The sequence below is a fragment of the Rhyacophila brunnea genome, unplaced genomic scaffold, assembly GCF_057557595.1.
Source record: "Rhyacophila brunnea isolate RB1 unplaced genomic scaffold, BYU_Rbru_1.0 scaffold_2, whole genome shotgun sequence".
Taxonomy (NCBI): Eukaryota; Metazoa; Arthropoda; class Insecta; order Trichoptera; family Rhyacophilidae; genus Rhyacophila; species Rhyacophila brunnea.
Genome location: NW_028232859.1, coordinates 48,021,485 through 48,093,573, shown reverse-complemented (window position 1 = coordinate 48,093,573; position 72,089 = coordinate 48,021,485). Strand labels below are relative to the sequence as shown.

The 72,089-nt window shown below is 34.0% G+C and overlaps 5 protein-coding genes across 8 annotated transcripts in view; 3 read left to right on the top strand and 2 right to left on the bottom strand.

The window, feature by feature from the left end:
• LOC147072440 (uncharacterized) overlaps nt 1-14 on the top strand; it is an 870-nt gene extending 856 nt beyond the window's left edge. The window contains exon 1 of the mRNA XM_085947320.1: nt 1-14. This exon is cut by the window's left edge and continues 856 nt beyond it. Coding sequence (XP_085803446.1) covers nt 1-14 — 14 coding nt within the window.
• Nucleotides 15-22,961: 22,947 nt separating this feature from the next.
• Nucleotides 22,962-28,465, bottom strand: ClpP (Caseinolytic protease proteolytic subunit). 2 transcript variants are annotated; one of them, XR_015070582.1, is made up of 6 exons: nt 28,314-28,465; nt 27,999-28,212; nt 26,876-26,987; nt 25,062-25,179; nt 24,568-24,984; nt 22,962-24,174 (listed from the first exon to the last, which is right to left on the bottom strand). XR_015070582.1 is itself a non-coding variant. In XM_085946517.1 (5 exons), exons 1-5 carry the CDS (start codon nt 28,353-28,355, stop codon nt 24,754-24,756), a joined length of 717 nt encoding a protein of 238 aa, XP_085802643.1. In that variant the 5' UTR covers nt 28,356-28,465; the 3' UTR covers nt 24,429-24,753. The 2 variants fall into 2 exon arrangements, 1 of the variants encoding a protein (XP_085802643.1); XM_085946517.1 differs by lacking the exon at nt 22,962-24,174 and having other exon boundaries at nt 24,429-24,984.
• A 3,793-nt stretch (nt 28,466-32,258) lies between these two features.
• Nucleotides 32,259-33,868, top strand: LOC147072438 (uncharacterized). The gene is made up of 2 exons (XM_085947319.1): nt 32,259-33,357; nt 33,855-33,868. Exons 1-2 carry the CDS (start codon nt 32,322-32,324, stop codon nt 33,866-33,868), a joined length of 1,050 nt encoding a protein of 349 aa, XP_085803445.1. The 5' UTR covers nt 32,259-32,321.
• A 160-nt stretch (nt 33,869-34,028) lies between these two features.
• LOC147072437 (kinetochore-associated protein 1-like) lies at nt 34,029-37,722 on the top strand. Its single transcript, XM_085946860.1, has one exon. It carries the CDS (start codon nt 34,071-34,073, stop codon nt 36,354-36,356), a length of 2,286 nt encoding a protein of 761 aa, XP_085802986.1. The 5' UTR covers nt 34,029-34,070; the 3' UTR covers nt 36,357-37,722.
• An 11,905-nt stretch (nt 37,723-49,627) lies between these two features.
• LOC147072436 (solute carrier family 52, riboflavin transporter, member 3-A-like) lies at nt 49,628-62,913 on the bottom strand. Of its 3 annotated transcripts, none has more exons than XM_085947211.1 (3): nt 62,701-62,913; nt 51,481-52,706; nt 49,628-50,152 (listed from the first exon to the last, which is right to left on the bottom strand). In XM_085947211.1, the coding sequence occupies exons 2-3, from the start codon at nt 52,693-52,695 to the stop codon at nt 49,934-49,936; spliced, it is 1,434 nt and encodes a 477-aa protein (XP_085803337.1). In that variant the 5' UTR covers nt 52,696-52,706; nt 62,701-62,913; the 3' UTR covers nt 49,628-49,933. The 3 variants fall into 3 exon arrangements, with proteins under 3 accessions (XP_085803337.1, XP_085803338.1, XP_085803339.1); XM_085947212.1 differs by lacking the exon at nt 62,701-62,913 and adding an exon at nt 55,546-55,742; XM_085947213.1 differs by lacking the exon at nt 49,628-50,152 and adding an exon at nt 50,865-50,906 and having other exon boundaries at nt 51,448-52,706.
• Nucleotides 62,914-72,089: the final 9,176 nt, after the last annotated feature.

Below are 72,089 nucleotides of genomic sequence, written 5' to 3'. Positions count from 1 at the left end.
AGGGCGCTCGCTAAATGCGGCAAGCGATTTCAGCCCTACTTCAAGCCGTCTTTTCGTTACCGACCTCGCTACGCAAATTCAATTCTTAATCGACACCGGCGCAGATCTTTGCGTTTTCCCACGCACGAAAGTGCAGGGGCGCCGAACAAAAGCACAATACGAACTTTCGGCCGCAAATGGATCGGTAATATCAACATATGGCAGCATCACGATGACCCTGAACTTAGGACTACGGCGAGATTTCACATGGAATTTCGTCGTGGCGGATGTCACCAAACCCATCATTGGCGTCGATTTTCTAATTCATTTTGGATTACTCGTCCATGTCAAAAACCGCAAGTTATTGGATCAAACGACTCATCTTACGACTTCTGGACGCTACAGCACATCGGAGATCACATCGATTAAGACTGTCGCAGGCAAATCCATGGATTACTGCAGCAGTTTCCCGACCTTACTCGCCCGGATGGAGCAGGAAGAGAAGTCATCCACAATACTCAACATCACATCCGTACCACTGCAGGACCATCAGTCGCCATACGACCCAGACGCCTAGCCCCTGACAAACTGCGCATCGCCAAGAAGGAATTTGACACCATGACTAGACTCGGAATAGCACGTCCATCCGAAAGCTCATAGGCCTCACCGCTTCACCTGGTTCCCAAGAACGAGGACCAGTGTAGACCATGCGGAGATTATCGCGGATTAAACGCACGAACCATGCCAGACAGGTATCCTGTGCGGCACATCCAGGACTTCGCGCAATCACTGCGCGACAGGAAGATTTTCTCCACAATTGACCTAGTGAGAGCCTACAATCAGATCCCTGTTGCCAAAGAAGACATCCCCAAGACAGCAATCACAACCCCTTTCGGACTGTTCGAATTTCCATATATGTCGTACGGTTTGAGGGATGCAGCCCAGACATTCCAGCGCTTCATCGACGAGGTGCTGCAAGGCCTGGACTTCTGCTATGCTTACATCGACGACATATTAGTCGCGTCAACTTCTGAGCAAGAACATCTGCAACACCTGGAAGTACTATTCAAACGCCTTCAAGAATACGGCCTGGTAGTGAACTCCTCAAAGTGCCACTTAGGAGTAGAGGAAGTCAAATTCCTCGGCTACCTAGTTTCCAGCACGGGAACCCGGCCACTTCCAGACAGAGTTAGCGCAATACGTGACTACGCCCGACCCGAAACTCAAAAAGGCTTACGGCGGTTCTTAGGAATATTGAATTTCTACAGAAGATTCATTCCTAAGGCCGCAGAGATGCAAGCTCCGCTAAACACACTCCTACAAGGAAAAACGTCGAAGAAAGAGCCTTTAAACTGGACAGCAGAAGCAATCAAGGCCTTCGACGTGAGCAAAGAAAGTTTAGCACAAGCAACACTACTGCATCATCCCAAGAGTGAAGGAACACACTTGGCAATCATCAGCGACGCATCTGACACTTCCGTCGGCGCGGCACTGCAACAAAGAATCGACGACCAATGGGAACCGCTGGCATTTTTCTCAAAGAAGCTAAGCCCAGCGGAGCAAAAGTATGGTGCTTACGACCGTGAATTGCTGGCTATTTACCTAGCCGTGAAACACTTCAGACACATGATTGAAGCTCACACGTTCACGATTTTCACCGACCATAAACCCATTATGTTCGCATTCCAACAGAAATCCGACAAATGTTCGCCGAGACAATTTCGCCATTTAGATTTTATCGGCCAATTCACAACGGATATTCGCCACGTCGCCAGAAAAGACAATGTTGTCGCTGACGCCTTGTCAAGAATCGAAGAAATTGACAACCCACTGGACTATACATCCCTAGCAGCCGATCAAGAAAACGACGAAGAGTTACATACGTACCTACGTGAAGGAACAGCACTGCAGTTAAAACGCGTGCAAATTCCGGACTCAAGCGTAAACGTATATTGTGACTTATCGACACCGCTAGCTAGACCATTCGTCACCAAACAACATCGCCAGGCAGCGTTCAACCACATTCATCGTCTTGCCCACCCAGGGATTAATGCGACGGTCAAACTTGTCACACAAAGATACGTGTGGCCGTCCATTAAAAAAGACTGCAGAACCTGGGCCCGCAATTGTGTACAGTGCCAGAAAAACAAAATCACCCGTCACGTCTCAGCACCGCTCGGAAAATTCGCACCTTCAGGCCGGTTTGAACATGTCCATATTGACATTGTCATTCTCCCCATGTCTGAAGGATGTAGATACTGCCTTACCTGCGTCGACCGATTCACGCGTTGGCCAGAAGCATTCCCGATAATAAATCAAGAGGCAGAAACAATCGCTCGTACGTTTTACAACGGATGGATCACAAGATTTGGCACACCCTTGAGAATCATTACAGACCAAGGGAAACAATTCGAATCGAACCTGTTCAGGCAATTAAATCGTCTGACTGGTACAAAAAGAATTCACACAACAGCGTATCATCCCGCAGCAAACGGGATGGTCGAACGCCTGCATCGACAGCTCAAAGCCGCAATCAAATGCCATGAAAACAATAAATGGACGGAAACACTCCCAACCGTGTTAATGGGTATTCGAGCAGCCTGGAAAGAAGACCTGAAAACAACAGCAGCCGACCTGGTTTACGGTGAACCTTTACGACAACCAGGAGAATTTCTGTGCAAACAGGTCGACTCAGACGAAGATCCTAGTAACTTCGTCACGAGACTAAAAAGGCACTTCCAACAGCTACAACCTGTGAAAAGTCAACAACACGGCGAAAAGCGTGTATTTATTTTCAAGGACCTCAGCAAATCAACACACGTGTTTGTACGTGATGACACAGTTAAGATTCCACTTCAATCCCCGTTCAATGGACCATATGAAGTCATAACACGCAACACACGTACTTATGTCATTTGCAAACATAGAAAAAATATCACGGTTTCAATCGATCGTTTAAAACCGGCATATTTATTTAACGAAAATAATTTGCATACACAAACAACGCCGACAAAGGGAACTGACCTCGGTCAAACACATTTTGTAACTCGAGCCGGGAGACGGGTCCGTTTTCCAGAGAGACTAGGTCAGCAGCATGCGAAAGAACAATAAACCATAAATATCGCACACGGCACGCGCCGCCGGAACGTCCAAGTGTCGAATTGCAAAATGACGACACGAGTTTCATTGTTATTACAAAACCAGTGCAAGCAAAAAAAAAACCATACGAGTGACCGAAATACAGGTCAGTGTGTTTTTCACAACGACAAAACGCTTCGCAAGCAAGAAAATAACAATATATATTGGATCACACAGCTGGACTAACCAGTGTGAAATACGAGAGCAGTAACGAATCAAGTTACTAACGCCAACATCCGATAACATGGGTTCCCAGCAGACAAAAGAGGAAATCGTACTGTCACAAGCCGCCGCGGGTGGCACCATCATAAATGACACATCAGCAGCCAACCAGCTTTCTTGGACAACTTTTGCAATGGTCATCATCATCATCGCAGCAGCAACCAGTTTCCTGTTGTGGATGCTTTGCAAGAAACACCTCACAAAAAGGATCCTCAAGGACATCAGGACAGACGTCCCAGGATCCCGAGCACCACCAAGACAACTATAACGCAAGAGTCACCATGCTACACACCGTCTATCTTCCTGCATCACGACCTGCCACACCAGATCGCTAGGGAGGGGGTCTGTCGGGACTAGCATGGAAACTCATCATTACATATAAATTATCATAATATATTTAAGTATCTAATAATATTTGTTACTATGTAAACTAGTTGATAAGAAAAGCGTGTTGGCATGATTCATAATCTGACTGACGGCACACGCTGTCAGGTCAGTCAACTTGCGTAGCAATTTGCAAGGCATCAAATTTCATCATAAACACATTTGCTTTCTTGATAAAATATAATTATTCATAAGAATTATTGAGCAACATTGTAACGAGTATGCGTTAGCAAGCATTTTCATGGCCGTATAAAGCAATCCGGAAATGTGCCAACTTATCAGATTTGCTCGTACTTAGTAAACTCACAGTAAACAAGTGACATGTGGTCATCGGGTCAACGTCCTGACCTCAGATAACCTTTCTTTGTTATAATTTCTATAAAAGCTCAAAGCGTTCGATCCATTGAAGTCCATCTACCTACCTCATCATCCTCACACCTCCTCGCAATAGATCATATGGGCCGCCAGAGAGTGGAGGAGTATACTTAAAGATAACTGTGTTTACGAGAAATGGATGTTAGCCACTTGCTCAACCTGTTAGGTGCATACTCTGGGTCCAAACACAAGATTCGAACACAGGACCAACGACATTATGTGCTTGACTACTCGGCCATTGTCTAAATAAATAAATAATAATAAATATAAAAGGAAATAAGAAGTATAAATGAAGAATACCGATTGGAGCTATTTTTTTCTCAAATGAATGAGAGACAAAACTCTTGAATCTATGAAAGTGTAAATTTATCCGCATCTCACTACTCCAGCGCTACTTTATAACCACTCTACTTACTCGTGATGACTTGTTTTATCTGCGTTATTTTTGTTTTTGTGATATTTAAATGAAACTTATAATAAAACAAATAAACAGACAAAATTTAAAAAAAAAACTAATATGCATAGGTATCATAGAAATGGTAAAAACGTTGATCACTTCAATTTTAGGATTCTGAAATTTAATGTTTCACGGTGTAAAGATAATAAATGTGAAAATATAAATTGTAAATATCTACATAATATAATATAATATTATTATGTAAGTGAATAACGATATAACGATTCTATCAAGTTATTTGTTTATTCGTAAATCGACCAATTTTTCAATGACATGAAATCAGACAAGTTGCATGGGTACGTCATGTTATCGTATTAATACGTTAATTAATTTTTACACCGTTATTTTAGTGGAAAATTAGAGAAATTATTTGTTAAACGAAACATTTTTAGACATGCTAATAATGTTATCATGCATAATGTCTAAATATTACACAGACTACAAAACGTTTCGTCCGACAGTCTTATTCGTCGGTTTGTCAGTTTAGTCCGACAGTTTTGTTTTACAGTCTTGTCCAACAGTCTTATCTGACACTTTGGTTTAACAATCATATCTGACAGTTTCGTCCGCCAGTTCGGTTTGACAGTTTTGACCATCAGTTTTATCTGACCGTTTTGTCCAACAGTTTGGCTTGACAGTTTTTTCTGGTAGTTTTATCCGATAGTTTTGTCCGTCAGTTTTATCCGTCACTTTGGTTTGAAAGTTTTGTCCGACAGTTTGGTTTGAGAGTTTCGACGAACAGTTTTATCTGAAAGTTTTATCCGACATTTCTGTCCGTCAGTTTGGTTTGACAGTTTTATCCGACATGTTTTTGTGTTATCAGAGTTTTTAGCGAATACTACATAATATAAAGAAATAGTAGCAATAGACAAATATATGATTATCGTTTTCATAGTTTTACAACAAGACGATTTTACATATGCCATTTATTTTGTAAAGTATTTTGTGAACAGGCATTTTTGAAAATTGCTGAAGATTTCCAAATGCTCATTGTTTGTTGAATTCATTGAAGTATTTTGGTTCATGTATGTATATTTGTGATGTGTACTGCGATTATTTACCATTTCACTATTGGATGCTCTTATTTCCTCTATTATGCTCAATATTTACGTCTGTATGATAGTAACGTGCATCCAATATTGAGGGCAGTTGGCACGCTTTGTTACATTTGGTTTTTACGACCTAACCTACATAAAGTACCATGCTTCAAAACCTTGGTTCATGGCGATGGGTTTTACATTATTTATACTTATTAATCTGTTCAGTGATTATACCATATTGTGTCCTAGGCATTTTCATTGCAACATATCTATCTAGAAATATTTTTAAGCAATAAATATAACTGTTCCGGAGTAAAAAAGACAATAAAATTGATAGTCTATCTGCGAACCACTTGTAGCCGGGGTCGTAAAACACGGTAAAGGTGATTGAGGAATCATTGGTGGCCTGCTTAATAAAACGTGTTTTTATAAAATTATTACTTACCTATAACCGTTTCGGATTAATTCAATATTGCACATACAATAATTATTATTAACACTGTGATGATGACGTAGTCAATTATTTTTCTAAATTGACTAAGTGCCTACTTATGAATTTTTCTTAACACGTGGTTGCAGGAACGAATAAAATTATCCATCTGTATCATATCTGACTCTTTTAATTACTTATTAACTGTATATTTACCACCATCATCATCAGCCGGGCTCAATCCCCTAGCTCCCCCCACTCATCTCGGTACTAGTTATTTGCTGCCACGTACATTCACCGAAGATCGTGTATTCAGCGGATTTTTGGGCGATTAATACCTCTTGGTTACCACTGTATGACGGATTTGACCAGCGGTTGTCCACTCGCCGAGCGACATGTCCAGCCCATTGTTATTTATTTATTACGTTGTTATGGTTTAAATGAGGACAAATCAGGACACGATTCAAATTACACACGTTGATATGACAACATTAAGAATGCTGGATGATGGGCTTCTCATGATTTTTTTGCTCTTTTGACTACGTAACCGTTCACTTCGACCCATGTAGTGCCTTGAGTGCCACTATATAACCGAGTATCAATTTTATTATTATTAGTTATACATTTACCGAAAACATTCCAGCCAAATAACATAATATCAGCTGATATTATAACAGTTTGACGACATCGTTTACTCATGTTAATAATAATTATGGTGTAATTAATCGTTGGTTTACTTTGTGTTCCGGTCCAATTAAAAAAAAAATATATAATACCTATATAAAAATAATGGGTTTTTCCAGTGTTCCATTTTTGGTTCAACTCCGAGTGGATGATAGTGAGTGATCCAAGAGTCTAATAGTCCAAGGGCCAAAACGCCACATACGACAACTGAAGTGGGGAGTAAAACCATGTCAACGCGCGTGTTTGAACATACCGAACCGAAAAAACCGTTTTTTTCGGTTCGGTTCCGGTTTTCGTTCCGACAAAAATAATCGGTTTACCAGTTTTGCGAATCCAGCAGATACAGGTTCAAGCCCCGTCAGGTGTCGTATTTTTTCCCCTACAAAACGATTTTTTTCTAGTGTGTAGATGTTTTCAAATTATGTATTTATAATTATAGAATGTTCCATTCTAAAATCTTGTGTCTTATTTGTTGAATAAAAGAAATAGTTTATCAATATTGTATTATTTTATTTCAGTAAATAAAATTAGATATTTTCAAATATTTAAATCGATGAATAAATATTTGTTTCTGACCGGACATTAAGCAAAATCTTCTGTTAATTACTTTGTCCACACCATTTATCATTTTTGTATATTGTAGCTACCTATCAGTAGCGTCAATTAAATATTCGCGGGAACATACTGTCGCAATCTCGCAGGACATAAATTTCGAAAACTGTTGTAAGATATCTGACGCGCCGATGATATATGGCGGCCATCCAAAATAAAGGTCCACGAATATCCGCGACCATGCTAGTTATAAGGCACCCTGCGGTGCAGAATGGCGACCCTTTCAACTAGAAAGTACGTACACAAACGACAGCTTGCGCTCGAAGATAATAATTACCATAAATCCAACGGATGACATTTTCCCAATTTTCATAATATTATATGGCAACATCCATGTGTGAATTATTTGACGCGGGAATCCGTTGGTGGAACTCGTTTGATTCTTTGTTTATTTTTATTTTACATTTGGAATATAGATTTCATCGACTCGGTATAAATGTAAAAATAAGACAAGTGCATTTCTTAAGGGCAGTCAGCGTGTTGCGTAAATAATGTTCTATTTTTGGTAGCTAATTATGTATAGGTACATATATCATTCTTACGCCTTCATCCTAGAAATGTATATCTATATGATTAGGGATTCCAATCCCGAGCTATTTTCGATACCTATAAATCCCGGGATTGATAAACATAATCCCGAAACTTTCGGGATTGACTTTTTAATCAATTTTTTTGGAACATAAAATAAAAACGAAAATATAACAGAAAAAATACTTCTTATAACAAATAACTACATTAGAAATAAACTGAGTTTGAATGAAGTTTGATTTATACCTACGTGTAAGTTGCCGATTCATTTTATTTTTTGACATCAATTTAAAAAAAATGAGAAAGATTGGAAAAAAACAATGCTTCGCACTTTTAACAAAGTAATTCCACCATGATCTCATATGTTTTACGGCAGTTTCATATTTGGCTGACTAATTAGATTTGTGAAGCGGAAACGCCATAAGTAGACCATGATTATTTGCTTTACTATTTTAAATCTCGCTAATCCATTCATTAAGTCTTTACTATCAGAAACAGCAATCTCATATTAAATTAACATTATTATTTATATTACAATATTATTTATTCCATTATATTTATGTATTTCCAAGATTGAACCTAGATATACAATATTAACAATAAATGTCTTAAATAGTATAAATTATACAAGATTTATTTTTGACCGATTTTAGCAATGTAATTTGTAAATATAAAATTTTTATATTAACATTGGAAAAAATGGCAATCCCGGGACCAGTCCCGGGATTGTTGAATTGTAAGCCCGAAATCCCGGGATCAGAATTTTGGCTCGGGATTGGATTCCCTATTCATGATCACATTAATATATATTACTAGCTGACCAGGCAAACGTTGTTCTGCCATATAAATTATTTCTAGTGAATATTTTGGTTGTTAAATAAAAAGTAACGAATGTATCGTAAGTGTGTGGGGATGGGATCTATGAAAGAAAGAGGAATAGAGCACTGTAGACGATGACCGCCGATAAAAACAAAAAAACATCAATCATTCATTTTCTCAATTCAAAATGAGTAATGATGTTCATAATGAATGAATTACCTGTGACAGGATCTCGTTGTTTAATGTTTATGCAATATCCGTCTTGTCCCTTCCAGAAAATTAGCGGATATTGGAGAGCGTCGTATGAACGGTGTGTGTCAGCGATGAACTCCAGATTATTGTTTTTTCTTCGAATCACGATTTCTCGTGTCGACGTGCGGTCGCCAACCATGATTCCAGCAATGTCGTCAACAACAGTCGCATTGAATCGACGTACGTGCTCTCCAGCTGGTGTTTTATCAGGATTGATGACAATAGCGTGATTGTCACTTTGCAATTCGTGCATGTGTGCTTTGAAGAATTTCAATAATGCATTGTGCTCATTCAACAGGGCGTCCAGTTCGCCGACGATGCGCCTGGCATTAGGCGAATTGAGGCTATTGTAGCCGCAACGTGCATCCACATGATTGATGACCGCCGCGCCCATGAAGTAGATTTGTAAAAATGTATGTGGTTCGTTTGGCATTAGCAGCAATGAGCCTACTTTGTGGTATCCTTGACCTTTGATTTTGAACGTAGAATGGAATTGTTGACCATTTGCCGCAGTATTGTGAACTATTTCTGTTGCTCCGGACGAAGTCATTTGGAAGCATGAATTGAATGTGCGAATGGACTTCAGGAACAGGTTTGAATCTGGAACCGTGCCAATGAGCAAGCTGTTCAATGGTTCTGGTGGTATCTCAATTTCTGGTAGTTGCACTTTTCCTGATGCGCAACACATCCCGGCTGACTCATGGTTGAATTTGAGCGCATGACAATGGGGACATTCTTTGTCCATAGCACCAATCAGCACTTTCGGATGAGCGGAATATTCAATATCTGGCTCGTACTCGAATGCGAGACGAAGGAACGAAGCGGATGTAAATGTTCGATGTACTTGTTGGCGTTGTCGGCCATTTGCTCTGCGTGTGTTAACTACGAACCGGCGCGCTTGGCTCCGTTCCAATTGTCGTTGTTGATTTCGTTCAGCTCGTGCCTCTTGTGATTGAGATGCACACAATTGCGACATGCTTACACGCACGTTTTTATTATCTTGTTGGATTTGTTTGTCTGTTCTTTCTACTCTACTATTTTGCATGTTTGTTGCTTTATTCGTTCGACGGCCCAAATGGCCCCCCTTGCGTCTTGCTGGCATTGTGCACTGTAATACACGCACATAAAAATAGATAAATTAAAATAAATCGTACAACATTTTGCACACACTGCCTTGTGATATGCCGAATGAAATGTCAAAATAACGCAACGCTCTTCGTGAATTCTTCTCAGACGTAGCGCCATCTGTCATTCAACAACATAAATAATTTCGTTCTGTTTGAAATACGAACGACGGTTCATTTGTTCATACAAAAATACTAAAATCGCGATTTAAAAATGGGAGGGTGGAAGTAGGAAAGTGAAAATTTTGGGTTATAGGTATTTTTTGATGCCAAATAAAAAAAAAATACAAAAATAAAATTGTCAAAAAAATAAAAGAATTTTTTTTCTGGATAGAGATACCCGAATCATCTAGCGGTATGAAATATACTTGTTGACCTATTCTCAAACCTAACAAATATACATAAAAAAAATCATAAAAATCGGTCGAGTTTTAAAGAATTTTTTTTCTGAATAGAGATACCCGAATCACCTAGCGGTATGAAATATACTTGTTGACCTATTCTCATACCTAACAATTATACATAAAAAAATTCATAAAAATTGGTCTAGCGGCTTCGGAGGAGTTCGACCACAAACATCGTGACACGAGATTTTTATATACGAGTATATAGAGATATTAATATTATAAAAGCTTAATATTGTAAACATCGTTGTTCGGAGAATGGTGACATATTTTGGTACCCACATCGCGTGTCCTAGATGCACTTTTTTTTAAATATTGTTTAATCAACAAGTTCATTTTAATAATTACATTAACAAAATAAAAATATATAAGTAGTGAATTATAATCGGTAAACTTTCTATTAGACTCTGCAATTGACTTGTTTTGGAGAGATTGTAATATTTTGCGTTTTATATGTATCATGAGTTATGTATTTATTTGCATGATGGTATATTATTATTCCTACGCACCCACGGTGGCCGCTCGGCTTAAGCGTCGTAGATCCCAGGTTCTAATCATGGGTCTGGCAAGTACGCATATTGTTTTTCAATTTGTGCATGAGTCTGAGTATGGACCTAATAGGCTGGGCAAGTGGCTGACATCCATTTCTCGTAAAAACAAAAATCTGTTAATAGAAACCTCCACTCTGTGGAAGCCCATAATATGATCTTACTAGGATCGGAAATGGTCGGAATATTATTATATCAGTGTATATATTTCTCCATTCAAAAAATGCCCTCTGTCTTGATTTCAACGATGAACATAATAATTATACCATCGTAATAATGGATATACATATTTCCTACAAAGTCGACAAACTGTTCAGACTTAACTCGCAGTAGATATGTCGAGTTCTTAATTTTCGATATTTACACAGCACGTCAGCCCTTAAGGACTACAGCAACAGAAATATTATTGTTTGTCCATAAAAAAGATAAATAATAGTAGGTAGTATATTTCTTGTTCAACTAAATAATAATAATATGAATGTGCCATTTTCCACGACTGTTATTAGATGCAGGGATGTCCGTTTCAAAATTAATTAAATTATATATACTTAACTAATTAAGTAGACTTTGTGTATTAACTATTATTAATTATTTGGTATGATTTCGAAAGTAAACCTTGTAGAAAAAGGAGTTAAGTATTTGAGTAAGTTACAAATTAGTCTTTTTTGCATTGGTTATTCATTTGTAACAAAATTCATATGTGCCTTCTGGAATTTATTTGTCAAGGCCAAACCGAGATAAAATGTGTATACTTATAAATATACTTATAAATTTAATAATACCATAACATCATTTAATTTGTATAATGTGACTAATAACTGCATCATCTTCAAAAAGTGTTTTAAGACTTTGTGACACTGTTCGATACCACGACCGTCTTCATACTACGAAAGTCAATATGCAAAGCTGTGCAATCTGCGCATCTATTCTATACACAAGACTGCTATCGGAGGCTATCGAGGGTAGTTTATAATGTGTATATATTGAAATAGTATAATTGTTACAATAAATTAGTTGCCATTGTTATACTATGTTTTAACAGCAGCTCTCTTGGCTGTGTTAAATTTTAGAGCGATAGACAGTTTTGACAGCTTAGACGGCTAACTTATTGGAACAATAATTATAATACCTCAATACATAAATATTATGAACTACCCTCGATAGCCACCCAAAGCAGCGCTGCGTATAGAATGTATGCGCTGGAGTAGGAATCGACAAGCTGCATAACAATTCGTTTTAATATACAAAATTTTAAATGCCTGATTTTTCAAGTACAGAATAACGTATTTTAATGATTTTAATTCAGTATATTTGGAAGTTGCATAATTACCATAGGTGAAAATGCATTAAACTACTAATAGGCGGAACTCGGGTCGCTAAAAACAATTTAAATAGAATTTTACAAAAAAATCAATTATAATTGGTATCTACATTGTAAAAAAAAAGATTTTTTCAACATTCTTAGATCGACTAATTTAGTGTCTGTATAAGAGCTTGATGATTATCTTAATTATTTAAACAAAATTATCAACAAACAATAAAATATTCAAGATACATTGCCAATTGTCATGGAAGAATAATTAATATAACTGTTACTGCAACTAGCCATAACTTCCAAGTAACAGCATTATATTACACCTAAATGACTGGAGATCCTTTTAATTACCTACTGCAATAGTTTATTGACATAACAGTAAAACCTGCTAAATGTTTCGACATTATCCAGTGTAAACAGTAATTATTTGTCATAATAAAATACAAACGGAATGTTAATTAAACTTTGCAAAACTATATTATTTACTATGTCATGGGTTAATGAGTGTTTACCAAGGTGTTTACCTACTTTTTGTTGTATTTCAATATACTTGTGACTATTTTTACTACTCTACAGCTACACTATACGAAGAAGGGTCAACGCGAACAGTTATACATACAAGAATATCAGGCACGGCCCAAGGAATTCAGCTGCCTTAGTGCTAAAAAATAAAATACCTGTAGGTACAATCTTAAAAAACATAATATATGCCAGAGGCAGTTTTTTTTAAACAGATTTTGTTTTACTATCATCATCATCAGCATGAATTTATCCAGCCTCTCTACGCTGATTCCACTTCTCTCGATCCTGTGCGTTGCGTTGCCACGTACTTCTGCAGAACTGTATCATTTCATCGATCCGGCGGCCTCTGGGTCTACCTTGCGGTACCTCTTGGATACCACTGGATGACTAAATTTGTCCAACGATTGTCCCTTCTTCGAGTTATCGTCGCTATAGGATTTGTTTCCCGAATATCCATTTTTGTCGAAATCGACATTTTAATGCAGTTCAATTTCTTTTATCGAACTCTACCGTAATCATTTATAAAAACAATATATTTTTATCTAGGAACAGAGATATTTTTTTAAAAAACCCGAATACGCCATGTTAAGTTACAATTACTCCGTGGTGTTCTCCCGAATGTCCAACTATTCGTACCTGAATATCCAAGTTAATTTCGGTCGAAATATATCTCTGGCTGAGTGTTTATTTCCCGAATATGACTTTAGCCAATCAAACCGCGCTCACGACGTGCATCTCGCTCCCACATTCACGCTGTCTAGCTCTAAAACAATCACGCCCACTTTCATATTTTTCCGCCGTCTGGAGACTTCTTTCAAATTTCGTCTTATTGATATTATTTTTAACGTTACTATTGTTTTAATAGTGAATTCATCAAATTTGAAGAGATCATTCATAGCTGATACATCACCAGTTCGCCCTGAACTTACAATAGAGTTGTGGAAGTGAGTATTTTAACCTAAATAACTGCATTTTGTTTTGATAAATGACACAAAATCCCAACGGTTATATGAATTCTACAGTATGACCCGGCAACTACTATGACGTAAAAAATAATTATTATTTCAAATTATTATTAATCAAACATTGTTTGTCTTTATTTTACTTTTAATCTAGGTATTTCTATGAAAATAAAGGCGATGCTATTATTTATTTTTGAATGCGCTGATAATTAATATTTTAATTTAATATGTATGTTAGTAACTATTTATTTGGTGGATATTATATACTTAGGATATTGGTACATACTTAATATTAGCAGCCAATGGTAATTAATTTATACATGCTATTATTTTGTGTTGTTGTTCCTTACAATAGTAAATATATAATATTTATTTGGTGGTTTGTAATAAGTTTAATTGTCAATTATAGAAATATATATATATATAATAATATACAGATATATATAAATAGATTTTTTTTTTGGAAAAAGTATAAATATAAAATTGTTAACAAGTACGAGTAAGTACCATCATAAAATATTGGAGAAATGACCGTGACGTCGGTTAGTAATTGAAGTAGTAGATACCTTATAATATATTTTCTCAGAAGTGATTTAAAAAAAATATGTAAGTATGTTCAATTATTAGAATGGTACATTCTTAAATCTTGTGAAATATGCGTTCAATAAAAAAAAAGGTTAATTACTTAAAAACTTTTTTATTACTTAATCCGAAAAAAACCGAAAAAAGCGATTGCCGCGTGTTATTATTACATACGAACTTGGGTAATTACGATCATTAAGTATTTAAATAGTAGAGGTAATTATTAACAATTATCGTGTAAATAAATATAACATTTGAGGCGCGAACTTTTTGACCACTCAGTAATCTGTGGGCCGTGCAGCAATACGCTACGGTCTTAAATCCCGAACATCCATGTTTTGTCCCGAATATCCATTATTCTGAGAGAGCGCTAAAAATTTCCCGAATATCCACAGTGAGTACTTGTAAATAAAACGCATTTTCTGTGCATTTAATGATTTATACCAGTATATTATTCTTGGAATCTATTCTTAGATAATGTTGCAATCATACAGTATAGAAAGAATGATTGATACATCTACTGATATTAAAATATACGACAGTGAAATTTGTTTTTCGTCTCCTGTAAAATTGACATTTGGTCTATTCGGGAAACAAATCCTATAGCGACGTTATGTGTCCAGCATTCACATCGCAAACCCTTGTCTGTTTCCTTGTATTACTATACATGTTCGCTAAATATATAAGGTTTACGTAAAAATTACTCCGGTTCATAAGACAGTACAATAGATGCACATTTGATTGACACTATTGTTGTCAATATATTGACAATATTGATATATGCAATGTTTTATCGTTTACTAAAGCCTCACGAGTATTGTTTTTTCAGTATTCGATGCATGGCAGAGTTCTCTCGCGAATATCGTCTGTAAGAGATCTTGGAATTACGTTTGACAGTAAACTGACGTTTAGTGGTCATATAGATACCATTTGTAAAAAGGCGCTAAAGATGTTGGGCTTTGTCTTGCGTACTTCCCGGGTCTTTTCGGATGATACGGTACTAAAAATTCTCTATAACTCATTAGTAAGAAGCAGACTTGAGAGTGGGTCTATCGTTTGGGCCCCGCATCAGTTGAAGTACGGCCTTATGGTGGAGAGAGTCCAAAAGAAATTTTTGAGACTCCTTTACTTTCGGCTGTATGGATATTATCCGTGGCTCTATCCGACTGATTTTCTCTTAGGGATGCTTACATACTGTAGCTTAAAATTTAGAAGGGATCTTTATTTAGCTACATATTTTTTCAGACTAATACGCAGCGTAAATGTGAACTCTGCCATTCTTGGTGGTGTTGGCTTGTGTGTCTCTGATAATTACCTTAGGAATCGAGGGCATCCGTTGTTTGCTCTCCCACGGTGCAGAACTAACCTGCCATTAGTAATGCCAATTGGGAGGGCAATAACCATTTTTAATGAAATCGCTTCGGATATTAATATATTCCACTTACGTGAGGTGAATTTAGGTGGACGTTGTTTTATAAGTTTTTAAGATATGGTCTATCAAAGTTCACTCTGTGTGCTTCCATCTACTTTTACTTTGTCATTTTTGTTATTTTATTTTATTTTATTTATTTTCTTATTTTATTACCTATTGTATTATTAACTCACACTTCTCGGTATTTTAATTTTTTAAATTATTAACACTTATTTTATGTCATGTCGTGAACGCTTTGAATTTATAATTTGTTATGTTCATTATATGTAAAATAAATAAATTTGATTTAATTTGATTTGACACGGAAGCGGTAACAAGAAAAATTCATATCTCAAAAATATATATATCCAGATAAAATCAAAATTTTGGAAGTGGATTATGAGGTGAAGATAGAAGGTCGTTGTTCCTTGTTGTTTGGAGGAGAGATTATTAAAATGTGTCGGTACAAGAATACACTGAGTACAATAATAAGGATGATAACGTGATATTATACTAGCGGGTAATGATGGACTGGTGAGATCTATGTGATCAAGAGATTGGTTATATTTATGAATTGAGAGACTTGATTCGAGTGGAATGACGTTGACTATATCAAGTGAAGGGCTTGTGACAATAGTAGTGCGTCTCGTGACATACTCGATGAGTTGAGTGAGGATTCATGCATTGTCCTTCCACTTTATACAACTGCAGTACATATATTATTACAAGAGATATTGTCGCAATTAACAAATCGAAACAGGTCCTACTGATCTAATCATCTAGTTATGATTGAGGAAATCCTGACAAATATAATTATACTATTTAGTAACATACATATTAAAGTATGTCACTCATGTAATGCTGAGTAGTATGACTGATAAAGATTTAATTCGAAAATAAGAGCATTGTTTCGTATTGAGAGCTGCATATTATACACGTATAATGTAATTATTAAATACACACAGAAACATAAGGGTTTCAATATAAAGTTAACTAAAAATCAATCGTCTTTTGACTCTCCCGAAAAGACGTAGCAGTCTCCCCTTTTATTTGGCACACATAAATTTACTATTGGTCTAAACTAAATTGGATATTTTTTTATATTATTTGGTTTATTTCGTTATATTGCTTTTGTCAACTTTTCTAAGAACAACTTTGTGAAGAGCGGTGGTCTATAATAATCTATATCAGTGGCGAAGGGTGGAGATAGGCTGTTAAGATCCGACAAAATAGTGGACACTAAACTTTGTCAGTCAAACGTATTTGTTTTCATTGAACCAAGGCTAAAATGTATATACCTATTATGGTGTTTGTTAGTTTTTAAAAATCAATAAAACTCTGCTTAATCCAAACCATAGTAGATAATAGTAAAAAAATATTCGTTTATCTATAAAACGTCTAAAAATATATCATTAAACCATACATAATTTTAGATGTTTCATAGGTAGAATAATATTTTAATCGACTACGGCTTGTTATATTATGCATGGCGTAATGAATTTTAAAAACTAACCAACGCTACCTGTAAGATGTATTCATAATTGAACGAAAACAAAATAAGTATGACAGAAAAAGTGTGTACTATTTTGGTCGGATCGCCCATAATATTATACCTAAACTATTATGATTTAGTTTTAGGCAGGGTTTAATTGAATATATAAAAATAGCCAACACTATCTACAAATTGTATTCTTAGTTAAAAGAAAATAAATAATTATGACTGACAGAGTTTAGTGTGCAATATTTATGTCGAATTTTAATTGCCTACCTCCACCCATCGCCACTGATATATATATACATAGTTTGCAGTACATACGGGTGTGAACAGTATAAAACTTTAAAAGCAGTCACCTTTTACATAAATAATTTAACATACAATTGACCGTAAGTACGTAGACATAATATTATTATTATAAAGTATTTATTTACTAAACACATCGCACCGCGAGTGTAAAACCAAGACAACTGCAAATACATATTTTGGAGATATTAGGGTTTGAAGTCTTCGTTTTGTTAGTAAAAATAGAGTTTCTATAATAAAACCATAATATTTGCTTTATATCTACATTATATTGCATGTTCTTTCAGTTACTTCACTTTTACATTATCAAGTTCACGACTTTTGCAGTTGTCTCACATTTAATCTCGAAATTTGAAAATTTGCACATTGCTTGGTTTTACACCCACGGTGCGACATGTTAAGTAGGTAGGTACGCAAACTTCGGCACTTTCCGATTAGGTTACCTTTAGTAAACGGCTGCATCATTATTTATTTTGTTTATTAAAACGGTTCGAAGAATGGCGCAATTTTTGCGTTGCGAGTTATATAAATGGCTTACCTTTACAAATATTGGCGATAGAATTCAATAATTGCCAAACAATAACGATACGTTTCTGTAAAGATGCTATCTGAAAAGTTCATCAACCGACAGACGAAGAAACAATTTTCATAAACAACGACCACAGACCTTACCACACTGTGCCAAGTCTTGTTAAGATTTCAAATAAAGTGCAGCATTTATTGTCTGGCTTTTCAGAGAACGAAAAAGTTCACTATGAATCATTATTTTACCTTTAATAACATGTTCGCAACATTAATGGCTGAGCGATTGTTACATGACCGCGTGTCGAACCTCGGTTTACGTTTAGTTCGACACAAACGAACACACTATTTGATTGATTTGCAATTGTTTAGACTTTAGATCTCGTGTCGACCGAACGAAGTACTTAAGTCACCATCTCATGTCAATAATTCACATTTTAAATAAAATAATAATTATTTATTTCCCGGCGGTGGATGAGGGTGCAAAATGAATACTAAATAATTACAAGATAAAAAGAACTTTTTATATACAACGTTTTCAAATGTTCTGTTGAATTATTATGCTCAATATGCTCACACTTGTACTTGATATAAAGTAAATAAAAACAAAAAAAAAAAAAATAGAAATACTGAATATTGAAATGTCATTTTGACATATCATTTCCATAGTAACGCATGTATATATTAATAATTTAGTTGCTTGGACCACCTACTTAGCAACCAATAATAGTGGATTGGATTACGGATTTCTTCCGAAATAACTTTTCATACAAAACAGAATTAACTGGAAATGAATTCAATTCTACTTAAATATGGCTAAAAGTATTAAAAAAATGCACTGGCATCGTGTTCTGATATATTCTAAAAGTTTCATCTAGCTTGTCGGGTTAGTCTAGTTAGTTAAAAATCGATTGCAAGATTTGTACTGGATAAACAACCACCGGACAAACAAGAATACGCGCTAAGAAAAACGTAGTAAAATAAATTAAACAATATTTAGGTAATGGGTAGGTGACGAATTAAAAAAAATGTAATCATAAAATGGCAAAGTAAATCGTATTTTTTGTATACCTCTTACGTTGAATGTAATAAAAAAACTACTTAATTTTCAATTTATCAAAAATTGGCCCACGTAGTCCAGTATATAAGGCGCTGGCCTTTCACTCGGGGGCCCCGAGCTCGATTCTCTCTAAGACCACAATATATTTATGTAATTTTCTCCGAGCCTGGGTGTTTGTGATTGATTATCTTCTGTTACTAAATACACTACTGTCATTGGCCCTCATGGCCTGTTGAAGTGTTAAAATAATAATTCACACAGAACTTAATAATTTTTTTATTACGGTATTAAAATCAGTTATGCAACTGGTAATTGTAATTACCAATACTTTTATTGGAAAAGTACTTATCGTCAATTTTATACGACCGCTCTGGTGAAAAAAAAATATTTTGGGTAGGAAAGCTTAAAGAAAGCTCTCAACTAGGATTATGAAGAAAGAAAAATAAAAAGAAAAGCTATTTAAAGGTGTTGTCGTCTTTTTGGAAATGAGAGCTACGAGTAAGTATATCTATCGCTTTTGAAAAAACTGCACTTGTGATCTGAGTGATTGATCATAGGATATTGTAAGCATAATAATAATACAAATATGCTGAAGAAAAGCTTTCTTCTATACAGATGGAGCGTATACTTAAAGATAAGCTGAAAATAATTAATTGACCTGCAAAACTATATCGATTCAATCGTGCCTGATTTTACAGAATTATATTTGATGCCATCACTATTATAAAACGCTACGTAAAAATGTTACAATTCTAAAAGATTTTGTGTACAATGAGCTATCATTGAGTTAGAGTATGGTTACGTTAAATTGCAAAATATTATAATTAAAGTAACCAACGTAAGACGTCAATCCCTGGCCGTAGCTTTCTTTCACATAGTAAGCATTAATTTGTATTTATATTCTGGTACAAATTTACCACACTAAAAACAAGTGCTGTAGTACTAATAGCGTAAAAATTAGTATGTCAATCTGCTGGGTTATTGATATTAAAACAAGTAAGTAATACTTACTTATGGCCGAAGAAGAAGAAGATAAATAAGAAAAAGAGGCCGAGCGTCGATTTTAATAAACAAGCAATAAAAATAAATCGAGCATTTATTTTACTGTTACACTATTAAATCATCAATTTATCTCTTCCGTTGGCGTACTGTTATGGATAATGATTGAAGATGTTGCGGTGACCAACTCTCGTAAATATTATGCTTTGAGGTTATTATTTCGGTTATCTTTTCTTAAAATAATTGTACACATTTATCAGCGACATACTTCAGGTTCAGCATAAAAAATGCTTTTCTCATATTATGGAAATCTATGAAAATTACAAGGATTACCTTCTAATACCTATTTATATATGAGGGTTGTCCAAGAATTAAAGACCTTTATTATTTTAAAAATCAGGAAAAATTTATTTTTATAAAAAAAGCACACCAAATTTTAGGTACATATCCCCACTATATTTCGACGTAGTCCCCGTTACGATGGATGCACTTGGTGACCCGTGGCACTAGGTCCTTGATTCTCTTGTCGTAGAACTCCGCCGCCGCCGTCATCAAAAATGTTCTCACCTCTTCCTCTCGGTCTCGAAGCGTTTTCCGGCCTAATGTTGCTTCAGGTGAAGAAAAAGATGGAAATAATGGTGGAGGACATCCCATTTTAATGAGCCCAAAAGGTTCAAAAAGACCTAATCGCTTTTCACACAATTTTGTTTGTGAGCTTCCGTCAGCATTTTGGGCACCCAACGAGCACACCTTTTCATACCCCAATGTTCCCCTCAAAATCGTTTGTATGGTAGACTTGCTGACGTCTGCGATCAAAATTGCAAGCTCACGGACTGTCAGGCGGCGATCTTCACAAACTTTATTATTGATTTTCTTCAACAAAACGTCACCAATTGAGGGCCTCCTTCCTCTCACCTCATCATGAACATCTGGTTCTACCACTCGGAAACTCAGTACACCACTTTCTGACATACCACTGGCTCATCACATTACCATAATTGGATATGAGACGACGATGAATTTCAACAGGGTGGTATCCTTCTGTAAAACACCGTAAAAAATCGACTTGCCCAGGATTTTTTGGCTCCGCGGCCTTCTGGTTGAGAAACCAAGTCATTGAACGCACCTCGCAGACGGCGGGATTCGACAGCGGAGCGTCCATCTCAAACGGACGCAAAGGTCATAGTGTCATACTGAAGCAGCTACCGAGCCGGCTCACCACTCGTTTTGGAGAGGGAAGTATACGCTACACGCCAGTGCTGCCATCTTTTGAGAAATATCATCCGCGTCACCAAAAATGAATAAAGGTCTTTAATTCTTGGATAACCCTCGTATTAATACATTTTTTAAATCCCCAGAATTAAATAACACATCACCACGTTTATAGTAAGTAAAGTTATGCATTTAGAAAATAATATTATGTAGGTATGTATGTAAGGTGATGGTGGGTGTATCGGCACTATTTTTAGTTGTCATGTTTATTGAAATCAATTTTTAGTTGCTTTGGGTTTGTAGAAAATTTAATGTGAACGATTGGATTTCTTTACATTAAGACACTTGGTTACCTACACTGTCTATATAGGTACTAATTTACATAATATAACAATGTCAAAATTACACTATTTGTAAGCATTGAAACTACCCAAGCATTAGAATTTTCAGAATATTACTATATTATATGCTAATAAATAAAAGTGACTAGGTATAATAATATAGTGATTAGAGCTTTAGATTATGGATTTTTTAACTCTTTCGATTCTCAAGAATCGAGAATATTTTTTCTTGAGAATTTATTATTTTTTTAACCCATCCAATTCGAGACCCTTTTTTAGCTTTTCTTACGATTTTTTTTTCGCCGGCGAATTTAGAAAATTCCGTTCGAGTTCATAAAGAAATCCATTCCGATTCAAAGTGAAGAGCTTTTTTTAGCTTTTCTTGCGGAAACATTTTGATCGGTTAAATTAGCATTACTTAAAATTTAAAATTTTTACCGGTGATCAACATCATCAACATCAGCCTGAATCTATCCACTGCTGGATGAATGCCTCTTCAAGCTGCTTCCACTTCTCTCGGTCCTGTGCATTGCGTTGCCACATACTTCCGCAGAACTTTATCATTTCATCGATCCAGCGGCCTCTAGGTCTACCTTGCGGACGTTTTGTATTTCTTGGATACCACTGGATGACTAGATTTGTCCAACGATTGTGTCTTCTTCGAGCTATGTGTCCAGCCCATCTCCATTTAAGGCTTTTAATAAACTCTATTACATCGCAAACCCTTGTCTGCTTCCTTATCCACTCATTCCTCTTTTTGTTCTTTCGCGTTATGCCCAGCATGCAACCTCACCCCACGTAACATATCTACCTATTATTATTCCGTTGCGGTCCAAAGTAAAGTGCTTTTTTTCATCCTGCATTTTCTTGGTACTCTTCCAAAAGTATTGATTCTTTTTGACCAATATCGATATTTTTGTTTCAATCCGATACTAATACCTCTCAATACTTTTTCTGATATGACTGCCATACTACGTCCAAACTTTCCTTATTTATAATGTATCAGAAAATAATTGAAAAGAAAAAATAATAAAAAACTAAATCTAATGTGTTTTCTTAGATATAAGGATTACAGGTTTAGTACATTGGTGCTTAGTGCCTAACTGACCTACGGGCCTATTCTAACATATCACTTAACATCAAAATAAAGCTAATTGTGATAAAGATAGGGTGTTCGCCGGGAAGGTTTACTACTTTAATTTTGTATAACTTTTTGGAAAATGAAAACAAAATTGTTTAATGCTGATAAATGTTTAATTAAATGTTGGGAATTACGTATGGATGACAATGTCAGCTAAATGTTCGCCTCTGTTAACCTCACGAATGCGGGCTCTTTTTACAACATTTTCATCACATTTCAACCGGTATTTCATTAATTTAGTCATGAATGTTATGTTTAAGTTGCTGAAGTGTTTCTGGTTTGTTGGCATAAACCTTACTCTTTAGATATCCCCATGGAAAGAAGTTCAGGGCTGTTAAATCCGGCGACCGTGGAGGCTAATCGACATCATCGTTTCTTGACACAATATGATGTGTTAACAGATCTCTCAGTAATGCCATTGTAACATTGGCTGTATGTGAAGTGGTACCATTTTGTTGGAACCACATGTCAACCAAGCCCAAAGCATACAATTCTGGTTTCAAAAAATTGTCAATCATTCTCTTTCTGTTCTCCTTAACAGTTACTGTAACGCCACGTTCATCTTTAAAAAAGTAAGAGCCAATGATTCCTCCAGACCACATAGCGCACCATACAGTCACTTTTAATGGATGCAAAGGTGACTGATGAATAATTTGGTCTCTAATTATCTGCTATAGAGCCTCTTTTTTCAAAATCATTCACGAATCGATAAATAGTGGGTTTTGATGGCACATTATTTCTATCAAAAATGTAAATAATTTTCTAGTCGTCACAATAATTAACGATTAATTTTGATAAAATGTTTTTACGATTAAAACATAATGGTTTATCAAATATTTTTCGGTGTAATCAGTTTTCTTTTGACATTGTCAGAGCGGCGTTCACATTCATACACCTACTGACACTACACTTCATTATAACATATCTCTTGAGAATGGCCTCTGCAACGAGCCCGAAATGTCGAGGAAAGAAGGAGGAAGTACATGGCGTGAAAACTCAGAAATCTATAAATACGATAACAAATAACCGCGAAAGTCGATGTGAAACATTACCTATATTTTCTTTGTTTTATCATGTCACATCTTCAATTTATAATTTTGTAGTGATCACTACATATAAAATAAATAAATTTGAATGCATGGAATGGTGGTTGTAGTAATTGAAACGTGTTTCCATTTTAAAAATAAAAATACTTATGTTTTTTGATGGACTTGAAATGGTTACATGTTTGACCTGCTTGCTGCAAAGTAAAATCCACTTTTTGGGAGTAAAACAGGAATTTTTGAGAATTCAACTTTTTAAGGTCGGTACTGACTTGAGCAAATTTGAGCCCACAAATGATTTACGCGTACGAACGTTTGTGCGGATAAAATGTTTTGTATGCAAAATTTGATTTTGAACTGACATGAGCAAATTTGCACGCACAAGGTTCGTGTGCGAAAATTTGCTCAAGTCAGTACCGACCTTATAATATGTAGCAAAAGGAAAATTGATATAATATATCAATTATTAGATATTAATATCATGAAAGAGAAATCAAAGAATATTATGGTTTTTTTAGTTTGTACATAACTAATATATTTATTTATATTATATTATAATCAATAACTCAACACATCCACCAGAAATCCTACATAAAATCATTCCAGTTGCTCTTTATCATACACGCTAAAAACATCCTTTAATAAAAAAGACGAAAGTACTTACAATATAAAAACAGGAAAGAATTAATATTTACAAGATGCACATATTACATAACATTTTATGAGAATTCGAGACATTCTAGAGATTTTCCCAAATTATGCAATTGTTTGACTCCTAAGAATTTGAATTTATCCTTTGGATAAAATATTGCTTATAACAAATAAAATAGAATATACACATCTTGTCTATGAGTCTTTCTTAATATTATCTTTGTCGACTAGTTCTGGAGGGTGCTCTAATATTTTATCGATGAGACCAAACTCTTTAGCCTCCTTGGGGCTCATAAATTTATCTCGTTCCATTGACGCCTGCACGATTTCTAGCTTTAGACCGGTGTGTTTAGCATAGAGTCCGTTAATTTGATTCTTCAGTTTTAGTATTTCCTCGGCTTGTATTTGTATATCAGTCGCTTGTCCCTAAAATTAATAAAAAAAAAATATTAATTGATGTATAATAATAACTGAAAGGATCACTTAAAATAAAAATATATTACCTGTACACCTCCAGAAGGCTGGTGTATCATGATTCGGGCATTGGGCAAGGCGTGTCGCATTCCTGGAGCTCCAGATGCCAAAAGAAGTGAAGCCATACTGCAGGCTTGCCCTACACACCTAGAGACAAAAGATAAAACTGAATTTATTACACCATCGTTATACATTATTACACAGGATCGATTGGCTAAACAGATCTGCAAGTCTATTCCACCATAACACTTAATTCGGAAATAATGCAAAATTGTGATAAGGTGTCATGATGTTAATAAGTATGTACAGTAAAATCTCATTAGTAAGAACACTGATAATTCGAAATTCGCCGTAATTCGAAATTTTCCCCAAAAAAAGTCCCTTGAACATTATTTTCATATAAACCATACCTTTAATTTAAATTTCGTAATTAAAAATGATTTTAGAGTCCCTGGCATATAAAAATATTCTATGAATCGTAATAAAGAAAGCCAGTCATTGAAAATTGTGACAGACTTTTCTTAAAACATCAAAAATTACTTATTTTATGAAGGTAATAAAATAATCCTGACATTTTATGATCCAATTCGGTAGGCACATCTATGATCGGGAATAAAATTAATGAAAATCAAAAAAATCCCCATACATTTCATATTTTGTAATATGAATTTTTTTTCGATTTTCGGTCCCATGGAATTTGTATTAACGAGGTTTTACTGTAAATATTTCTTTTTATTATTTAATACGAAGGCATACTTGGTGACTGTTTTCATTAGCTAATTTTATTAAATTCCTTTACCTAATTCCATTGTTTATGAGTAATGACATTTTAATGCGCATACTGATTGTATTAATAGGGAGTATCAAATGTATCGGCTATTGGTTTTTTACAAAGCATTAAAATTTCCAACATTAGTTTTTATATTTATTTGCTCTTTTACTTAGTTACATAATATATATAAGGTTATCACATTTTTTTTATTATATTATTATATTAAATTGTTATATAAATGAGAATTAACTATATTGCTCTCAGTGTGCATTTACCATTGGTATTTACCATCTAATAGGGATGTTTCCGAGGTCTTTCTGAATTATGTACCTGTATTTTTTTCAATGAAACCGAAAAAACGGAATTCTTTCTTTAGGTTTTTGTTAGCCACTTGTTTATTTAGTGATGAAAATTGGTATGTAACATGTTTCGGTATAATAATTTTGTACAGCGGCGATTTGCGAAACTACGGATCCCCTGCACTTTCAGGTATATTTATATACTATATAATGTTTAATATACCTGAAAGTATACTGCTATAAAATCATAGCTAAAACATAATGATTTTAGAATAGTAGGGGATTGGTGATTTTTCCATTTCTGTCAACCAAACAATCCAATGCATTATGAATTGTCATGTATATTTGATTTCTTTTTTTCCATTCATCAGGTCTTAGGGCCAAGACACATGACGCTGCAAGTTGTCGCTTTCGCACCACATTGAAGCGGATACTAGGTCAGTATGTGTATAGACAATGCGATACACATCTGGCATAACCAAACCTGAATAGTATTCGTGTCAATGCGGCAAATTGTAGCGCGCTATCATAGGCCTTAGGATAGTTTGAGACACAAGAAACGATGTAAGTACAATTTTATTTGGATCAGTCTATAACAGCATGAGCATGATGATTGGAATGGTTTAATAAAACGACTTTATTAAATTTTCCTTTCTAAAAAAATCAGTATTTTTTGCGGTTCAGTCTGATATATTTCAGTGAATATTGTCTATATTCAGTGTCATAATTATTTTAATATTACAACTGAAATAAGTTGTGAATGAATAATTACCATGTTGCAATGGGCGGAAGAATATATTGCATTGTGTCATATATTCCCAATCCCGCCGTTACACTTCCGCCGGGTGAATTGATGTACATATGGACAGGTTTTTTACTTGATTCTGAAAACATAATGAAAATAATAATAAATGTTACACTAGATTAGCAGATCTATTCTAATTAAGTCTTAATTAACCTTTTCAGAATATTACTTACTTAATTAGATTTTATTAGAGAGAATGAACGTTACTTTAACTTAATCTGAAAACCCAACAAAATTCTACCAAAACAATAATTGAGTGCGAAAACAATAATAGAACATTATGCACTTATTCACAAGGTTATTTAAAAATCCGTTAACTACTTAGTATCTTGAAGAAATGAAAAAATTTCCATACTTAATACATTGACTGCTGACTAGATAATTACTAATTAATTACCTCATTTAAATAGCATGCTAATTATATCTATTAGCGTCCAATGAGTTAAGGTTGTTAGTAAATATTGAAAATGTAGTGAGTTATGATATCAAACGCTGAGTAATCCTTGCTTATAGGTGCGGTGCTCCTACGGTTTACTAAAACAAATTAAATCAAGACGATTATCCAGAAAACAAGGATACGGATGTACAAAACTGACTTGACTGTGAGACCGACGCTAAGACATGGATCTTGTATTCCACTGATTGTTAGATACTGATAGTGTTTAATGGTATTCAGAAAGATTTTTGGGACAATCTGTGAAAATTGAGTTTGGCTATACCAGTTCAATGACATACTGTACAGTGTCGATGATAACCTGGAAATCGTGATATTTATAGTGATACAAAGACTCCACTGGGTGGGACACGATATAGAAAATATGCAAAATACATGGACGGAGTGGAAAAGGATCTCCAGACTTTCGGTGTGTCCAACGGCATTTTATGACAAGGGAGGGAATGGTAGAGAGCAATGTTGGAGGCAGTCAGGACTCACAGTGGTCTAGTGCCATTAATAATAATAATGACATCACAAAACAATAAATTGTGTAATGTACTACTACAGAACTATAGTTAGAACGCCAGGTTGTGGCAATGTGACGAAATTAATTTTGGTTTACATCACATGAAAAAAAAAATATTATATACGTACCAGATTGCAAGAACAATAGCTGAGCAACAACAAGTGAACTGAGGTCATCGTGGATTGGACCCATTAAGCAAATTATTCTCTCCTTCAGTAGCCTTGAATAAATGTCATAAGCTCTCTCGCCCCGACCAGTTTGCTCCACCACAATCGGAATGAGACCAATATGATTTGCCACCGAACTGTGGATCAGGTTCTTTGGATAAGCTTTACCAATACTCTGAAAAATATATAAGCATTAATTCATATAAGCAAAAATAATAATATTTACAAAACTGCTGTGATACAGTTTTATCTATTCTTTATTTACTAGGTGCTTACCATGAAATTGGACAAAAGCTTTCCACTATTTCTAAAAATCATTTTTAATTATTTTTAGATTCCTTGATAACAAAACTGATATGAAAAATAATGAAAGTTTACAGGATTCACTTTCTATTATTTTATGGTTATGGTTGCTGCTGTCAAATTTTATTAGTGTTACTATATGAATTCAAAAGATAATTTATTTCATTTTTTAATCATTTATTTTGATTTTGCGTAATGTAACAAAATAACCCTTGACAACAAAAACTATCCATGTCTAAAAAAAGCGCACCGTCCAATTAAAACACAACACAACACTATCACTAAAACAAAAAATCTTTTAAAAAACAAGACGCTTTTGCAGCATTATTTAATTTTTAAGATAAAAATGCAGATTTTGGTTTTAAATGCACAATCAAAACTAAGTTTACTAACTTCTATCTGAGCGATGTTGTCAGACCTTATTACTTTTTTAGACTGTGGCTATTTTTATTTAAGACTTATCGGTTGTTAATGAAAACAGAAAACAATATTTAAAACATGATTTGAGTATTTATTTTAGTTGTATTTAATTTTAAATTACAATGAAATTTAATTAAAAAATAATATTTAAAAATTGATATTTATTATAAAGAGGTGCATAGACGAAGTTTTAAATTATGATTACGTATATTATCTATGGATTATAGCAACTATTTGGCTAAAATTCAAAACTTTCGGTTTGACTTCAACTTGACTCAAAATCAAATCAAAAATTCAAAAATACGATCAGTTTACTGAAAGAAGAATCATTCTAATAAAGATTCACTATAAAAACGGAGCTACAACGATTGGAGAGCGATTTAAAGATTAATGTCAGCCGTTCATGCAGCGTAAACTTTGTTTTTGTTGACCATCAAAGTGGAAACCGTTGGGTATGTCCCCAGTCCATTATGATAAAATACGTTATCCTGTATCTATTTATTTAGAATATTATTTACTATGTAAAATCCTATAAGAAGTTGAAAATGTGTGCCAATTATCTCCATTATTCAGATCAACCATAATCCATTAGTCATTCATAAGTATTTGTAATCTGTCAAAAAATAACTCGTATGTTGTGACTAATTTTTTTTTATCCCAAATACAGTCGTATATTTAATTTAATCTGTCGATCTTTTATTATGCAGCATTTGTTATATACCTACTAAGTAAGGTATATCTGTGTAATTTTGGTAATTTTTTATAATTTCCTTTGGAACAACATAATGTGACACATATGTACTGATTTTAACAAGATACCTATTGAAGGAAACTTTTACTATAGGATGGAGCCGAAACATACGAAAATAAAGCTGGTCTACTCATTCCTGTAAAATCTTCGGCTCTTTTCTGTTTAGTGGAAGCCAGCAGCAAACACATTTTGAAAATTGCAGATATACTGGACTATTTGTTAGGTTAGGTTATTATTCTTGGATTCATAAATTTTGCCAAAATCGACTATGAAAATTGTCGCTGTTCCCGCCTGGCTTCCAGTAAAGACTTGTACCAATGCATCTGAGTAAGTCAACAAAATGAATATCAAAGGGTAAGCCGAGTGACGTCCTGTGGGGGTAGGCAGGTCATACATTGAATATGAGTGATACATTATACAGGGCGGCGAATGAAGGAACAAATACAAATATAACTTTTGAGAGCAGTGGTGGTTTTTCATGAAGCAGGCAATGCGGACACTTAATAATATGAAAGTATCAACATCTTGCTTTAAAAAAATATTCAAAGCATAAAAAATTCTGACAAACAACTAAATACCTATTGTTTTATTAATGGCGGTTTATCACACAGGCAAAATTTTCACAAAGGTACCTCCGAACCTATCAGCGGAGCAACCTTCATATACCTACAATCACCATCGTTGGAGAATAGTTTTTGTGAAAATGCTCTAATTCTCACTAAGTAGATGGTGTGTATGTCAATTTAAAGATGTTTTATGTATTTGTCTGTTTAATTTTAAGATAACCGAAAATATAAATAATAATAGATAAGTAGGTACCCAAAAAATTTGAAAAACAGACTAAAAATGAAAACAGATAGCTTTCAAAGTCTGCTTAAGGGCGAGCGAGTGAGTTTGCATTAGGTAGGAAACCAGAAATGCCATTTTAGCAATGTTGATGTCTTCAGAGTTTATCAACTTTACCGTGTTTCATTAGCTTGGTAAATGCGTTCAGATTTCATAATTATTATAGAATTAATCGTGTACAAGATTCCTTCTATTATATTCCTAATTCTTTGGATTTCAACGATATTGTGACATCTATAACCTATGTCCTATGTACTTACTTATTAAATTAATTTCAGATGAACATGGACGTCTGGCGTATTATCGATAAAAATAAATATCCGGATGAGTATTCTGATGTCGGTGATCCAAACGGAGAAACGAATAACTTTTCTTTGAAGATCTCCGCCATCCTATCGACACCGTTCTACAAAGATGTTCCAGTATTCAAGTCTTTCGTAAGCCCTCCGTTCGTTTCCATTTATTTCGACAGCACTGTTCTCGTCTTATCCAGTCCGAAATGCGAGGATGTAAAATTACTCAAGACATTCGACTCAAAAATCAGCAGCATCATCACAACAGCGCAAACCAATAATTTGGTCGCCATTACAGAAAATGGAATATTGCACAGTATCAATTTGGACTCGGCAAAACATAAATATTCAAAAGATTCCATTGTAGACAAAAAATTATCTATTATTTTCGTCCGTGAAGAAAAAGACAATTCAATTATTATAGTGACAAACAATTTGTTGTATTATCGATTGAATATAGACACGTCTCCAGAAACCGAAGATGACTGTGATACACTTCAATATTCTATTAATCGTATCAGAACAGACCAAGTCGAAGAGAAGACTAATTTTCATTTGCAAATGATGCAAAATGAATTACATAATTTAAGTAATTCATCACTTTGCATCAAATTATCACCGCAATCGCAAAATATGAACGCTGTGTGTCCACTAACTCATCAATCTATCACGCCGTCTACCGAGATAACAGCAAAGTGTATCAAACCTCTTGAAAATAGCACAAAATTCTTGCTTTTAAAAGTGACAACAGAAGGAAACCATGAAATGTGTGTCGTCGATTTTTACAAAGGTTCTATTGATTTAAGTGTCAACACAACCGTTAATTGTTTCTTGGTCGGCGGTATTAACGATACCGCAATTTATCTGGATGTTAATAATGAAAAAATTTATGTATATCAAATGATTGAAAACTCTCCGTTATCCCAGCTTGAAAATTTAATTGCACTTAGAAATTATGAAGACGCAGAAGCGTTTGCAAAATTAAATAAACTGTCACAAGCGTCTGTACTGGAGTTGAAAGCCAAAGTGTTGTTAAATAATTTAAAGAAACAGTTTTCAGCTGACATATTGACTGAACTAAAAGATGCTTTGATTGCATGTAAAAATATTAATTTTCTTATCACCTGTTGTATTGAAGGTGCTGAGAATAATGTTAATTTGTCTGTCCTACTTGAATTTGCAAAAAAGCATATGCTTGATTTTGATAACGATACAACTACGGCTCGGGTCAACGATTTACTGTGGAAAGCTGATGTATTCAACCTTTTGCAATTCGAAGAACTTCCCGATGATTTGGATTGGAGCAAATTCATCAATGAAAATGCAATCGCTCTTTGTAAATATTTCCTTTGCAATGACCATTTAGACTTTGCTTCCCTCGTTTGGATGAAATGTTTTCCATACGTGGCATCCGTTTTGAGATCTAAAAACGTATCAGAATTGTTAAATGCAATATCTCCAGAGACTAAGTTGAACTGCCTTTTGAGATGGCTTGAACATTTCATACCGGACATCGTATATACATTACCTTATTGCACGGACATTATTGTGAATTGGGCACAAGACAGAGTTTGTTTGTTGGAATCATCGAAACATTGGCCAGAAGTTGGCATTCAATTAGCGGAGAAATTTGCTTTTATTATATTCAACGTAGAAGTTCCCATTAATTTTATGCCTGTGACAGGAGACAAGTTTTATTATTTGATACACTGTTTGAAAAACATTCAAAGCTTAAAGACCTCGTACAACATAATTGTTTCTCTTAAAGACTTCACGTCGCTCCCGGCTAATGAATTTGCTAAATTAGTTCTCCGGAAGGTTTTTACTGAGGATTTACATTCGTTACTGTCTAATTATCTTGATAAATATGTTATACGATACGTTTTGAATCACGATTTACTTTTGAGAGAGCACATTGAAGAGCTCGTAAACCTCTCACCTGTTATCGACGAAGACAAAATGGAGATTCTTTTAGACCACATACAAAGTGTGGAAGAAAGAATGCAGTGTATACTTCTTGTACTAAAGTCTGTTAAGGTGCCGTGGACTAATAATATTAAAAAGATTGCCGATAGGGCGTTAAAATCCGAACATGGTTTGGCAGATAAAGTCCGTATGGAGATATTACACGCTGAGATAAAGAGCATCCTCATGAAATATAAGTTCCATGAACTAGTATCGGAAGATTACGAATACCTTATACGGTTGATCATAAAGAGAGGTGACGCAGAGATGATGTCCGATATTGAGAAGGTCACCAGCGTTTATTGTTCGTTGAAAGATAACGCATACTTATTGTGCATTATAAAATATTTAGAATGCGGAGAAATACAAATGGCGCTGGATTTATTTAAGGGCATGAATGAAAGTTTCAAAATTATGTGCGTCAATACAATTGTATTCAAATTGGAAAATCTTTTGAATTCCACAACCGTTCATCCGCTTATAGAATCCAGTTTCATGGACTTCCTGAGGTCTTTAAATTATATTGACGCGATGTCCTTGAAATTTTTGAATAATATATTCATTTTGAAAAATAAATTCAAACTGCAAATTTCTTTGAGTGAATATATCATCGACGAATATCGTTTATTCTTCTTCACGAATTGGTGCAAAGAAAAATTGGAGATTTATATTCGTAATAATTCAAATAATGCTTCGGATTTGATCAAAGATGCCGGACAAGTCGGCGTCTGTTTGATGTTAGGTAAGTCAGAAAGCCTACTCGCATTAGTAGAAAACGCCAATAGTGTCATACAGAAATCTATCGCTCATGTGATATTTTCAAAAGGATCATTTTCCCTTGACAAAGATATTAAATCCGTGGATCTGATTGTAAAACTAATTACAAGCGTAGACGTTTCAGATATAAATGTATTGGAAAACATTTTAAAATGTATCGTAGACGTTATAGAAATCTGTGGGATCAAGAGTTTGGAATATTGTATTAACGTTAGCAGTTGGCTTATAGCAATATATTTCTCACATAATAATACAAAAGAAATTCTGAGCACTTGGAAAATCAGTTCAGTTTTCAATCCTCACGTCATGATGACCTCAATTATACCTCTATGGAAAGAAATCATTGCTAACAATGTTGATGTCAATTTCAAATCGAATGAGATATCCGTTTGTCTCTGTAACGAAAACGGCCATTGTGTGTACGGTTCGAATTGTTTGAAACGTTTACTTCTCAAATTTCAGTCGCAGCAAAATGATTTACATTTCGTTAGAATCTCGGCTTATTCTGCAATCGCCCACTTAAAAAATGACATTCCATTCGCTGATTGGTTTACCGATTTAAATGATAACATGATAAAAAATCTCGTATCAAAAATAATCATTACAGAAAAACCTGATCATCTGTTCATATCAAGTTTATTGTTCTCCCATTCTTCTCCCGTGGAATGGTTAACTGACATGTTGACCGGATCGATCGATATGCAAAGAAAGATAAATATTGCCGATTACATTTTGAGGTGTAAAGAAATGTTCTTCCATGTTAATATTCCATACAAACAGGCCTTCCATACTTATTCGCAGAATAATATCGCTTCAAAGTTAGAGAGTTATGGTATTTCGTATAAAGATTATAATAATGATAACACATGCTCTGTCAATTCGCTACTGGAATCAATCGTCAACATTGACTCGTTTAATATATTGACCCTAGAAGAATTTTGTATTGTCACTAACATAAGTTTAGACCAAGCACTGATGTTTTATTTGTTTTCTATTCTCAAAACGTGGAACTCCGACTATGAATTCTCGTACGATAACTGCGGCCAGGGCGACATCGTAAATAATTCCACGACATGTGATTTATTGCATAAATGTTTGAGTATAGCTGATCGGGTTTCGTGTAAAAGCGACTTGATTGAGAATTTGTCGACTCTAATACAGCATGGTGAAATTAACTTCCAGAATTTGACAACGGTAACCTTGAGTCAATACTGCTACGAAGTGTACTTATTTATCTTGGAATTGCTCAAACGTATAACGGGGGAACGAATGTTCTTGAAGGAGTATTTACTGTTGAAGTTCTTGCAAACTTACCGTCGAGTCAGCAAGCCCAAGCAGGGCGAGTTAGATTTATACAGCATGAAAGAAATGTTCCCTAAAATTATATACCACAGATTGCCTTTTCAATCTTTGATCTCTTCCGAATTTTGGAATAATCTTAAGTGCGAAGTTACATTGTCGACATACAAACGCTGGGTGCCTATTGCAGGGCTTTTGGCGTTGGATGAAGATTTGCAAGTCAGTTGCGATATGATTCGCAGTAATGCAGTGAGACAAAGCATGACATCGCCAAAAAATATTTATGAATCGGCAGGTTGTAAATGGTCACTCCATATAAAAAACAATCACCTTTTGAAGGAAGCTCATGCCTGCATACAGCAGATAAGCAATCTCGAATGGGCAGGAGCATGTTTTTATTTCGTGTTTCAAGGCAGTTCATTCGGTGCCGATCAGTTAGCGGCGGCTGATATGTGTTATCAATTCGCCAAGCATTGGGCTAAAATTGAACCGAATAATGACATCGTTAAAAAAATGCAATCGAAACACTTGCTGACGTCGACTGCTCATGTGTTACATAAGATCGATTTAGCAGAAGATAAACTGCTGCTTCTGTGCAATAATCCACAGAGACTTATTGAAGCCCTTTACAATAACGATATTATTTTATCTCCACACGAGTGCCCTGATATTAACAATGCTGTTGATGAAATAGCAGAAAAGAACAGCTTAAATTCGGCGACGGTACGAATGAAGATTTTGGAAAGAATTCTGAACATTTCTCATACAAGTATTAATTCTCATGGTAAACCAAACTCATTAGAAGACGGAACATTAAATAAAGAGACATTAATAAAAGCGTGTTATATTCTTAAAGGAACAAATCCTATGCTCTCCGCTTTGTATCTATCTCGACTCGGTTTGGAAGACAGTGAATCTGTTGAACATTATGTTAACAAAATACGACCGATTCAATGTCTTTTGAGTTTGGCCGACGACGATGTAATTGAAAAAGTCACAAACTATTCTGTTGTCGATCTCTGGTCAAAGTTGAGAGAACTCTACTTTGTGAACAATTTAAATACGGTCGGCTTGGAATTCTTGACACCGACGTTCAACGATGATAAAAAGCAAACAATTGAACAAATATGGCACGCCAGAGAACATAACTGTTCGATCATATCTTTGATTTGCAAACTGATTTGCACGTACAAAATTCAAGTAGGCGACAGTTTCCTCAATGAAATTTTAAAGAGCGTATTGAAATTCGGCATGTCAGAAGACTTAAAATATTTGCTGAAGTTTACCAAACAATTTTATGGAAGTTCTTATATAGAAGCGTGGAGTAATGTTTTATTGACACCTTTCAAACGGTTAGAAACGCCATTAGTGGCCAGTCAAAGAAATGAATGTTATGAAGCATTAAAACAGTTGCCATGTTGTCCGATCCTATCGCAAATTGAATTACAGCCTATTTGGCATAATTGTATACGTTTGAAAGCGCCTGAAATGGCAAGTGTTGTTTTGCCTCATGTTTCGCAAGTAGAACGTAAGAGAGTCGTCAAAAGTATGGGTAAAATACAAACATCTGTATTGCAGGATATAAAAGGATTGAAATCCAAAGGAATTATTACAACAAATACTGTTTTGGCTATTTTAAAACAAGAATACTCACGCGGTAAATAGAACCTTCATGTAGGTGAAAAAAGATTATTGAAGAAATTATATGATACTGCCTGTTGTGAATATTGATAAGAAAATCAATACCCTTGGTAGATTGAAAGATGATCCATGCTGATAAAGGACTTTTTTAAAAATATTGTATACTTAATCATAATTTTTTTGAATATTTTTTTAATAATAAGTTGTCTACATTTTACAAAAAATAAGCAGGGCGGGAAGGATTAAGACACTAGTGCCGTGGGCTATATCTAATATTACTGCCTCAGCAATAAACCTGATCACTGCCAGAGCGGAGTTAACTCGTCAAAGCATGTATGTTGCGGCAGGCCATGGACGAGTTAACTCGTGCGTTCTAGTAAACGTCATAACTTCTGAATAAACTGTTTGTGTATATTTTCTAAACAATATTTATCATTTTAATCTGAAAATATTCACGATAAACTCAAGAAATATGTAGATTTGGTAAGTTTTCACTAATATTTATCATTCTGTTCCTATTTCATGTTTTTAAGGGATTTATTTTAATCCAAAAATAGCTGGCCTACAAGTGTCCACCTAGTAAAAATTGGCTGGCAGTGAAAAGTAAAAGTATTTGTAAAAGAGAAAAAAACATCAGTTTACAAATTTTAGTTCTTGAGAACATTGTACATATTTAATTGCAATTCAAACTCTGTTTGGTCACTTTTGTGCCATCGAGCCATCGGTGTGCATTCTTTAAATATTTTATCTTTTAGAAACTTCTCTCCCCAGTTGCATTAGTTATCATTTAACAGAAATGAATTCATTGTGCTATTTCAACATTTGGAATGATCTTATGTTTTTGTCTCATATTAGACGTAATTCTTCGATCTCTATTGATTGGTTGTTGATTTATAATTCTGTAAATTTCTCTAACAATGGGCAAGCAAGAATGTTGGGGAAGAGAGAATCAGTAAGAGAATGAAAAAAATAATTACCCTCCAGCTGGGAAAGGCCCCTAGACTATAGCCCCTAAAGCCCCTGCCTTAATCTGGCCCTCTATGTATGTATTACAATTATTATTATTAGTTAGTCTTCCCAAAAAAATTGTCATCTAAAACGGATTTGTAATAATAATATGACATTCACGATAAGGAGATTATATTTGGAATCTGAACTTTCACGATTAGTAATCAAGTTTTGTAATCATTTTTACTGACAGCCAAAAGGTGATTAAATATTTGGACATTTATTTAATTATAAGATAATAAATCACTTTGTCCCCGGTATTAGTTGTTATCTCTCATATCCTAGGATATTAAACAATTTACATAATAAGCATATCACAGGGCAAGGGTACCCAACCTTTTTTAGTTTGGGAGGTACTTTTTATCTTAACTTTCATGGAGATCGACTTAAGAATTTTCGTCATCGATTTCTTTATTTCTTCAAAGTTAAAAATATTCATTTAAAATGGCGAAATATCAGTAATTATATCTGCAAAAACAAAATAATTTTCATATTTTCGTTTTTTTTTTATAGCAAGTAAGGAAGAATAAAAACATCTTCATGCATTTTTATATTAATTCAATTACATTTATTTATTAATATATTGTATAATTAGTGAAATATTTCACATTGTGTATGTGTCATTCGGCTTATAATTACTTGTTGCAAAATGCAAACAGTTATCAAGGTGATCATCTGTCAAATGTGTTGGATATTTTGAGAAAATGAGGATTCACATAAAAATGTACTTCCAAAACATGATAAAATTCTAAGATAGACGTACTTCAAATTTGAGTATTTTTCTGGATTCAGTAATTTCCATATATCAGAAGATTTCGATTGTGTCAACGTAAGTCATTTTGCAATTCAAAATTCCCCACATTCATTGGAAAAGTTATTGCGATGGTTTGAGTTAGACTTTGGACATAAAAGTAAAACCGAACAAAACGTATTTCTAAAATCAGTCATTAAAATATAGTTTATTATTGGAACACATGTTGTGGATTAGCAAATTTAAAATATGGAAATCATTATTATTTTCAAAATTCACCATTGTAATTGGGATTTACCGGTTGGGAACCCTTGCCATAGGGTACTTACTATAATTATAATTTAATTCACTTAAGCATTTTTGTAATGTGTTTAACTTATGTAATAATATGATAAGCTGATAATTTTAAGATGTCAAGATTTCTTTTAGTACCTATGCTTATTGACTTATCTCATATTGGGAAATCAATAGATATATAAGTAAATAGTTTTATTATATTCAATTTAAATATTGCTGTCTGTGTGTGTGTGAATGAGAGCTAAATAAATATACGTTAAAAAGGACACAATGACTTTTCTTTTTTCATAACATTTCCTGATGGACACAAGAGTATAAATGTTGTAAGTTGTTGTTAGTTGTTTTCAGTTGCAATAATAAATGAATTCCTGTCACCATTTTAATGATGAATATTATGAATGAATTGTTATAGAATATCAAATAATGGTGAATGTGGTTTCAATTTAAAAAAAATATTTTTAACGATATGGTTACATTATTAGCGCCACTCCAACTCTCTGGTTCAGTCTATAAAAAATATACTTACTGCACGCTGCATATAAAAAGTCTTATAATATACCTTCCACATTTTGATACTTGCTTTGAAATCGGTATATCTTTTTTTAGGAATGCTGGTGGAATCATATCGATACTTGCCATCTGTATAGTATCAGAACAAAAGTATCGATAGGTGATATCATGTTAAAACAAAGTGGCAAAATCTTTCGATGTCGATATAGAATTCATGTCCAAACCTAATAAGATCATGTGGGCCTCCACAGAGTGGACGTTTTGTATTTTCGAGAAATGGATATCGGCCACTTGCTCAACCTGTTGGGTCCATACTCTGACTCGTACACAAATTGAAAAACATTTGTACTTGCCAGACCCAGGAATCGAACCTGGGACCCACGACGTTATAGGCCGATGATCAATACCAGATATTAATACTTGTTTTTCTTACTAAAATACTGGGATACTGGTATTGCAATCCCTAGCGTAGATCCAGCGATTGAAAATCCTGAAATCCCGATGAAAATAAATAACTTCCCAATAAAAAAAAAATTAATTACAATTAAAGGTTTTCTATTTTAATATGTGTTGCTTTCTGTTTAAATTTTTTTTTTTTTAATTTAATGGACATTATCTTTCTGTTATAATAATAGTGATTGTAGGTAGCTTGAAGATTATCCAAAATTATTTGATCAGGCATACCTAGTTCATAATAGGTCAACTTGACACCCCGGAAGTCCGGGTAGGGAGGGGAGTCGGGGCCGCACAGCCCGATCCGACCTCCGCACTCAACTCTCCGGTCGACCTGACGTTAATGACGCCCTCAGTAGCGCGCCGTCGGTCGATACGTGTGAGTCACACGACCAGCTTCCACCCTTCGACTAGCTCAGTGATGTGAATTGTTCAGGGCGGTCAATCAAAGCTGGGTTTGGTGTGGTAGAGCACGCTCAGTGTAAGGTTAGGTCTTGGCAGTTGGGTAAGATGTAAGATTGACAGTTGATGATGGTGGACATTCAAAATGAAACACACGTTGTTCGTAGCACAAATCTTAGCAGAAAGTTTTATTTTTAACAGATTAGGTTCAAAAAAAAGGTTACTCGCTATACACACAGATATACAATATCAATACACATGAATAATTTTGTAACAGCCCTAAATTTGTTAATGATGGGCGCCGTGGGCTGCGGCAATTAAAATTTAAGGATCTATGAATCACTTGGTTCGTAACACTAGCGAATTCTACCTACAACGTACGTAGCACGCGAACTCTGAAATTATTTTAAAATTCAGCGAAAATTATAACACTAGGAGTGGTGCGCGGGGACACCGTGTCCATCACGGATCGAAAGGCTTCGGCTTACTGACTTGGCAGCTCGCACCACTGGCTATGTCCCCTTTTCAGCCTTATCGCTGTTCCTCTCGATCTACCCCTGAACGCTCACCCCCTCTCTGTCATTCTCGCCCGTGGCAGAATGCTTGGCCTTTACTTGGGTTTTACCTTAAGGGTCGTCCAAGTCACCTTTTTGCTAGGTAGTCGAGCGATTTTAGAGGAATCGAGCCCAAAAGAAACAACATTAGGTATGGTTTTTGAAATATTCGAATTACGACTATAAATATTAATCCTGCGTGACCAACCTTTATCTCGCCCATCTGGTAATTTGAACATTTTTAGTTAATAAATACAGAGCATTTTATTCATCGAGCGGCGATAGATGGACATTTGGCTTAGCGGACTATAAGAAACATGAATGTGGCATCTATAGCTTCGCTCGTACTTTACCCTAAAGGGGTCCTCCATACACGTAGAAACGTGGAGGTATCAATATTATTATGACATATTGATGTTATAGACCAGCGGTCCACGGACCACCGGTGGTTTGTGAGAGAATTTTGGTGGTCCGCAAGAGTAATGTGAATATATTTGCAATTTTCGTATTTGATACGATGGTCTCAAAAGTAAATTCCACTCGTCTGCAGTGGCGGCCGGTGGTCTTCAAAATAGCATTTTCTGGTAGTGCGCAATGGTTTACCTTCTATAAAGAGAAGATCTTCTTCTTTCACCATGTCACGACCCAGCATTGGAGCATAGGGCAAGCACAAGTTCGCGCCACTTCCCTCGGTCCATCGCCAACTCTTGCGCCTCCCGCCATGTCAGACCTGCAGCACGTAGGTCGCTTTTGTGGCACCGCTGCAGCGTGAGGGAGAGCCGGCCATGGCAACGGAACCCTTGAGACTGTGCCATAAGGGTACGAAGTGTCACACTCTTTGGCGGCGTCAGGAACACGTGTCCTAGCCACGTAGAGGTCGTAGAGCGTCTCTTCATGATTACCTTAATCATCGAAGGCCATATGCTAAGATAATATCTTAGTGTCTTAAGTCTAATTCTTAAAAAAGTTTTTGAACACGTAGAATAATTTAAGATCAATAAAGAAATATAAATGTCACCGTTTATGGCTTTACGCTTCGAACAATGCGTCAGCCAAACGTCTGGGTAATTCACTTTGTTAAAAGTGTAAAGCAGTATGTTTATTTTTTAAATCTCACATTATTAATTTATGTGAAATTATAAAATGAACTAACATTACGCGGGTAATATTTATATTGTAAATCAACGTTCATTCGAACTCAGTTTTATTTCTGATGTATTTATATGGCATTAAAAGTATGTTTCTCTTATATTATCGTTCTTATTTAATATACAGCTACGACCTACTACTCATGTAGTGCTGTTGTGTTTTTATTTTATTATATTGAATGTATTTGAGTGGTTTAGAAATAAATGCGGCGGTTCGTATTTTCGTAAAATGTTGGCGATTCATTAAGTCTTAAATGTAAAAATGTTAAAAATGAACTCGTCAACATTGTTATAAAACAGAAACTGGCGTTTTTGTTTCTAGAGTCCTAATTTCGTGCGCCGATCATAAAGTGTGTAAAAAATGCTACACAAAACGCTACCACAAGAACATTGGACCACGGTTTAAGAAGTATACAATGACCTCATCGTAATCCTGTGCAAACTGAAAATCTATTTGGATCGCAATCGCTTTGCGCCCACGAACGGAGTATTGTTCATAATACTGCTACATGTTCTACTTCGGGAAGTGAGTGATACACATATGAATAACAATGAAAAGTTGAGCGATGTCTTCATAAATGCAGGCGGTGCGTAGCACTTGCATGGTATTAGAGGAGCCGCCGCTGCTCGTCTGTATCAAGATCTTATTTTTGGCTTTCTGTTAAACATGAGTACCTACCTACGGAGTGTTGAGTGAAAAGGCCTTAAAAATTTTGATTCCATATACAACTACATATTTGTGTGAAAAGACATTCTCATCAGTTATGGAAATTAAAACCATGTACCGCAGTTGGCTTGAAATACAAACGGCTCTCCGTGTTGCAGTAACGTCATTGGAACCAGGAATCCAACAGCTTGTTTCAAAGAAGCAGCAACAAAGTTCACACTGATTATATTTCTGTTACCTGTGATTAATCTATTATGCACCTCTATGTCGACGTAGAATTCATATTAATTTAATAATATTGTATTGTTTCTTTTTTAATAAAATGAAATTTAAAGCGTTTTTTTCATAATGAATAAGTAAGTATCTGTGTTAATAAGTTTATTTATTATAATTCTTTTATCATTATATTGATATATCGAATTTTTAACAATTGCGGAAAAAATACATGATACTTAGGTGGGTCCGCGGGATTCAAGATTTTGAGTTTAGTTGTCCGCGAGGTCCAAAAGGTTGGGGACCACTGTTATAGACTATAATAGCAATGATGCACAAACCGCGGCCCAAAATAACAAGAAATCACCAAATTTTTTTTATTGAATACGACAAAATTCTATGAAGTAGTTACAAAGGAATACAATCTGAATTGTCACTGACAGAAAACATTATTTAAAATAATAAAATGTATGTCTTGTCTAGTATAATACTTAAATCATTATTTTTCAAATCTTTTACCCACTGCGGCCCGTGAAAAATTAGATAATAATCTTTCAAATAGGTTGTGCACCACTGCTAGACTATGTGATATTAAGTAGGTTTAAAGTAAAAGATTGTGGTATTATAATAAATTAAATTTATTTATAGAATAGATGTTTACATTCTGGTTTACATTTTTTCATCAACTAACCAGGAGGCACGATTCATTAATAATTAATTCTTTCATTTAATACCCATTCGCAAAAAAAACTTAAAACTTGCAATAAACATTGAGACATTGAAACTCACAAGTAATGAATACTACACATTACAATTAATTTTACAAACATAATTTTCAATCTCAGTTTTGTACATTGGTCAAAGTGGTCGATGTTCGATCAAAATTTTATTTTGTATAAAGACATCAAATTGACTTGCCAAACGTCCCAAATCTAAACTTACAAAAAAGTAAGAATGTCTACTGTCATAAACCAATATCAACATATTGTCGCCGTAGAGTGCAAATTCACTATCATGGAAAATACTCTAGTACTCATTTTAATGCTACCATCGGTTTCCAAAGTCACTAACTGTATACACCAGCAGTATTCAAAGTGGGCAAGTCGACACCTTTTTAAAAAAAAAAAATCCAGACTTTCTTAATTCAACACATGATCACGATGATAGATTTGTGTACTTAGGTGGCTGTTTATTTATATCATATTTTGTTTTGCATTTTGTGCTGTCTTCATTAGACTGATTAGTTCTGCAACTCAGAACATATAGTTTTTAACCGAATGTATGCCACAAGCATGTTTACGCGCTCTACACATCATCGTGTATGCAAGGCCGGCCATAGATAATGAACGTGTATACACGCTGTACTTTACACTCACTATACTAGCCCCAGTCAGTTGTTTTAAATAAATTAATATATTATACACAATATACTGCCTTCTCCTGTAATCAATATATTTCTAAATAATGATTTTTCTAAGGTTTTATTTTTTCATAGAAATTTGTGGCCAGCTGGGTACCACCATTCTAATACATCCCGGCATTTAAGAATCGCCATGAAAGAATCTTTATACGTTAATAAAAAAAAAATTGCTAACTACTGGTATACACCATATTTTTACAAAATAACCAACAGCACCTGTTGTTACACATGGATGAATTTACTAGCGGCAATAGTGCGTATTTTAAACTATTGTGACAATAACTGATTACACGTAAAAGTGATGAGTCTCTCCAATTGCATTCTTTAAGAATGAGTGAGACGCAATGTTGTCATTTTATGGTGCTATTTCGTACTATTTGACAGGTAGTTACAATCGATCAACCTGAAAATTCAATCGTAGTTTGTTTTTTTGCCGGCAGGTTCGCCACTATCATTCTACTGCGGAGGCGCAGATCGAAATAATCCAACTGTCGCATGAAAATTCAGAAGCTTCCAAACTTTTTTGATTCATGCATGCAATCTTGCCAACTGCAAGATAATACATGTTAACCCATACATTCTTACTGTTAACAGTAAATCCATGCACGTGTAAACTGGGTATAACTTTATAAAGTATATGCTTAGTGATTTGTTATATACAGTATAACCTCGTTTTTACGTGCCCGGAATTCACGTTTTCCCGGCAATTGCGTGTATTTTTTTCAGTCCCGATGTATTTCAGTACATTTAATACCCGCATTTACGTTTTTCTTTCCCGCGATTTACGTCGGAAATATTCAAAATATGCGAGTTACGCGCACTTGACAATGATTGGGTTGTGACATTCGAACGATTTTTCAATAAAAATTTTAATTGAATATTGTTTTTTAATAAAACGTTATTTTTTTAGAAACATAAAATTTAAATGTTCTTTTTTTCAATACCCCCCTTTTACATTTTCCCTCCAATTAGGTTTTTTTTCTTCAGTCCCTTAAAAAACGTAAAATAGGGGTTATACTGTAGTAATTATTCCTTCTATGGAGACAATATAATTTTTAAAATATAAATTAACATAACCTAACAGCAATATCATAATAATATTTATTATGTATGTTGCAGATAGTAAAAAAAACATTTCACCAAATGAACTGCATTATGCACTATCAGATAAAGCGAAAATGTCAGGAAACTGACATGAAGTATGATTTACAATAATTTTCATTGTGAAGTGAGAGCACGTGGTTCAGCACACAATGAAGGTTATACTAACAGACCTTTTCATAAAAGTTTATTATGAAAACGCATTTTTCAATGTAAAGTCTTATATTATGTATTGACATATTAATATATCAATATAATTTATTTACAAAAAAATAATGCTCAACATTATTACAAATGAATATGCTTCGATTTGTGATTTATTTCAGTGCTGTCATATTGGAAAAAAAATAAGTACCTACTGCATTCCCTATTGTTTTTGTGTTATGTCATTTGTTGGTAAAACGCATTTTTCACATATATAATGAAACTTTAATTCTTCTATAATAATATAATATAAATCATTCCAAAATTTTTGGTTTCCTTGTGATGGCAGTCAAACACTGAATATTTTCATGGAATTATGGACCTAGGTGTCGTATGAATCTCGAAAATGGAGAATTTGGAATATCTTTGAAAACTAAGCCAGAATAATCTAGACTGTATGAAAAAAGTATATTATGTAATTTTAATTCCAATAATTTTGAACTGAGCAAATATTTTTTTATTTAGTGAGAAAAGAATTTTTCAGAAGTCACACATTTGCATATTTCGCTACTTCAGTTTTGTTCACGATTTTTTTGAATTTTTTTTCAAACCATATTAACTTGGGCACTCTAGGCTATAGCCCCTTGTCCATGTGGTAAATTCAACCCTGACTAAATGGTATTAAAATTGTATGCCTTCTATTCAATCACTAGATGTCTCTATTATAACTAAAATGGCATTGCACTTCACCTTATAGCCTTACCATTATAGTTGGCTACGGACGTCAGAACAGTGATCTACGCATCTATTCTTATACACAAAGCTGTTATCGGCCGCTGTCGAGGGTAGTTTTTCATATTTTGTATTGAAGTATTATAATTGATAGGTACAATAAGTTAGCCATCTAAACTGTCTATCTCGCTCTAAAAGTTAACACAGCCAAGAGGTGCTGTTAAAATATAGCACTTATTGTAACAATTATAATACCTCAATACATAAATATGATAAACTACCTTCGATAGCTGCCGACAGCAGTCTTGCATATAGAATAGATGCGCTTGGGAAGTACATACCTCCCTCGTACTTTCAGGTATAAATCTACACCCCCAGCCTCCTCTATAGTCAGTAACACTGCATACAGCACTATAAAGTCATAACCAAGATATGATGGTTCTAGTATAATAACCCAATTCTTTGGTTTATGTTGCTTGATCTGTTATGCATAACGCAGTCCAAATGAGATTCTTAAAATAAGATAACGATATGGAGTGTTAAGTAAATTCCCTATTGTGTTTGTTATTACTAATAAAAAGTAAGCCTTGCATAATTATGTAGATGTACATAAAATATGTACCTACGCTTATAAAAATTAACAAAATTAATATTAACAGTTACACATGTAATTAAAAATCAATACTGATTTCAATAAACAATCATGTAATTCATCTTACACCTAATAGGAATGTTCAGATCATTTATTTTTAATTTCTTTAAAACAATACAACAAATAATAACAAAATCCGCCAAAGATCTCTTTCGTTAAACGCTAATTTGTGGCCCATCCATATGTGTAAAATGTGCATCTAACGAGGGCGGAGAAAAATCTTACTTTTGTTTTCATATACCTAAGTATACTATATTACAATTTTCAGGATTGGTAACTTTCAAAATGTATCAGTCTCAGCCAATCATAATTCCAAAACCAACAGAAACTGTTTCATAAAACTATAAAAAAAAACTAATGAAGGTAAAAGACCTGTTTTAACTTAACCAATTCATAGTAAATAATATAACAATACTTCTTACAGATTTAAAATAATATTTTCTATGTAAGTTCAATACCGCGTATGAGCCAATATGTTCAAAATACGTATTTTTGGCGCTCTCTGTTAAACGGCAATTGCAAACCGCATTGATTGGTGCATTCAAATTTTGAAATTACTTGCACTCGGTTAAAATCAATACCGTGGATGAATTATCCATACTAAAAAAGCAAGCAAGACCGCGTATATCCCTAGATCCAATACAGCGGACGAGCGGAGAGTTGCGGCAATACCGCGTAAGGTCCAACTGATTTACAAAATAATCCTATGGCAATATAATATGGCCACAGACGCATACGATAGTAAAAATATATTTTCTAATATAAAACAGGAAGACACAATCAACTGCATTTCAATTTATTTTTATCTTTTTTTTATTGACGAAATTGCAAGGTTTTTTGTCCCTCCTGAACAAATGGTTCTTCCGCGGTATTGAACTTACATAGACGATATAAAAGTTAAGATATTTGCACCTACCCCTCTCCAAATCAACATAATTACCAACAATTATATTTATCTTTATAGAGTAAGTTATGATATCAAATTTGATTGTAATAATAAAGGTCTTCCATGGTAATTGAAAAAAATGAGTTTTTATGATTGAAGAGTGCCTTGAGGCGGGCCTGGCTGATGATATTAAAAAATACAGCTGGAATCGGATGGTTTACAAAAATAAACGACAACCGTCAAATAATTGTCAATAGATTATTTCATGCAATAAATATTATTTTAGGTTACTTTTACACTACATGTCTTTTAGTATAATTAACTGTGGAATAGCCCAAAATACATATATACTTTTCCATAGAAAACATTTACACAAACGGTAGTTTGTCACTCAAAATATTTTGAATTTGATTTTTCAACGAAAGAAAAGAAAAAAGCGCTCATGCTATCAAATTTTAATAACATCTAAAAGTAAAACCTATTTATCAAATTATTTTTCTATATGGGATGCAAGTCTGTGTACAGAAAAAAAATTACAAACATTTGTAAGCCAATTGTAAATTACATAATAATTCGCAACCATTTTGGCAATATATCCTATCTGACATTACTGTTGAAATTTATATTTTATGGAAAATGTATTTCTCTTATCAGAACAATCGCAAATTTGAACACAAAAATTAGCCTATCAGCATTTTAAATAATCAAGATAAAGATTGATCAAAAAATAAAATTTAAACTGCAATAATAATTATGTAAATAATGCAATTATTGATAAGAAAAACCACCTTTTATCTTCATGTAAATATTCATTCAGTTTTTTGGCTCTACCGTAATTAGATAGGACATATATTGCCGAAATACCCGCGAAATAGATATGAAATAAAATATATCTCACTTGCTTTTAGGTGCACCCTATGAATAAAAAAAAGTAGGAATGAGCATAATGTACAAATCGCGGCAATCAGAAAGGCCGGCAAATATGGCCGACATTGCATGATACACAAAATTACAAACACATACAAAGTTTACCGCACACGTACAGACCATGTGATATTTGTTTACGCAAAATCGTCGCTTTCCAAGATGGCGAATTTGGTTGCCCGTCTTTATACTGCAATAAATCAGTATGTTCCTTCCTGTCTTTTTATATTCGTTGGGTTCGCCCCTATTCTAATGACAATCTTAATTTGTATGTACATACATGCTTTTACTTATGGATATTTCATTCTTTTTTGGCTTTGGTCTATTATACTACGTTTTGCTCCGATATTGATACATAATACTTTGAGCTGGAATTCAAAAAAACATTACTACATTAATTACTATAATATATAATAAATTAACAAAAATTCTTCTATCGCCGTATCAGAGGTAAATACATATTTAGTACAATAGTTAATTATTGCAATATAAAAATGACTTTTACCTCAGATTAGACATACCCAACAGTAATTAAAAATAAATAAATATAATTCATCTTTTATAACTATGCCAACATTATCACTTTAAATTCCAATTAATGAAATTTTGCACTTCATAGGAATCGTTTTTGGTGACTACATACCATGTCTGCCTATGATAAATATACAAATGGATTAGAGTTTAAAGTTGAGATACAACACAAAATACTTAAGCAGGTAAACAAATTACACTTGTACCATTTGAAAGCTATTGAATATAATAAAGTGTGCAAGTCCGTCAATGACATAGCAAAAAATGAAACCGACTTTAAATTCTTTGGCAAACTATTTAGTAGCGTGTCTGTTTAGAAACACCATATCTGTTTATTTACTACATCTGTGACATTGGGATTAAATTATAGGTACAGTATAACCTCAACATAACGGATTTCGGATATTACTAGTCCGTTATATCAAGGTTCTACTGTGCTTGCAATTTGCTTTTCTAATTCTTTTACTTAGGGCTTGCGCAGACAGAGCGCGGTCAGGCGGTCTGCGTTCCGCGTTCGGAGTTCGGCGTTCTTTGTACTGTATGGACTTCATACTGTATGGGTACACAGCCGGTGGTCAGACCGCGCCGGTCAATTGGAACGCTGGAGTTCTGGAGTTCTATGCCCGGAATTACAAAGAACGCCGTACCTCCGCTGAGCAATCACACAACATAGAGCGAAACCACACGGGGGAGTGAGTACGCAACAGCGGTGCTTTCTCACTTCCACTCGCAGTCGGAATATAGCGGTCAAGCATTATGCAGCGCTTGTGTCAGTACAACGTTTGTAAACAAATGGAACGCTTATTGTTGACCGTCACCTGTCTGCTGTCCCTGAACGTTAGCGGTCAACGGTCGGTTGAACGCAGAACTCCGACCGCTCTCTGTCTGCGCAAGCCCTTATTAATAATGTCATGATAATTTATTATATAAACAGAATAATCTCTGATCTCTGTCAGTTGTATATACATAGAGCATGATGATGCCGTAAGGCAAATCCCGGGTCGTGAAAATCGATTCCTATGAAATAGTACAAATTAATTAGGATTCAAAATTCCACAAAGTACACTTAGTATTAATTGATTAAATATCACTTTTAGCACACTTGTTTCATTCGTGTTTCATTGGGTGTTATCTAATATTGTCATGGTAAAATACTCACAACAGATAACAATATTAATTTATTATTCATTGTCACTAAAACACATTTATTATGGTGCATTAATCAAAACACCAGCACAAGGATCACTTTGCGTAAATATGCTAGTGTAGTTGATAAGGAAGAATGACACCAGTGAGCCGATGGCAGACCCAATTTGGGATGCACTTCCACAATAGAACATCCAAGATCCGCCGGCCGAACGGAAAACTGTCGATATGCACAGTTTTATGTAGCTGACCAGTCCAACTACGCAGATCCATACAAAAACCTGCAAGAAATAAAACTAAATTACTTAAACATACTGTCTTTCCACCATAAAAGATTGATGTTTATTCCTAAAAGAAATTTATACTAATAATAATCAAATCATTATTCATCTTACTTTAAAACTCTCTAAAATAGTACGCCGCATGAACCTTGCCTTTGTAAGATTATTATTATAAATACAGTGGCATATTATCAAATTTGATATCTCCTACCAAACTGGTTGCTCAATTCAACATAAATTTGTCAATTAATGGTATCAAAGATTCTTAAATAACTCGGTTATTAAAATAAACAGAGTGACAATATGACAAAAATACTATCGCAACAATCTTGAGTGTGTACAATCACAGTGTTTTCTCCAGTGTGATCTTTGCGGTATTTTTTCACTTTAAACACGTGCAATGCAAAATCATCTCGTGTGCCATTGGTGGCACGCGTGCCATAGGTGCGCCACCACTGATCTAGTCTATTACAAAGATTTCTTCTGTCCAGGGTAAAACTAGGTTGTGTCAAGTAGATTCCTTGTTTTGCTCATTCAATCTTATTCTCTAGATAATAAAGCTTAGGAGTCTGTGTTGAGGATTCCAATTAACAAAATGTAGGTATAAAGGAAATGTCCAGAAAGCAATGAATTTTTTAATACTCAATTATACAGGGAATTATATAATATTATGTTTATTAAGATATTATTACAATCAACGTTATCTACATCTTGTGATTATTTATACATAGCAGTAGTGAAGGGTGGAGGTAGGCTGTTAAGATCCACCATAAATAATGCACATTAAACTTTGTCAGTCATACGTATTAGTTTTCATTGAAATAAGACTACAATTTACAGCTGATGTAGTTTTTAAAATTCAATTAAACCCTGCAAAAATCAATCCATAATAATAGTCGAAAAATACTCGTCTATTTAGAATATATCGAAAATTATGTGATTAAATCATACATAACTTTGGTTATTTTACGGATAGAATAATATTTGTTATGTATTATAGTTTAGTTTAGGCAGGGCATAATGAACATAAAAAAAATGAACCAACAATATAATATGTACTAATATATAATAAAGTATGAATGAAAAAGTGTGTACAATTTTGTCGCATCGGTCAAAATATACCAAAACTATTATGGTTTGGTTTAGGCAGGGTTTAATAGATTTTTAAAAACTATCTAACACAATCTGTAAATAATTGTAGTCTTAGTTCAATAAAAACAAATATGTATGACTACCAAAGTTTAATTTGCACTATTTATGGTGGATCTTAACAGACTACCTCCACCCTTCGCTACTAATACATAGTAAGATAATTCATTATCACTTACCACAAGAACAACTCCGCCGACGGAATGTACCAACGGTGGCATCGGACTCATTACGCTCGCTGTAACCACGTAAACAATAAATGCAGCACACACACATGACAGGAACGATAACGATCGGTTCGAGGTGCGCGGTAGGAATACCGCAAGAAAACAAGCGATGGGATTGGCCATGCTGCTCAAAGTAACGGCAAGGTGGTACGCTGTATTGCCGTATGGTAAGCACGAATATGACTGAATACTCGGAAACACTCCATTGCTGAAAGCGCATATCAAAGCTACCAGAATAAGTAGAGAAGTCGATTTCTGACACGATAACGAGGAACTGTTCGGTGTATTGGATGAGGTACTTAAGCAGTCATCGTGTTTAGAAGATTTATCAGTACTACTCTCTTCTAGATCGAAAGAATTAAATTTATGCTTTTCTTCATTGACCACATTTCGCTTAATAGAATGCACTGTCACTCTCTCGCTTTTGCACACTTTCAATTGATTCAGGAGTATGAAAGAAAAGAAACTTATCGCAATAGCCAACGCGATAAACAAAAAAAAATAACGTGTACTGAACAACGGATCTTTATAAATATGTTCATGTGTCATATTTCCATCGGGAAGGGGTACCAGAATACATAGTGGATTCCCACCGACACCTTGTATTAGCGCAATTATACTGGGAATAAATCCACTTAATCCTTCGCCAATCAAATACGTAATAAGATAAATCTCTTTAAAATGACGCATGTATGGAAAAAAAAGAACTGAGCTGGTACAACCGACTATCGCAGTAAAAAAGACGAGTATCAGAAAAACAGTGCTGCGAGGTTTACCGCCGATGACCGTCGTATAATCATACATGAAGCCCATTAATATTCCTGAAACTACACCGATGCATAGAATGAAATAAATACAATAGGTATCATTGAGTCTTTTAGGTAAGGCTTTGCGGTATATGGCGTAGAATATAGGACCGAGGTTTGCGATTTGGACAGCGACCGACATGAACGAGGGTAGATTCCATGATTCCGGTGCTTTCTTGACGAGAAGTGGTAACTGGACGAACATTCCATTAACGCCGATCCATGCTCCGACGCCAAACAAAATGGCCAAGATGTCGACTAGAATCTTTCGATTCTGAACACATTTTTTGTATCTCTTTATAACATCCCTCATTGTGTTATCTTCGTTTGGATTCCCGTCAAAGTTATCTTTTTCTCTCATCAGCAGTGTATCTGTAAACAAAGATCCAAAATTATTAGGACTGTTAGATACCAATGCATATATCGATGATCGACAGATTTATTATAACTAGGGCTCGGATTTATATGCTAATGCATGTTTTGTTAGGGTGTATGCACAGCTATGGGAGTTGCACAGAAATCCGTTTCGAAAGACGCAGAATCCAAAAATAAAATTTTATTGTGCTTATAAATGCATATTTGAGATGTTAGAGCATATTTGAGACATTAGTGCATATTTTATTAATGAATGCATATTTTAGGGCTTTCGCATTTATAATTTTATCGAAACATAAACTAAATCAGGTAGATGCACATGCATTTTGATGGCATCCCCGGGCATTTCATTAATTTATCAGAAAAAGTGAAGTCAACTCGGGCACCTTTATTTAAATTTTGCGCTATCACCTCTGTGGACGTTGAGAGATCATTTTCCGTATATAAACAAAATACTGACAGATATGCGGAAAATTTTATGGCAGAGAATATTGAAAAAAATATTGTAACTTATTTTCTCGGACAAAAAACAGCAAATAGTATTTAGGAATAGTTAAGTGTGTCGTTTTTTAAGTTGTGTTTAGTTTCCGTAGTTTACATTTTGCATTTCTTGTTCAATTATTTGTACCTACTTGTAAACAAACTATTTTGAAAATTTTATTTGAATAACTTTATACTGATTATTTGTGTTTTTTTGTTATTGTATTATATTGCTTAAGATTATTAATTTGTTATTCGATTTTTATCGGTAATATTGGGTAAAGTGGGTATTTACAATATTTTTCCATAAAAATGACAATTTTTAACTGCATATTTCTTTGGTTTTAGTGCATATTTCAATGATTTTAAGTGCATATGTGCATGCATATAATCATGTTTTTTGTTGCATATAAATCTGCTCCCTAATTATAACATATGAAGCAGTGGCGAACACGAACAAACAATTAAATAACATTTAACGTTCACTAAGCTAACTAACTAAAGAAATGTAGGATATTTCATTTTATGTTAAGAGTAAATATTGGGTCACTATAGTATTATCTTCCATCTGGTAATAACCGGATATCTATATTTCATTTGAAATGCTCAAAACGCTACGGTAATAATATGATGATATATGAACAAACACAGTGGTTAATTTGGTCAAAACATGACCAAAGACCTTATCATAGTTTGATCACTGATAAGTGACATTATTTTCCTAATTAGTTTAATAATTGACAATCTAATTATCATTGTCATCTTCAGTTATTTATTTTAAAATGTTTTTCCCAATGTTAAAATTATTGAACATGGAACATGCTTTAGCGTGTTGACTGCCGAATACCTGATTTTCTGCCTACTGAATCTCTGAATACTGGCTTTTCTAAATTCGAAAGAAAATTTATTTGTGAAATTAACTGAATCCAAAGGATTGGAACAATTTCACTTTTCAAGCAGTACGTCGCGCAGTATGCAGAGAACTGTAGTACGATAAAAAGAAAATAAAATATTAGGCTAGGCGCGAGCGGGAGGGGAGAGCATGGCAGGCGCGGGTGGGAGGGGAGAGCATAGCTTGCCGGTGCCGCAAGACTACACAAAATTTTCATAACGATTTTGCCTGGGAGATCATGAGTAAAGCATGTTCATGCTAAAATGAACTGAGATTTATGTGGCAATTCAAAGCTTAAAATTACTCTCCTGTAAATTCAACATTTTGCAGTTAACAGGTTATGCTTAAACAACACCGATTTATTTAATGGCAGTTTTAAATTGTACACAGTGACATCTATTTATCTCCACTGACCCAAGAAATTATTGCAGCCTATTCGACAAGTTAAAATATAATATAGAAATCATAAAGAATTATGCGTTTCTGTATAGAAAAGATAAGCAGATTGCGACCAGTCTGCCATATGACCATAAAAAGCAAATGAAAGTTTGAAATGAAACTTAACAATACACCCATGGCGGTTTTATCTTTCTGCCAGTTTAATCAGTCAATCTGCAGTGGTATTTGTTCCTAATTTAATTATAAACATATCTATCTCAAGCACCGTGGCCGAGATATTTTTATTTATGTTTATCAATAAAACACTGAAAATATAAAATCCAACTAGAAGTTCTGTAAATATAACTGTCCTAGAATGTTCGTTACGCCACGGTATATGCCTGCATAACAGCGAAATAATAAACATCAATTTGACATAGTTATGCAGAAAGTACCTAGCCAGTCCACAAAAAATAAAAAAAAATGAGATATGATATAGATCAGATGCGAGAAGGTTTTCTCTACGTTCTGCTGAAAATAGCCAAGCCGCAAAAAAAATATTCTTGAAATAAAATACTGTATAAAATTTTACATACATTTTTAATATCATGTTGTTGCTAAAGTGCCATTATCTCAGCTTGACATTATTGTGGACTGGCTACATTCTGCATAACTACGTTCAATTAATATTAATCAGGATAAAACACAATAATATAGAGTGCGAAAATTATAAGTCGTCATGGCGCTGCGATATATTATGAAAGTCATTCGATATATTATGATTGTAGTTCTCGAAACAGCCAAGCTTCACATTATACTTGCTGCAGTCTAGTACTACTTCTATTTATTCCACTTGGAACCTAGTACTACAAATTGAGTTTTATTTTAATTATAACAATGCATTTCCACCACGTATTTACAGTTAACACTATAAAAGAAATCATTAAAATTAATAAAAAAAAATAATATGTTAAAGGATAGTCATAAAATATAAAAAAATTGTGGCTATAAACAACTGCAATCAATTAACTACCAAACAGAAGCTAGATTTGATACTATATGAATATACAAACGAAAAGTACTTACAGAATTAGAATCAAGAAAAATATCTAAACAAGTTAACATGGAGGTTATTGACTTTGTAAACTAATCGCCTCAATTATATAAAATAACCCTTTTTGTGAAGATCCAAACACTACTCAAGAACACTAATTAACAAAAAATAAATGGGCTCACACTTTTGTGAGTTGAATGGTAGCGAAGCAAAATAATTACATTATTAGTTGTGGATGGTCTGCTTTAGAGATGTATCTGATACTTGTAAATTGCAGTAAAGATAAGAGTTTCCTTATCTAAAATGAAATAGACTTTTATACATGACTGGCAAAAGATTAATCTACAGAGTATTTAATAAGATAATAACTGTAATAAGAGTAAAGATATTACAGAGTAAAAGCCTAAAGCCTAAAGAGATGAAGAGATTTGACATTGCATTTATTATAGCAATGAGATAAGAAGCTAAAAGCAATCAAAACGGAAGAATGTAATATTGCCTGTAGATAAGTTGACAGTAAACTTAAGCCGGCTCTCACATCAAAACTCGTCTCGCCCGCAAAGTGTCGAATACGTGCGTGTGACGTTATCGTTAATCACAAAACACACGTTGCCAAATGGAGCTCCGCAGATCGGTCAAATGCGACTTTTTAGTTTAGTTGTTTGAAAAAAACATCTGGAGGCACATGCAACTATTTTCACCGGATATACAGCGCAGGCAGGTATAATCCCAAAATTTTGCAGAAAACGTTGTGAAAGTAATGTCATTGTCCTCGCAAGGCCTTGCACATAAGAAAGTTGCATGTTGCGTTCAGTTTTGATTTATGACTATTATCCCGGACGAGACGATTTTCAATGTGTGACTGGGCTTAGCCGCCTCGCACATTTAACTTTTGTGGACTGCAACACGTCGAATATGTCGATGTGATTTTGTTAGTATTCACAAAACACACGTAACCTAATCGACCTACACACACTGCTGGAATGCGATATAAATAGCTGGTGTCGCTAGTAACAAATTTTACTCGACTCGGACTGCATGTTCCACATCCTTAGTATTGTAATTATACATACAAAGAAGCCACGAGTCGGCCATTTCTAATTCAAACGTCAAACTCGCCAGTCGCCTCCTACTTATCGAAATGGCAGATGAGTGCACCAATATTTATTTCTACAATGGATACACTGTGCATCGGATGAACCTGATATTTTTGACTTACATAATAATTGCTGTTTCGGCACTGATGGCATTTTTGTGCAATGATGTTTAATTTATCTTGACGACGTTCACGTTTCCAGAGATTGCAAGCATCACTGGTTATGTGCGAGAGCAAGAGATGCAACATGGGTGCGACATACCTACAAGGTTTGATTTATGGCTGTGTCGCAGACGAGACGATCTTGTATGTGAGACCCGGCTTAGTGATCATAATATTATCTCTGGCCAGTTATTATTAAGGTCAAAGACAGCCACTTAGGCAAGACAAGATTTAGAATGGTTGATAAATTTAGGCGTGCATTGTCATTAAAATATAGTAGTGGAGACATACTGTAAAATATAGTATTATTAAAAATAAAATTAATAATATAATATTTCAAAATATTTGCCTTTTGATTATCATTTTGACGAGGTATTTTTACGATAAAGTAAGAGAAAAATTAAGCCACTATGTTTGCTTCTAAGTGGAACACTTTTGGAGATAATATTAAAACACTTTTTTTTTACAAAGAATGGTTGTTGGTCATTAGATAAAATACACATTGAGAAATAACAGATTTTTTTGTCACCAGCCATGGGATTGAACCTACAAACCACAATTTTACAGACGGTCACCATACCAACCGGGCTACCTAATCAAACACTTCTTTTTTTTTAATTTTTGTCGGTCTGTTTGTTTCAATATAGCTCAAAAACTACTGGAACAATCAATCCTTGCCAAAAATATACCCTAACACTATTGGGAGGGAATGAGATGATTACCCACCATCAACTGGACACTGCTGATTGAACAGTGGACAACTGGATGACAAGACAACTGGACAACGGACATCTGGGTACTACACAGATTAATAAAATGTGTGTAGGAATTCACATAGATTAAGATTTGAACCAGAAATTACACAAGCATGTCTACTTTTCGTAATATTGGAATGTAAAAGCACACCATTGACATGAGTCTTTATAACAACTTACTATAAACCTCATTTTTTATGGGTAGATATTTTGTAGTAGACTTGCTCATCTACTTGCTGATTCTGCCTGGTATTGCCTGGTCGGTGGCGCTTAATCAACCTATCGGGGCACTTTTACTCTTCAAACCTTGCCTTGGAACAGAAACAGAGGATATAACACCTAACAAGTGGTTGGTGATGCTGTAGAGTTTGCTTTTAATGGAGTACTGTTCTAAATTCAATGTTACGTATATTAAGTATTGAATAAATGCCAATTTGCTCCTTCACTATAGGTCATAAGTCAAAGAAATATCTCGTATCGATTCTAAATTGGACTTGTGAAACGATATTGTATACCTTGTTCACACGTACATTGTTGTTTGCGACATTCATTAATGTCATGCGCGTTATTTTTAACAGTCAGAAAGATTACTTTATAAGCAACAGTGAATAATCATTAGCATAAAATACTAATTTGAAATGTCAATATTAAAGGTAAACAAATAGAGTAAATTAGAGACTGTCATTAATGACATGAAATTGAAGTCACATAAAGGAAACATGAGTTTTGCTTTATTATTTTTAGGATAACTTTTTCTTAACCAAGCAAATTATTATTATGAAACGTTTATATTAGAATTTAAATTTTAACAGTGCATTGATAGTTAAAGTGCATTATTATTTAAAATACCTGTATTTATTTCTAATTCAGTCATCTTAAAATGGTTGCAACACTGTTATGACAACACAATAAACTAATATTATAAAATAAACCCCAATTCCCAAATAAAAAATGAACAAGCAGTTAAATGAACAGTCTCCCAAAATGGTCATTCAAAATATGAACGATACGACGCGCTACAATATTCAAGTAAATTTTTCTTTGCTATCAGAGGTTGGCCTTGAAGGAACTATTGAAAAAAATTTAGAAGCATAATATCAGTCAATAAACGGTTACATAACATTATTTAAATTGATAATCTATTAAAATTCATATAAAATGGTGAATTGAATAAAATAATGGAAAAAATTAACATTAGATCTTGTGTAAATGCAACGTAATACTATAACATAATATTATATTTAAATATTAGTCAGAGGAGGTTTTTTATTTACAAAATTATCTGAGTAAGCAACATTCTTTATTGAAATTTAATTAGAAAACACCTCAGATATATACCTACTAGAAAAAATCTTTTGAAAAAAATGCGACGCCATGCGGGATTCGAACCCGCATCCATTGGATTCCAGTTAATGTGCTTTATCAATTGAACCACCTGCGTCCTCTTACCTAAAAGACGAAATTAACTAGCATTCATACATCAAGTGCTGAAACTTCAATAATATTACAGTGACTTGAACAGAATGGCCGCATTGAAACAGCTGATTGCTTAAATAGCCGGCATATTTCTTGATTGCGTGATGAAAATGCGCTTTAATATTTTAAGATTGCCAAGCGTTACTCTGACAGAAAATTAACTAAAATCGGTTGCTCGACGCACATGTGACATAACTCTACCCAAATTTTACTGTAATAACTGACTGTCTAACAGGCGTTACCTGATAATAATTGTTTGTAAGCGGTGCACACTTTTAATAGGTTCATATAATATAACACAATGTAGCCATATTGGATCCAGAAAAATGTATAACGTGGTTGGAATGGATCATCCGATGTGACCGCATATTTAGCCATGTAATTTAGTTGACATCCACAAAATACACTTTACTTAATGCACTGACACTCCATGAGTTAGTTCAACTTTGTTGATTGGGAAAAAAATTATTTGTGCTGGCAACTAAATTGGAAACTTAGCTGAATGTATGTACATATCGTCACTGTTCTGGCAGAAGACACTAATTCGAAAAAATGACATATTGAGTTAGTTATACCAAAATGTTCATTATTTCAAACTTTACCGTCTGGAAACCTTCTTAATAAATAAACAGTCTTTATTTTAAAGTCATCCTTTTTACAATTACTTAATAAACTCACGTGATAGACCATTTCAAACATTTTAACAACTTCAAAGTCAAATTACTCAAAACTAGTATTCTCCAGTTAGTGTGTTCTGCCAGAACAGAGACGATATATTACTTTTGGCAAACATACCTCGGAAATGCCACAATAATAATGACCGAGCATAGAACCCCGTTTACACGTGCATGGATTTACTGCTGACAGTACGTATTATTGCAGCCATAACAAGAAACGCAAGTATAAACACGTATTATCGTACAAGTTGCAAGATTGCTTGCATGGATCAAAAAAATTCAGCAGCTTCTAAATTTTCAAGTGACAGTTGGAACTTGTGCGATATCTGCGCCTGCGCAGTAAATTGATAGAGGCGAACCTGCCGGGAAAAAAACAAACCACACCGCGCAGCGTATTTTTGACATTTTTTACCAATTTTCACAACTAATCAAATAGGAACAATTATGGAACATTATATAATTTTAGAAAAACACTGAGAGACTATATCACAACCAATAGAAAAAACTTTTTTGAAAAAAGTAAGCCAACCGGTCGGGAATCGAACCCGGCATCTCCAACGGGTAAACGCCCCAAACTCGTCGCATTCAACCATTATGCTACGGAAGACATACTAATGATTTCGAAGAGCGCTGAGTGGTAGGTATTTAATAGCCAATAGCTTAAATATTGTCTATTGGTTGTGATATACTCTCTCAGTTAGTGTTTTTCTAAAATTATATAATGTTCAATAATCAGAATGATATATTCTTAAATCTTGTGAATTATTCGTTTGAATAAAAGAAATAGTTAATTAAAAATTATTAGCAAGTACAAGAAGTTGCTTAAAAAATATTGGAGAAATTCCTAGACGTCGGTTAGTAATCATTTGTAATAGTAAAATAGCTACCTACTTTGATTTAATAAACAAAAATCGATTGCCGAAGTAACATGATTTCGAAGAGCGCTGAGTGGTAGGTATTTATTTAATAGCCAATAGCTTAAATATTGTCGTCGTTAGTATGTCTTCCGTAGCATAATGGTTGAATGCGACGAGTTTGGGGCGTTTACCCGTTGGAGATGCCGGGTTCGATTCCCGACCGGTTGGCTTACTTTTTTCAAAAAAGTTTTTTCTATTGGTTGTGATATACTCTCTCAGTTAGTGTTTTTCTAAAATTATATAATGTTCAATAATCAGAATGATATATTCTTAAATCTTGTGAATTATTCGTTTGAATAAAAGAAATAGTTACTTAATTAGGAACAATTATTATCGCAATAGTTGAATTTACACACTATTGGTGTCAGAAAATCCATGCTTGTGTACAGACACTATTATATCATCTTTTTCATACAAAAAGTTGTAAAATACCCTCAACAATAGTTGCACTCCATCGATATATCTGTAATTGTGCGACTGAATATTTTTGTCTTTATTTTTCGCTTGATTTTGTTCAATAATATTTAGCTGGTTTAAGGATTTGAATTGAAATCATACCTATGCATGAGACAAAGCAAGTAATTTCGTAGGTTTTCTGATTTTAGATTGTGTCGAGGTTGCATTTGATTCTCTATCTGTCTAACCACAATAATATTATTGTAAAATATGTGTGACGTTAAAGCATATAAAAATATGTGAAATAATGCATTGATTGTAAATCAAACAATGATCTGCTGGTTAATATAATATCTTTAAGTCAAATCATAACATTTTTTATAGATACGGTACCAAGTATAAATAATCAATACATTATTTTGATTGATACACATCTCAGTTTGATATTAATCTATAGTTTGTAATCTAATCTAAAACAAATCGATAGTTCATTTTATATGACAGATAATAATTAATTTTATATCAATATGTACCTATAATTGAGGTGCTGAAGATTAAACTAATACAGATATTGATATGCAATTTAAAAAATAAGAGCAATTTGCACATCACCACCACATACACATTTACGCATGAAACAGGATTGGAACATGTAACTAGAGTCTGTCTTCTATAAGCTGGCGTGCGGTTTCCCCCCGCTTCAGAATCCTAACACTGCATTCCCTCTCGTTCCCTCACATTGAAAACTTGCAATAGTCGAACGCGATGGCACAATGCTCTGCGTCTGCGAATGACATGACGTGAACGCCAGCTTATAGAAGACAGACAAGATCTACCTACTTGAAAATATGACCATATTTATTGGGAGTTGGTCCTAAATTGGGAGTAGGTACATCCTGGACATGGTGGTATCTTAAGCCCCATTGACACGGTCCGAGTACACTCGGATGACGACGTCCGATCTTAGTGAATTTGGACCGCATTCTATTTTTCCGAGCTAGCTAGTATAGAAGTAGTTAGTATGAAGCTGTCTCGTACGAGTGTGCTTTCATCCGAGTGTATTCAGATCGGGTCAACGCGGCTTTAACATACTCTTTAAAATGATCGGTTGTTACCCATTTGGATACCCCTACATACAATATACACATTGATTTAAAAACAAATTAGAATTATTTAGTTGCAGGTAGGGATAACATCATAATGAAAGAAAAGGTATTAATACTTCATGGATATCCCAAGCTACGGGATTTGAACCAATGATTAACCAATCAGGACCAAAATTCGTTAATCTCTGCTTCCCGGTGTGCATTAAAAATGAAGCACAATCAATTTTAAAAACTTCGACTGAAAGCAAAAGAAATTTTGGCTGAGCAGAAAAAGTGCAAATTTTGATTTGAAAACTTAGTTCTCTTAAATCATCCCAAGTTAGTTAAAAACTTAACCATTGAGTGTATTGTAAATTTTAATTAATATTGTGTAACTAACTCTATGATATGGCAATTTACTTTTACCCAGCTGTGTTAATTAGGCTAACATATTACTTAATTTGAATGGAGGTTACATCACTGGTAGGTAAGCAAAGATGTTGGCACGATAAAGATGCTGTATAAAATATACTAGTGGGCATTTCCTTACTATTATAGACCCACTAAAATTTAATAATCGATATAATGGTTTAAATTAAAATTAATAATACTACATTACTGACCATAATAATGTTGTCCAATGTTTCCACTAAACTGACAAAAACCTGTTTAAATCAAATGCAAATTTATGTAAAAGCGATCAATAAATCTGTCAAGAATTAGAGTCAGAGACGGTCTCTAGACAGAACACACCGCATATACTTAATAAACGAAATAATAATTAAGAGAATTTTATTTAAAGGTTAAAGTTGTTTTGTCTTGTCAGTCAAGTCAAAGCTGTCAACGGCAGTGTTGCCATCTTTTTGTAACTGAATTATAGTACGCGGTCCCAAAAATATTATAATAGTATGTAAAGTCAAAAGTTATATAGTACGCATTTGTCTTCAGTTGAAAATGTATCGTAAACAAAATATTATCCCGAATGGGGTATTTTGCTTGTTTACCTATTATTGGCCTTTGCAAAACCAATAATAGGAATGTACAATTGAACTGGTCATTTCGAAAACCCCATAACTGACAGAAATCAAATTTTTCAGGAGAGAAAAAAACCTTGTATTTTTTTTGTTTAGTGACGTAGGTACGTTAAAAAAACTCAGCTGTAGAATAATATAATATGGAACATTTAAGTTCTAAAATAAATATGAAATTTTATCTGATTTAATGGCAAAATCTGTTTTAATTTCTTGTAATTATGTTGTTTTCGAAATGAACATGTAGAATACCGTTATGATTGATAATAAATAATTAATTTTAATTTAAAAAATATATTTGATACAGATTATGCAAATTTAGTATTTCAGATAATAAGTTTATCAAAAAAATCAATCAATCGTCATTTTCAGTTTCTATGGTTTGCCACTGGAAAATTGTTTCATAAAAAAGGATATATTTTTCAGGAATATACTGCCGAAGTTTTTTCATTTATTTTAATTTTTGATGTACTGGATCTTGAGATCTATGAGAGAATACTCATATAGAGTATTGGATCCTATCTTGACGCCGGATTAAGCGTTTCGCAGTATCGAAATCCCTATCACAGGGAAGAAATGAGTGACCCCGCATTGGTACAACATGAACAATACTTTGAAATCTTTTGTGTCAGTCAAAGTAAGAAAAAATCAAAACCACAGTCTGAAAAAATGTACAGTTCTGTAATTTGCTAGAGTATAAATCTATCAATGTAGTTCATCAAAAATGTGCACACTTCATTGGGCCCTTTTTTGGTAGTCCTTCGTGGTAGCAATACAATCCTGTCTTATTTGACTTTAAGGTTGTGTATAAAAAAAGAGTTTACTCATAGCTGGCGATATTCAAAAAATTCATGCACAGGAATATTCGGAAGTGAAAGAATTTGCATATTATAGTTGATTAGGGTATCTAAGGATAATCCGTGCGAAAACAACACAACTACTGCATTTATGTTGTTTTCGAACTGACTTGAAACTTTGACTTGAAATAAAATCGTGTTGCATATTCACAATTGAGTTGTTTTCGAAGAGAATGATAGGTCTACCCCAAAGACTCAATCTCTTTGGTCTACCCTCAATAAACAATAATCCGCAATAAAAGCATTTTGCCATTTTGTGTCAGTTATGGGGTTTTCGAAATGACAAGTTCAATTATTTTACTCATCTTGAAGAACTAAAAATTTCAAAAATAGTTTTTTTTTTAATAAAAAACCTAACAATAATTAGGTAACAAATTAAGTAATTTAAAATATTTATCATGAGAAAGAATTAGCGTTAATAATATAGTAGACGTCTATTATAACAGTCTTGAAATAGAGTTTTTATAGATTCTACGTTATTTGAATTATTTTATTATTAACAAGCTATTTTGGGTTACAAACCCATCCTCATTATCTAATAGGTACGCAAATATAATAAATGAATCGCTTAAAATTTTGAAAATACTATTTTATTTAATTTCACGTAGGTATAATTTTTTCAACTTCCTACTAAATAAATTTTCCCCACAAGCGACTATATTAACAAGATTTAAAGGAAATAAAAATGATAACTATTATTGTTATTAGGGGATTATCTTCATACTGTGCTATAACATATTATTATTATTTATATGTTACCAAATTGAAAAGAAACGTCAGCTGTGTTGCATATATTCAATATAATTATTATGAACCGTGTAGTATAAATATTGAACATTATAATATTTTAAGCGCACCTATAATACTGGATCTGGCAAATACACAAATTGGTTTTCAATAATTACTTGTGCTTGGAGTCACAGTACGGACCGAATACGTTGAACAAGTGGCTAATATCCATTTCTCGTAAAAACTCAAACTTCCACCGGTGGAGTACCATAATATTATGATCGTGTTAAGATCGGACATGGTAAAAAAAATACCGTTGTATATAGGATCTTTTTATATGGACCAAAAATATAGCACAATTACTGTAATAAAATTATTATAAGATATAACATTGACGTCAAGTGAGTGCTGACATTTTTCTTTCACACATTTATAGGTAGTACCTACTTAGTACATTTTACGCAAAGTGGGTAAAAATGAATACTTTTAGTATTTCCGAAAATACTTCGGTTGTTTTTATTAAGCATTTCATTCGTTATATTGTAGTATAAGGTCTTTCAGTCAGAGTTGGTGCTACACAGATACGAAAGATTGTGTGTATTGGTGAATTTCTGAAGAATACAGTATTCTTTTACAGGCAGTATTCGGCCGCCTCAACTCTGCTTGTGCGATCTATACCTACCTATAAAATAAAATTATAATACCTATTAAAGAACTAATTTAGCTCCTCACAAGGAACCAATGTTATAGTACAATACTATAACTATAGCTAGATTGGCAGCACTCAATTAGGAAATATTTTAGTGTTGCCAGTACAATGACGTTTGACTAAATCGATTAATTTTTTGTGGTGTGCGAATCGTATAATAATTTTTATTTATTTATTAGGTACATTTACCTAAATAAAGATAATATTACACCTATCTCATAATGTATTACCAATAAAAAAATGTACTTAAAATGATAGGATTATCGATGACCTTGTTTTTAAAATTATTGTATAACCTCACCGGAACTGGAACTAAAAGAACATGTGTTTGAGAATTTTAAGATGGGATCAACTTAAAAAAAAATCTAGGTTTTTCCGAAGAACTTTCATTCAAACAGGGACAAACAGGAGTCCACTATAATTTTCGAGATATCGCGGTTGCTAAACCAAGATTCTCAATAACATATAGATATATTGTCTCTATATAACAAAAACATTAAAGCAAAATTAGGTACCTACCGTTCAGTAGCGAAGGGTAGAGGTAGGCTGTTAAGATCTGCCTTATGTAGTGCACATCAAACTTTCATATTCATACGTTTTGTTTTTATTGAACTAAGACTAAAATTATGTACAGATCGTGGTGGCTAGTTTTTAAAAAACAATTAAACCCTGCCAACTAAACCATAATAGTTCTCGTGATAATGATACTCGTATTATATCAAACTAAGACTTGTTAGTGATAAAGTGGATATTTCATTGTAATGATCTTGAATTTTATTATTTTTATGTTAACAATTAGGGCTTAGATATCGAATTTCTAATAACTAGCCATTCATTAGGTACCTACCTATGGAAGTATTAATATTCACTTTATTCAGCTTAAGTACCTAATATGTATGTGATTATAATAATATTTTTCCGATAAGCTTGTTAAATGTATTTGATTTATTTTCAACAGTGGATTTCTTAGAAGTATTTCATAATTATTTCAATAAGTACATATTATTATTTTTTGTCTCTTTTTAAATTGGTTAGTATAAATATATCTGTATTATTCAAATTTATTTATTTTACATATAACGAACATAAGAAATAGAATAAGAAAATAAATAAAATAAAATAACAAAAATAAAAGTAAAAGTAAATGGAAACACACAGAGTGAACTATTGATAGACCCTATCTTAAAAACTTATAAAACAACGTCCACCTAAATTCACCCTCACGTAAATGGAATATATCAATATTCGAAGCGATTTCATTAAAAATTGTTATTGCTCTCCCAATTGGCATCACTAATGGCAGGTTAGTTCCGCACCTTGGGAAAACAAACAACGGATGCCCTCGATTCCTAAGGTAATTATCAGAGACACAGAGGCCAACACCACCAAGAATGGCAGAGTTTACATTTATGCCGCGTATAAGTCGGAAAAAAAATATGTAGCTAAATTAAGATCCCTTCTAAATTTTAAGCTACAGTATCTAAGCATACCGAAGAGAAAGTCAGTCGGATAGAGCCACGGATAATATCCATACAGCCGAAAGTAAAGGAGTCTCAAAAATTTATTTTGGACTCTCCACCCAGTGATGTCCCTAGATAAATGCCACCAACCAGACACTAATATCAAATCGTCCCCTTATTGCAGAACTAGCCTAACTGATTTTTGGACATTTTACAGGAGAGCACCTTTAAACTTTATTTCGTCATTAATTTGAAAACTGTAAATATAAAAAAATTGATTTAAATATATGATAATGCATTGGTTAAATGCTTTGTTTATGTGAAAAAAAAATACCAAAAAGTATATTCCGTCACATATTTTATGCAGATAGGCTACTTTTGCACTACAGTATTTGAAATCAGCACTATCTTATTTGAGTTAAGCTTGTTCTGCATAACTATTAGGATATAGTTGTACTACAATAATTCAGATCAGAACTATCTTAATTGAGTTAAGGTATTTGAACGCGAACATAAGGCAATAAAAAATGGTACCTTAAGCGCATTAGGAAGTTAGGCTAAATTTGTATAGCACTACAAAATAAAAATTAAATCTACCACAAAATCTACCAAACACTTCAACGAACATGGGTACTTATAATATACTGTAGTTTTAATGAAAGTTAAAGTTCAAGAAGTTATATAAATGAAAAGGCAATAAAACCTATTACTCATAAGCACTATTTTTAATTTAATCACGGTCTGTTTCATCCCTATTCACTTCTTGTGGTGAGGTGATCAGTCCTGTATAGAAAGAATGGTAGTCAACAGGGATTATTTTCTCCGGGCAAAGATACATTAGGTCACAATGTTTTAGCTTAGCTATTGGTATGACCGAACTTCTTACTGTCATCAATTTGAAGTCAGTTATCTTTTGAATTAGTGGTCCACGGCTACGCTCAGCTGTATTAACTGGTGCAGGCGAATCTTCAAAGTTGTACTCGATTTGGAGTGTGTGTGGATTTTCTGGCATTACTGAGATTCGTTTTATCTTTTGCCAAGAAAATTTGATTCCACGTTCATCATAATCTCAATTTTCGGTTGTTGATTTCAAGCAATGTAGGTGTAGGGTCTCTTCCTACATGCTGATCGTGCTATTGAATACCACTAGCTCGGTGTATATACTGGTATTTTCTTGGCAGCCCTTTCAATAACACTATGAATCGAATCAACTTCATTCTGCGTGTGACCTTTTTCTGAAAAGATATGTGTTATTTTACAAGAGAAATTGGCCGCACAGAACATGTACATACAGTACATGAAATGGATACAATTTTTTCCAGCACGATTATCTGAAAAAAATATGAATTCTTCCGATTACAATTCCAATTCCTTCCGATACCTGTTGTTTGATGAAATCAAAGACACAGCTTCCAAATTTCACACACTCCTCTCATTCCAATTGATCCATGCCACATAAAACAATGATCTTGTTGTGATCCTAGATCATGAATACTGAGATTGTATGTGGCATACTTTCGTTTATGTTTATAGTATAGTTGTGCGGCTTCTGCTCTGGGATTTGTAAGACTTGTTGCGCAATAGGAACGTTTTATTTAAGTTTTCCTGCTCCTTGACATTTATTTTAACTTTCGGGTAATTTCTTTATTTTTTAAATGAGTATCATAATATTCTGCTTTCATAATATCTTTTTCTTCATTACTGCTCTGCTCATATTTCAAGAAAAAGTCACACTGGTCCTTCTTCGGAGTAAAGAATAATTAAATTCATTACAAAATATGCCTCTATATGTAGGCACATTGAAGATTACGATGACTTCTTTCTCGACCTTCACTTATATCAATTGTAGTTCTTTTTTTTATTAAATTCAACGAAGCGGTTCACGTTGATTATTTATATCACCTAAATTCCAAAACTGATGAAATATTGCAACCCTCTGTTCTTGGGTAATTTTTATAGAACAACCAAATTTGCATGTTTGAGGAGAGGGTTCCTTCATTTGACACTCACATATTACATTGTTTTTCCAGTTTATAAATTCGTTTCCAGAATTTCGCTACTTTTTTATTACATTTCTGCGCAACAGAGCTTCATTATGATGTCTTTTGCCCCTGCTTGACTTGAGTTATACACCTCTAGGACAGGTGCTGAAAGTCGATTTACAATATTACCAATACCATTTGATGAGTTTTCATCACTGTGTGATGATAGTGAATACTGTGGTGGTTCATAGTCTGATACACTGTCGGTAGAAAATGGGTCCACTTTCCCATCATTATCAAAGGAATCAGATGTCGAAAGAACCTCTTGATCATCCATAAAATTATTGCAAACCTTGTCGATGATTACAGAGTCTGAAAATATATACATCATTGAGCTAATGTGCGGGATAGAAGCAAATTGCAGTTCTTATTTCAGTCAAGAAAATATTTATTTTTGTGAACAATAAAACTCATAATTACCTCGTTGTTCTAATGTAAAGTGGGCCACTGTGGCACTGATTTCTCCTTCGTTATTTGGAGTCAGCGGGATCAATCGATTTGGTGTTGATTGAACTCCAGTCATGCCACTGATTTCGGTAGAAAATGTGTTAACTATCTCATCATCATCAACCGAATTAGATGTGGAAGGAGCCACTAGATGGTCCATAGAATAATTGCAATACTTGTCGGTAATTACAGCATCAGCGTAATTACGTTGGCAGTTGACATTGACAGCGAACTAGTACAAATAAATCCTAACTGCAATAGAAAGAGGCGATATTGCCAACGTGTAGGTGTACTTTTGCGTGCAGAACTAGCTTAACGTCAGTTAGGCTAATTTTGTTCCAAAATATTTTTAAGATTGAATTTAGGCTTGGAATGATCTAAGCTGATAACTTTTTTTATATTGATAATTCAGATACGCCTGTTCGGACTCCAGATAGAGAATCAAAAAAGGAATTTTTCTATCAAATAAAAAAAAAATCACAAAAAATCAGTTAGGCTAGTTCTGCAATAAGGGGACGAAATACACATTATAGGAACATGTCATGTTCTCAGTTTTATGTAACTATTTCAACGGATAGTAAAACGCAGTGACGTCCCGTGGGGTTAGGCAGATTGAGCATCGCTGGGGGGGGGGGGGGGGCAGCAGTTACACGAAGGGCGGCAAATCGAGGAGAATCATTTGGTACGATTATATTATATAGAAATAGCTTCTTAAACTTAGCAATAATAAAAATATCCTTCCATTAAAAAATCAGCTCACTGGTTGGAAAAAAATGTATTTTATGTATAAAAGGTTTAGCAGGGCTGTAATTTTTTGTCGGGTTCGCGATGACTAGTTTACTTCTGTTGCCCTTCGACGTCCTTGGTGACCAGAAACGACACGTGCAGATTTGCGAATAATTACAGTCTGACTTATTAAACCAGCCAACGCACGGAAGTTGCATTGGCGCGTTAGCCGTATAAACATAAACTAAAGATGCACCCTCCTCTTACAGAGCGTCATATCTATCGCTCCTGTGGGTCTATTCTATACTTATCGACCGCTAAAGAGCAGCTAAGTAGCAAGAGAGGTGCTGTTAAAATATAGCACTTATTGCAACAAATAATTACTACCAACGTATTGTAATTGTTACAGTATGTGCTAATACTTTGATACAAACCTACCCTAAGATTGATAATATTTATCACTTTATCACTTTAGCGGTCGATAAGTATAGAATAGACCCACTGGTCCACGATTTTAGTCTGTACCAAACCTCGCGCCGTCATTATATCGATTGATTAATGTGTAAACTTTTGCGATCTCAGGCTAAAAATATCATTACAAATCTTGTCAAGAAAAGCGACATGAATCGCCCTTAATTCGAAAAAAAATGTTTTTTTGGGTTAGGTACATGTTCAAACACTCGTGTTAACATGATCTTACTCCCTACTTCATTTATCGTTTGTTAATTTATGGCTACGGCTGTATGTTGTAGCTTGACCACTGGGAAATGCTAATAGAAATGGCATATTTCAAAACAATACTACCTTATTCTTAGGTCAATAATTGTTATAAAACAATCATTATTCGTAGTATGTTATATCACATTTGAATGGTCAAAGACATAGCTTAAATTAATGTGTTAATCGTGTCCATTTTTTGAATAATAAAATGCCTACTCCTGGTCAAATTTGGGATCACAGAGATTATAAATATAAATTTTTATCGTAAATATTTCACTATATAATGTTAACATTAATTTTATTAATGGTTTTATAAATGCATATAAAAATTAATAAATCTAAAAAAAATTTAACACCACTGCACATGGATGTACTGAAATATGACATATTCTAAAATATTAGATCGAGAGGTAAAAAAGAATACTATTTTACTTAATAAAAATACTTTATGCAGTCATCAAATGTTTGAAAGAAATATAAAGGATAATAAGGCTTCGAAATTATATAAATAGATTATCTACAACGTTTAAGAAATGTCCAGGATTATGCCTTGAAAACACCATAAAATCTCCATTTTGACCTACGTGGGGCATGTGGGTCCTTAAGGGATGGCACGAAGAAGCCTATATATTTTAAACCTGTGTAATCTAGTTACTCAACAAAATTGAATATAAATTAATTTGAGAATAATAGTAGGTACTATTATTATGAAGATACATTAAGAGCCTACATGCTCAGCGTAGGTAAAAATTCAGCTTTTATTGTATTTTCAGAGCATAACTCTGGACATTCCTTAAACGTTGTCGATAATCTATTTATATAATTTTGAAGCCTTATTATCCTTTATATTTATTTTAAATATTTGATGACTGCATAAAGTATTTTTATTACATAAAATAGTATTCTTTTAAACCTCTCGCTCTAATGTTTTAGAATATAGTCATATTTCAGTACGTCCATGTGAAGTGGTGTTAAGATTATTTAGATTTATTAAATTTTAAAAGCATTTACAAAGCCATTAGTAAAATTAATGTTAACATTATATAGTGACATATTTACGATAGAAAATTATATTTTATAATCTTTTTGATCCAAAATTTGACAGAATTAGGCATTTTATTATTCAAAAATGGGCACGATTAGCACATTTGAAGATAATTCTAAAGTTTTTGATCATAAGCTATGTCTTTGACCATTCAAATGTGATAATTCTACGAATGTTTGCTTTATAATAGTTATTGACCTAAGAATAATGTAGTATTTTTTTGAAATACGCCATTTCTATTGGCAT

What these genes read in the sequence shown, in the direction of transcription:
- LOC147072437 (XM_085946860.1), top strand. Translation starts at nt 34,071, where the DNA reads ATGTTGACCGGATCGATCGATATGCAAAGAAAGATAAATATTGCCGAT.
- LOC147072436 (XM_085947211.1), bottom strand. Translation starts at nt 52,695, where the DNA reads ATGAGAGAAAAAGATAACTTTGACGGGAATCCAAACGAAGATAACACA. An exon ending in TCGGCGGAGTTGTTCTTGTG is followed by an intron (nt 50,153 to 51,480) that starts GTAAGTGATAAT and finishes TATTTCTTGCAG; the next exon opens with GTTTTTGTATGGATCTGCGT.
- ClpP (XM_085946517.1), bottom strand. Translation starts at nt 28,355, where the DNA reads ATGATTTTTAGAAATAGTGGAAAGCTTTTGTCCAATTTCATG. An exon ending in AGCTTTTGTCCAATTTCATG is followed by an intron (nt 28,213 to 28,313) that starts GTAAGCACCTAG and finishes TATATTTTTCAG; the next exon opens with AGTATTGGTAAAGCTTATCC. An exon ending in GCTATTGTTCTTGCAATCTG is followed by an intron (nt 26,988 to 27,998) that starts GTACGTATATAA and finishes TTATGTTTTCAG; the next exon opens with AATCAAGTAAAAAACCTGTC.
- LOC147072438 (XM_085947319.1), top strand. Translation starts at nt 32,322, where the DNA reads ATGCCTGTGACAGGAGACAAGTTTTATTATTTGATACACTGTTTGAAA.